Below are 68,399 nucleotides of genomic sequence, written 5' to 3' on the forward strand. Positions count from 1 at the left end.
CTAGTATACCTTTATGAATACAAAGACATTGGAGTAACCTTAATGCCAACTAGTGGCCTTGGAAGAACCCTTCTTGAACAAAGCCAAGGGGTAATTGTAATAAGAATAATGTAGGGGTAAACCTTTCCTTTAATTCAAATAAAGAATTATGATAAACAAACTTAATTATAGGAAATTAAAAAAAACAGATAATTTAAACTTTTAAAACTAAAACTCATGTTAATATTTTTGAGTTACTCAAAGCCACTGATTTGCAAAAGTGGATTATTCCTTCATAAATAAAAAAAATTGGATTATACATGCAAACTGATTTTTTATTATTATTATTTACTTTTCTAAAACAAACAAAACAATATTTGGTTGGTTTAGCATATCTACGAGTTAACAAAGCAAGAGAAAATACAAGCTTTAATTAATGTATATACAAACAAACCAATTGCATATACCAATTCATATAATTTATACTAAAATACACATAACTAATGTATGAATAATAATTACAGATCAAGCCATGTAAACATACCTTGATAATTCACGAAACAAGAAAATCAACTAGTAAGGGAATGTTCACGAACGAAATCCTCCTATTAATTATAAACTAGTTCTAATCAAAACGATGAACAATATATGAATCTAAAAGGAAATTATGCTAAACTAACTAATTATAGACATGATTCATGCTCAAACAATTAAAACATGTTTTTATAAAACTCAAAAAGATCAAAAACTAGGAATTAAAACAACTTTTAAAAAATAGAGTACTTACAAAACCTCCCGCTAAAACTCCTCGGTGCAAAACTAAAACTACTCAAAGAGACCACTCACTTTAGGGAAAACTTTATAAGGAACTCTCAATATTTTTTTGGTGAAGAGAAAGTGAAGGATTAGAGGGGTATTTATAGTGTAAACTAGGGTAGAAAAGAGGTAAAACTTTCCTAAATTATTAAAATTAGGGTAAAAGAATTTAAAAAAAAAATAAAAATTTGCAACATTACAAAGCTGCCGTGCAGCAGCTGTGTAATGCAGCAAAAAAAATTTTGTTTCATTTTTTTTAAAAAAAAAAAACTCTTCCCTTTATTTGAAAATTCTTTCCTAAAATCAATTTTGTTTGATTTTAAAGAGATTGTTAAATCTTCCCAAATCAATTAAAATCCCATACTTTCTAACTCAATATAAATCTCATAAAAATCTGATTTTATAAGATTTAACAAAATATTTTAAATATTTAAAGTTTTCGGTTTTATTTAAAAGAATCGATTTTTCAAAACAACACTTATAAAAAATACGAAAATTACATACTAAAATGTATAATCTAATTTTATTACCCAAAAATGAATTTTGGATTTTATAAAATTATTTATCAAATATTTGTTTAAATAACTAATTAAATAAATAAGATAATGACAAGAGCAGCTATTGTTAAAAAATTACTAAAATAACCTTTAAAATTCATACTATATTTTCCTCCAAATGATTCCCTCCAATGTGATTCAAAATAGTTTAAAATGAGTTTTGAAGATAAAATTTAATGTTGTTTTTAAATAATCTCAATAAATGCCTAAAAATACGGGGTATTACATGATCAGTGTTTCATTTCTTTGTCTTTTCTTCCTTTTTCTTCTTTTAAAGCTCTCCATTTAAGTTTGAGAAAATGTGGTGTTTAAGGAAAGACTTGTGCTAGTTAAAAAAAACTTGGTGTTCAAAGTTTTCTAGCTCGTTTATGTATAGATTAGTTCAAAAATGTAAACTTCTCAAGTTAAAACCAAAAGAATGGAACAAAACAAGATTTGGCAATGTTTTTTGCCAACTTGCTTCAGTTGATAAGAAGCTTGACGCTATTCAAGCTCAGCTTATTATTGATCAAGATAATATTAATTTACAAAAAGTGCGAGATAGATTGTTAGTGAAACGTCGTAATTTATTTGAATTCCAAGAAAATTCTGGTTCCAAAGGACTGAGCCTACTTCATTTGCCAAAGGTGACTCTAATTCTAAGAATTTTCATGCTTGTGCTTCCATTAAGAAGAATCGAATCAATCTTGATTCCTTCACTACGCAAAACAGTGATATCATAACAAATCCTCAACGGATTTCGTTTCATATTACGAAATAATTTGAAGAAAGATTTCTTAGTGATGTTAGTTGTACGTTTGATAGTCAACTTGATTTTTCGCTTAACACCCATTATACTGAAGTGGGTAATCAATTTTTAACTCAAGATATATCTAATGAGGAAATTAAAATAGCTTTATTCGATCTTGCCCCAGATAAATCTCCTGGTCCAGACGGGTTCCCCCCATTTGTCTTTCAAAAATATACTGGACATTGGTGAGGAATTCAGTTATTAAAGTTGTTAAAGCATTTTTTTTATTCAGGCCTTATTTTAGCTGATATAAATCATACGTTCATCACGTTGATTCCTAAAATTGACAACCCTTCTGCAACTAATCACTTTAGACCTATTAGCCTATGTTCCACTGTTTATAAAATAATGGCTAAGGTTTTAGCTAATCATCTTAAACATGTTATAGACAAAATTATTCATCCTCTTCAAGGTGCTTTTGTCCTTGAAAGATTTATTCAAGATAATATTTTATTAGCTCATGAAGTGTTCCATTCCTTTAAGAATAAGTCGGGTAGAGAAGGTTGGTTGGCAGTCAAATTAGATATGGACAAAGCTTATGGCAAATTAGAATGGAGTTTTATTTTTATTGTGTTGAAAAATTAGGATTCAATGATAAATTGATTCAATGGATTAGAATGTGTATTACTTCAGTTTCCTTTTCAATTCTAGTTAATGGTATTCCTGGGGATCGTCTTTTTTCCTTCTAGAGAGATTAGACAAGGGGATCCTTTGTCTCCATATATTTTTATTTTATGTGCAGAATTGCTTGCTAGGGAGATTTATGCTCACTCTATGGGAGGAGAAAAAGTATTGGATGTTAAAATAGGCCGCTCCGATATCAAGATTCCTTTTCTGACATTTGCTGATGATACTATGTTGTTTTCTAAGGCTTCTGATCGTAGTTGTCATATCATCAAACTGTTTTGGATAAGTATTGCTCGATGTCGTGACAATTAGTCAATTTTCATACGTCAGCATTTTAGTGTTCAAAGAATGTCTCACCTCATATTGGAGTAGGGTTCCAAACTATTCTCCAAATGCAAAATTCATTTTCGTTAGTTAATTATTTGGGATGCCCAATTATAGATTCCCGTGTAACTAAAAATATTTTTGGTAAGACTATCCAATCTGCTCAAACCCAGTTAGCTAAGTGGAAAGCTAATTCGTTGTCTCACGCAAGCCGTGCAATACTTATTCAGTCTAATTTATCGACAAAGGCTACTTTTCAGATGGAAAGCTTTTTTACTCCGGCGTCTATTCAGTTAAAGTTGGATAAAACATATAGGAATTTCTTTTGGAATAAGTATCCTGAATCGGGATTTACTAATTTAATAGGATGGGATAAAACTTTTATTTCCAAAAAGTTCGACGGTTTGGGTTTTAGGAAAGCACATGTTACTAAAGTTGCTTTATAAATGAACTTGCTTTGGAAGATTATTGAAAACCCAACTAATTTATGGGTTAAGATGATTTCTAAAATATATCTTAATGGTTTATCTATTCTTGAGTATTCCCCTTCTAGTAGTTATTCTTTGCAGTAGAAAAAACTTATCTCATCGAGAGATATGTTTAAGAAAGGATTAAGATGCATGGTTAATTAACTCAGGTGTTCAAGTTTCTTTTTGGGAAGAAAGTGGGTGTTTCAATATCCAATCTCCTCTATATGTGTCCCTTGTAGGGGGGTATGAGAATTTAAAGGTTAGTGAAGTTATTAATGAGTTTCGACAATGGAATAAAGAGTAATTAGCTTCTATTGTGCCTTCAAACATTTGTCAAACTATTGATAGTTTATTTCTTCCACAAAAAGTTGATTCTGATAAATTAATTTGGGTTTGACTTTGGATGGTTATTATTCTGTAAAGTCGGGGGCTTTGTTAGTCCACGGGCTGGTTATTGATCCTCCTCCCCCGGAGCCTTTCTCTTGGATTTGGGGACTAAAGCTTCCTCCTGAAATCAAGAATTTTCTTTGGAAGATTTGTCAAGATGGTCTTCCGACTAAAGTCAGACTTCAAAAAAGTCATGTCTTCCTCCCTGAGGAATGCATTTTTTGTAATCACCATTCTGAAGATGTTAATCAATTCTTTTTGTTTGTCCATTCTCAAGAAATGTGTTTTCTTGGATTCATGATCTTTATGGATGGGCTTGTCCCCCTCCCATTACTCTGTGAGATGATATTGTTTCTAATTTAAATCTTATTAAGGATAGTTCGTCCTACTTAGATTTGACTCCTTTTTGTTTTGCTTGGTGGTTTATTTGGTTTTCTAGAAATAAAGTTATTTTTCAGGATGAGGTGTCCTCTCATGTTGCTACAGCTCACAGTATGGTTAACTATTTTCTTGGTTGGTTTAAAGCTCAATGTTAAGATAGTTTGTTGGATGTCAACCTAAAAATTTATCCTTCTCTTTCTAAAAATAATGTAGAGGTGTCTTGGGCTACCCCTCCTGTAATTTTAATGGTTCCAAGCTTTCTACTGGGCAAGCTTCCTTTAGGTTCACTATTCGGGATCATACGAGAGGTCTTTGTCTTGCTGGTGCTATGGTTCTTTCTTCAGATTGTTCCATTCTTCAAGTTGGAGTTTGGGGTCTGCGGGGAGGTGTGAAGGCGGTCAGGTTTTTTAATATCTCCTCTTTTATTATTGAAGGATATTACCTTGTTGTCACAAATTCTGTTATGAGATGCTTGAAGGTCCCGTGGGAAATTTCTGGTCTAATCACTGATTCGGTTGAAGACCTAAAGAATGTTTCTGAGGTCTCGTTCAACCACTGTTTCAGGGAAGTGAATCAAGCGGTGGATTTCATGGCTTATAGGGGGACTTTGTATTTATTGTATTGGTTTTCTTCTTCTAATTTGGTTTTTTCTTCCATCATCCAAAAGGATGATGTAGGTTGGTCCTATGTTAGGAACCAGACATAGTTTTTCTTTCCTGTAACAAAAAAAAAAGAAATATACCATGATTATTCTACAAAAGTCACGTGTTCGACTACCCACTTTGTGTTTTCTTCTGAAAAAAAAGAGAGGAAGAGGAAAAAAGCATGAAAAAAAACCATTTTCAGCCGAACTTCTGTGTTGAGTGTTGGAGGAAAGGTTGCAAGAGAGGAGAGAGATTAATATAGTCATAATCAAGATTGTAATGGGTCTTATCAGAAGTTATTTTTTGCCGGACGATACCCGTCGTTAATGGCTTCTAGTTGATTGTTCTTCTTCTACAACTTGTTTACAAGAGTTGAAGAAATTAATCAGGAGTTCTACTTTTTTAATTATAACTATAGAATTAAAATTTCAGTTCCAATGAAATATAGGCGCCAAAATTCTCGCCTGTTCCTCCTCTTTGGCTCCAAGCTGTGCAAATTTTCCCTCTCTTTCTTTTTGTCAATTGATGATGTGGCAGTTTTCATTGGTGGTGTACGTAGAGACCACATAAACCTTGTGTATGTATATCATCTCTCCCCAGGCATTCCAAGTAATCTCGGGGAATTCAAGAAAGGAACAATGGGAGAAGAAATACAACTGGTCTTTCAACCAAAGTAACTATTGAAGTAATAGTAATTAACTATTATTTCAACCAAATTATACATTACAATACTAATACCCTAATATTTTATACAAGTTGTATAATTGTATCTACTTTCTAACACTACAATATATGAACAATGACTCCACAACATATGTGGACAAAAAAAGCAACAAAGTGACAAAGTTTATGGAACACTAGGGGAAAAAAACGGAAGGGCTGCGGTGCAAGGGATGCGTTTCAATAGTGAAGGGCTGCGCTTTTTTAAAAAACGCAGCCTTTAAGTAATAAAGGGCTGCGTTTTTTAAAAAAAATGTAGCCCTTAATAGTGAAGGGCTGCGCTTTTTAAAAAAACGCAGCCCTTTATTACTTAAAGGACTGCGTTTTTAAAAAAACGCAGCCCTTCCGTGTTTTTTAAAAAGACGCAGCCCTTTATGATTTATAGGGCTGCGTTTTTTTAAAAACGCACCCCTTTATGGGCTTTTTTTAAAAAAAATTGAAATGAATTCGCGGGCTTCAAATGTTAAGCGGGCTAGCTAGGGTTCCTCTCCCTCCTTTAACATTAGCGTGTGTTAAATTCATGTCTCTGACTCTCTAGTTTCTCTTTATCCCTTCTCCTCCACCTTTCTCTCTCTTTGAAATTCATTCAATAGAAAATGTTATTGGGGTTTTTTCTCAGATTTTCGCAAAGATCTCAATTGGATTTCCTCAACATCCTTGATATCGAATCGGGTTTCCTCAAACGTCTACATACCAAACACACCCACCACCGGCGGCGCTAAGTGCGGTTCATCAACAAACCCCTCTCCTTCTCTCTCATCCTCCTTCTCTCTCACGTCCACAACAAAATCCACCACAACACTCAAACTCTTTCGGAAATACTCAAATTCGTATTTAAAATCATTCAAATTCGTTCGAAATAATACTTGGGTAGAAAAAAATCCCCCAAAGAAGTGCAAATTTTCATTCGAAAAATTATTGTTTCCGTTCGAACTTATAAGTGTTTTGGGGGTTTTTGAGTTATGTTTTCGTAAATTTTGGGGGTTTGGGCTAACTTGGGTTATGGGTTTCACGGCCTCACATTTTAACGTCACCTCTACCGACAGTGGCCTGTAAACTCCGGCAACGCGACGTGGGCTAGGCGGCGACGGTTAGACTGTATTCAGGTATTATATTTTCCCATTTCTTTTTCCATTTCCCTCTTTTTTTGTGTTCCATTAACCCTAGATCTTTGTTCTTCTCATTCTTGATTTTTAATTTTGATTTTTTTTTCCAGTGATGATTTCGGTATTTTTTTTCGTCCCAAAATTTCTGGATTGTTGGTCAAACTTCGAATTGATTATTGGATTTCTTTGGGCCATAATTTCTGGATTTTTTGACCGGATTTTCGAATTTGGTTGTTGGATTTTTGACTAAATCTTCGAATTTGATTATTGATTTATAGAATTATGGATTTTGTTGGCCGCAAACAAACTTATTCTCGTCTTCAACGAATCGACCGTTCCGTCTTCAACGAATCCGCTCCTCGCAACTCCAACAACAAGACAAACAACAACAACAACAACAACAACAACAACAACCACAACAACAACAACAACAACAACAACAACAACAACAACAACAACAACAACAACAACAACAACAACTCCAACAACACAAACAACAACACAAACTCCAACAGCACAAACAACAACACAAACTCCAACAACACAAACAACAACACCAACTCCAACAACACAAACAACAACACCAACAACAGCGCACAGAAAACGCTCCCTGTTGTAAATTTCATTTCCGTTCCTTTTTTTTCATTTTTAGATCTATAAATTTGTTCTTGTTGATTTTCCCTGTATGTTGTAAATTTCTTGATATATTTAAGAGTAAAAAATGTCAAAAAAAAAACATATTTTTTTATTTTTTTATGGGTCGAAAGGGCTGCATTTTTGTGCCAAAAACACAGCCCTTTGCACAAAGCAGGGATGCGTTTTTAGGCACAAAACCGCAACCCTTCCAATAGGGAAGGGCTGCGTTTTTGGGCCCAAAAATGCAACCCTTCACTTTTAGTGAAGGGCTGCTATTAGGGGTGAGCACAACCGAGTACCCGGTAGAATTTCATAGACCCGGACCTAGACCCGGACCCAGTGGGTATTAAAAATCTGGAATTCGAATTGAAATTGGTCAAACCGGGTCCGAAATTTTTGGACCCAGACCCGGAACAGGTGGGTACCAGGTCCAGAACTGGGTACCCAGTTGTAAGTTTAACAACATACTAAGATGGGCCAACTGAGCTATAAAATTTAAAAAAAAAAAATTGAATTGGCCTAAAGGCCTACTAAGTACTAACTTTTTACTTAACAACTATTATCCTATTACCAATTCTATATGAGTATATGAAAAAAACCAATTCTAAGTACTGGATATTCGGACCTAGACCCGCTCCAACCGGGTACCCAGAGCTGGAATCGGTCAAACTGGGTACCCACCAGGTACTGGGTCCGACAAAATTCTACCCAGAATTGGAACCGGATGCAATTGGGTCAAATTTTTTGGAGCCAGACCCGGACCCAGTTGGACCGGAACCGGGTCCGGACCCGGCGGGTCCATAGCTGGACCGGGTCTGGGTCTGGGTACCCGGAATTTCTACTCACCCTTAGCTGCTATAGAAAGGGTTGCTGGCCAAAAACGCAACCCTTAGGGTTGTTTTAACTGCAGCCCTTCCGTTTTTTTCCACTAGTGGAATTAAAGAAAGAATAAGTACAGATAAACTTCTTTTGGTTTTATAAAGCGATGCAAGCATGAAAATTTACCACTTTCTGATGGTCGGAGTCCCATAAATATTTTTATACTCTGTCAACATGCGAATGGAGGAACTTGAGCAACGGGAGGAAACTTATTGGCATCAAAGAAGTCGCCAACATTGGCTTAAATATGGGGATAAAAATTCAAAATTTTTCCATATTAAAGCTAACCAAAGGCATGAGAGAAATCATATTGAATATATTAAAGATGAGACAGGGAAGAAAAATGAAGATGAGACTCAAAGTACTGAAGTTATTGCTGCTCACTTCGAGAAACTTTCTACAGAATATGTGGAATCTAATGCAGGCATGGTGTTTCAATTGATAAAATCGAGTGTTTCAACGGCAATGGCTAACTTATTAAGTGATATGTTTACGGGGGATGAGGTAGCTGAAGCCCTTGCTCAAATGCACCCGACAAAAGCTCCTGGAACAAATGGTATGAGTGCTTTATTCTATCAGATATCATGGAGTCTTATTGGATCAGATGTGATTGATAAATTTTTGGGCATTCTGAATCGCGGTGAAACTATTAGTTCTATTAATTATACATATCTTTCCCTTATTCTGAAGAAAAAGGTATGTAAGTCTCCTACTAATTTAGACCAATAAGCTTATGTAATGTCCTTTATAAGTCGGTTGCGAAAGTCTTGCTAATGGATTGAAGAAAGTTTTACCGGAGATCATTCATGAGTCTTAGAGTGGTTTTGTTCCGGGAAAGCTGACAACGGATAATATTCTCGGTTATGAATGTTTTCATTATCTTAGAAAAAAGAGAAAAGGAAAAAAGAAAAAAGGTTATCTGGGCTTAAAATTAGATATGAGTAAAGCATATGACATGATGGAATGGCATTTTTTGAAGAGTATGATGTTAAAAATGGGTTTGCCGAGTCATTTTGTTCACCTAATTCTAGCATGTGTTTCTACTGCATCCTTGATTATGGTTAATGGGCAATGTAACACCCCGATAATTCTCTCTTTTCAAAAAATACTTTTCAAATATAAAACTAGAGAATCATCAAAGCCCGTTTCCTAACGTATCGGCTTATTCAGAATTTTGCAGCGGAAAACATATAACTAACTTTAGAATTTAAATATAGTAAATAACCAAGTTAACTTTAAAACCAAACAACTATGTTAATGTTAACTTCAAACCAAACTTAAATATAAATGTATCTACTATAAAACAATAAATAAATCAACATGCTACACAAGCTCTCCATTTCCGAAACCCCATGATGCATCATCTGCAGACATGTAGATGTCAATGCACTAGAGAAACTGCTCACCAAAAATGGATCATCACAGGATCAATAAGGCAAAGCCATGATCAACACATACAAAGAAAACACGTAAACAGCAAAGCTGAGTACTACATAATAATAAATAAACATTTCTAACATGATACTAACAAATATTAAGCAGGGATAAATAACCACATAACAATCTGCAGATAACTTTTACTAGAACTAAACTTTAACAACCTTTTTATTACTTTAATAGAATAGTTATTTGACCGGGTTGTCTAACTAAAAACCAGCCTTCCCTGTGGAAGACGAAATACTGGCGCGATTGCGTATTTCAATGACCTACGATATCAATGAACTTTTTATATAAAATTAGGAACGGTGATCAATCTTATTCCTAGAAAAAGCCACGGCCCGTTCACCATGTACCCCAACTCCTGATTGTCCAACTTCAGACATGCACCAATTTAAAGTATATTACTATCCAAGTTTCACTTTACATGATCTACCAATTATTACTTATTATGACACACAAGCAACACAAATAAAATATAATCAAACATTCACAACTTTAATTTTATCTTAGGATTGTGAATGTTTGATTGAGAATGGACAATGGAAGCAAGAGATCCTTAATTAATGGTTTAGAGAGGAGTGTGTGGCTGCAATTCAGAAAATCTCTTTGCCAAACCATGTGGATGATATGTGGTCATGGCGGCTTATAAAGGATGGAAATTTCAGTGTGGAAAGTGCTTATTATCAAGAGTATTATAACGAATGTGAGAAAGAACACAAAATGAATGTAAAATAAAGAAAAACGCACAACAGATTTACGTCATTCACCAACAAAGTATTGGCTACATCCACGAGCAGAAAGAGAGAATAATTTTATTGATACGAGGAAATCAGAATTACAGATGTGTTTTTATCACTAATGACCGCATTAAACGAATTAGGTTAAAAGCCTATTTATTACTCAGCTTGAAAAACGTGTTTCCGCGTTAAAAAGCCAATGTGGCGGTAATTCTTCCAACCCCATATTTGTCTCGGCCCGATCGGGCGACCTTTGCCCGATGTTGTTTGGTACTTACGCCCGATCGGGAGAACCCGCCCGAAGCCATCGGGAGCCTTGCAAAACACCCATACTGAACATCTTCAAGTCGGGCCTGATCGGGCAGCCCTGCGAACGTTTTGTCGAACAGATTCAAGGCATATAATTCCTACAAAGAGCTCAGACGTACGAGGTTAGTCAATGTAGCAAGCTCCTTGAGTTCAAGTGGTCAAATATGGAAGAAGTTATGGAGTGCAAAAGTTCCGCCAAAAATCAAAGATTTTGGATGGAAAATTTCTTCATGGAAATCCCTGTGAGAGTAAAGCTAGCAAAGAGCGGACTGCAAGTGGATACTATATGTCCCCTTTGTGGCATAGAAGAAGAAACAATTGATCATCTTCTCACGACCTTTGAAGTGATAAAGCAAATCTGGTATATATTGCCACTTCGAATTAATTTTGATAGATCACAAAGCCTCTCCTTTGTGAACTGGGTTGTAGACATGGGGAAAGAGAAAGATAGCTGGTGGGGTCTTCTCTGGAGTTTGGTATGGGGAATCTGGAAGAAGTGGGTATTTGACCAAAAAAAAAATTGAAGTGGAGGAAGTGATCCAAAGAGCAGTCTCTATCATAGGAGAGTTTGAGCTTGCAAATGTCGGAGATGGGTTGAAGAAGGCTGTGAACATCCCCTGAAAACGGAAGCCTCCAGGAGCTGGGAGATATATACAAAGTAAACACAGATGCTGTAAGGAAATCGGGGAACATGGTTGGGTTTGGTAATGTGATGAGGGATAGTGTTGGGGATGTAATGGTTACAGCTTGTGAATGGATCGATGGTGACGTACCTACTGAAATAATGGAAGCTATGGGTGCGCGGTTTGCTATGCAAATAGCTCTGGAAGCTGGCCTGAAAGACGTAGTTCTTGAAACAGATAATGCAAAATTGTTCTCTCATCTACAGAAGGGGAAGGTGGAACATACGGATTTTGGCCTGATTGTAGGAGACATCCTCAAACTTGCTGCTAGTTGTGACTTTATCTCATACTCGCAAGTTAAACGAAATGGAAATCAAGGAGCTCACTACATGGCAAAAGATAGCTTCTCTTATACTCCCTCCATCCCAGAAAGATCTAAACACTTATTAGCACACATAGTTTAATGTGCTAAGTTGTAGTGTGGTTATCAAATGTTATTTTATTTAAAAAGTAGATATGATAGGAGTTAGTGGGGTATTTTTTATTAGAGGAGAGAGAAAGTTGGGTTTCTATTGATAAAAGGTTGAGTGTGGGCCAAATATGTGTAAAAGAAATAATATATTAATGGTGGGACCATGCTAAGAATGAAAGTGTTCAGACTATTCTGAGACAGAGGTAGAGATGGTCACTGGTGCAGGTTGGGCGGGCTAGTTCGTGGGCCATAGTGGGCCGAGTTGAAATTTCATGGGCCATGACCAGACCGTGAAATTCACAGTTTGGGCGGGTTGGTCCACGGGCTAAAAAATATTGGCTCACACCGGTCTGTTGTCGGTTTTTCACGGTTGCGGTTCGTGGACCTAGCGGAGTGGATTAGGCTGGCGGGCCGACATGAGAAATTTTTTTATTTTTCTTAAAAATTATTGAAATTATTCATAAATTGTTAACATAAACCTTTAAAATTAATATATATGCAATTTGATTAAAATATATACAATTTAATTAAAATATACACAATTTGGTTGAATAATTACTTGGCCTGGGCTGGTCTGGTTCATGGGTCGGGCTGGACCGGTTTCGTGGGCCGGGTTGGATTGGTTTTGTGGACCGAGTTGGGCGATTTTAACAGCGGATTTTCGTGGGTTGGGCTCGAAAAATACTGCCCACGATCCACCCACTAATTTCACGGTTCGAGGCGGGCTAGATCGGGCTTTTCGCGGGCTCGGCCCACACAGCTCACAAGGTAGACTGGACTGGATTGGCCTACGGAGGTAGTAATAGTCATCGTGTTTGGATAGAAGAGTATCCTGTTACTCTTGAATCTTATATTGTAATGACATTGAAAGTTTGGAGTCTTAGTAATACAAGTGATTTCCCTATCAAAAAAAAAATGTTTCTTTTACGACCCCACCGATTTTAAAAATTATTATTCTCTCATAGCAACATTCTTTTACTATCAATAAATATTTAAAATTGAACCATGACTCACTTCTAAATCCTCAAAAACAAATACATATTTATTTTAAGATGTACTTGAATGTCTGCATGTGAATTTTTATAAAGATTAAATTTAGGTTGAACTTCTTTTATATTCCCTCCGTCCTCTATTAGTTTACCCCTTTCTTTTGCACAGAGTTTTAAGAGGAATAGTATTGTGGGACATACAAAGAGAGAGAAAAGATTATTTATACTTAAAGTTAAATATATATGTGATGAAAAATTTGTGGTCCCATTTTAAAAATAGCAACAAAAAAATGGGGGGTAAACTAATAAGAGACACCCTTAAAAGGAATAGGGATAAACTAATAGAGGACGGGGGAGTAATACACAAGTACATCGATATATACTTTTAGAAACGGGTGGCGGGAGTGAAAACAATTAGCTGAAGCCTGAAGATATCCGGACTGGATTGTAATATATTCGACACATTGCTTCACTGTGGATAATCAGTATCAGCAAAATAAAACTAATTCAGCAAATCATACAATTTTTATTAATTTCCGAGAAAAAAATTAGAATACATTTGATATACAAAAGTGAAACAAAAAACTCGTCGTATGGGTGAATGAAAAATTTTCTACCAAAACGAATAGGAAAAAAAATGAACAAAAATATGTAAACCTTAGCGAATGCCTGTATAGAATATATATATATATAGAAATATAGAGAGAGAAAAAGGAACTTTTATCTCTTCCAAAATTGCAGCTTTCCTGGAAAGATTTCCATTGAACATCATTAAGAGTACGCTTGAAATGGCAAGAGGGCAAACACTTGCTGAAGAAATCAGGCCATAAAAGCACCTCTAAGTGCAGCCTCAATATAATGGTCGCAGTTAATATAAAACCCTCGGTCCTTGGCGCATCAGTACTCTCCGAACTAGAAGCCTCAAGGGAGGTCGACTTCGTCCAAGCAGAATGCCAAGTTCTTTTTCGAATGAACATGATGATATAAAAGAATGGATCACAGTTATAACAGTTTTGCTAGTCATCAGGATCCATTTCCTCATCTTGCTCCAATGACGATTTTGTCTGAGTTGAATCATCTTCATCAGGTTCCAACTGCTTATCCAATTCTGCATCATCCTCGGGTGATTCATTCCCACTAATTACTGTGTCTTGCAAACTGACTTTGAGACCTTTCTCCATCCATTTAGGGCATTCATCGACATCTCGGTAAAGTGAACCTATAACATCAGGGGAATTTGTTGTCCGACAAGAGCACTCTGGGATGGGGTAAGAAAGGAAAGCAGTGGGTTTTGATGATCTTAGTTCCCTTAGAAGGCCTTCCTCACCAACACTCTTGTTCAAATGCTCTCTCACAGATAGAATCCAACTGCGCTTGGGATGGTAAAGATTTTCGCTGCTACTATTGAATAGCTCCGTCAGATATTTCCTAATAATATAAAATAGGCTACCTGTCAGAAACTTGATATAATAAAGTAAAAGAAATGTTCAACAAAAGGGGTTCATTTATAAAGAAATGTTCTAAGATTTTCAATTGCCAATCATCTGATATGGGTGCGCCTCTCTGAACTAAGCACAGAAGTATCACATTTATCTCAGAACTCTTTTTTCTGAAATGAACAAGGCTATATTCACATGAAATCAGCTTCCTCATAGCTATAGACCTAGCAAAACTATCGGTCAGGCAATTTCAGGTCGGTTAAATCAAAATTTCCGGGTTTGAAAAGCTTTTTATTACCAACGTAGAGTGGGCATTCGTGATATTCACTTAACTTTTGTCGGTTCGTCACGTTAGGTCAGGTAGCTATTTCGGGATACATGTGCTTCCTGGTTACTGTTAACAGGACAGTCAGGTTCGGATCGGTTATTATTGCTTTCCGGGTTTGAAGTGCATTCAATTAAAAATTTATGGGCTATCAAGATTTCATGTCACTTTTAGCTGATTTTTTAGTGGGTTGAGTTCAGATTGGTATTCGGTTTGGACAGGTCATTTTTTGCCGGGTTTACAAGTCGGTACTATAAACAATGCATGCACAGTACAGGTTAACTCCAACAACCATTCAGAATGAGGCGCAGAAGCAATTCATAGAAAAGTAGTACGAACATAAATCCCAACCACGAGAAAGGAGCACGCAGAACAAGGCTCACAATACAACAGGCAGAGGTAGAGTATATGAGCAGAAAGTACCTATTTGGTCGATATGTTCTTAATGATGCCATTTCGTAAAGCCGATGTCCCATAACCAAACTTGAAAAATCTGGCCACCCACTGTCATCGTTGTGGAAACCAGGGAAAAATGCATCTGCTTCGACGGACACTATATAATCAAGAGCAGCCCACAAGAGCCTATGTGCCCGAGTCCTCAACTCTGATGGCGAGGGGTCTGGCTCTGCATCCTTCTCAGCAACCCAACCATACCATCCCTCCTTTTCATGACGATAGATAGGTCTGTCAGGAGGAGGGGGAAGGGGCCTAGGACGGGGACCAGCCTTGTCCCATTCTTCTTTTGACAGCTGGGGGCTTTTGGATGGAAGTGTTTCAAGAGCTTCTTCCTCAAGTGGCTTTTCAGGGCCAAACAAATTCAACAATTCCTGCTTATTGCACAATGAGGTACGGTCTACCAAGTTTGTGTACATGGCATGGAGAGGGATCAGTACCCTCTGTCCACCAAAGATTTCAGAACCAGCCACATATATTCTAGTGAGTGGAGGATAGCCCATGGCTCGAAGCAGCAAACCTACCTGGAGTACAACACAAAAAGAGCCTTAATACAAAGATCTCCAGGAATCATCACAAACCGAATCACTCAAAGTTCGAGGGACAAGTGGACTCCAGATAATAATAGTACATTGATATCTACATAAATAATCATAAAAAGAAAAATATTGTAATAAACTGACATCTCTGAAGCAGATGAAAGAACAAGATTTATAAACTCATTTTTGACTGATAATAAGGAAATCCACCAGAAAAAGTAAGATACATTCTCACGTTTTCGAGTCACTTGACAGACTCCCAAAATCTAACTCTAATACAATTATCCAATTTTTTCATCATACACCTTCCTATCACTAATACCTTCTATGAGCTAACTTGCTTTCCCTCAAAGTTAACCTAATTATATTGTACTCCCCATGATAACCCTAGATCCAATGCATACCAAATATGTGACATAACGCGATTCTGCGAAGAATAGGTGTTGACGTATGGTGGTGCGTTGTGGTAATGGTGTACCATGAAGGTCATTGCCGTTGTCGAAGAATATTTCTCCTTTACAGTTCAAGAAGGTATATTAAGCATACGGGTTCTATCTCGTGTGGTGGGGATGGGAGCGGATGGGATGTGCATGGACAGAGAACATGGAAGCGGTAAAGGAGGGTGTAAGAGAAAAAGAAAGGAACAACAATTTCAGAAAATTTCATACTTAAGGTGACAAATTGAGACTACAGGGAGGGTGAATCATCTTCTTTTTCTTTCGTCCTTTTATTTAGAGATTTCTCAAGATCAACTAGATCCAACGCCTCTACGTTTTGGAAACACAAGAAATGTGTTTGGATAATACCACTCTCACTTCAAAATAAACCAAAACACCACTTCTGCTGAAAACCCTGTTCTATAAGTAATTACAATCTCAAGGAAGCTCGTTGAGATTAATGTCCATCACTCGAAAAGTTTTAAGATTTGTGTCAAAATTTTGTATTAAGGACAACAAAACCAAGGAAATCTGAATATAAGCTTGAATGCAATATAAAAGCTCAATTTCTTTCTTTGCACTAAAAACAATCCGAAGAAGCACTTTGCCTTTATTTATACAGTATTTAATACAGTAATACTCTCTCCTTCCCATAATAATCTGCATCTGAACATTTGTTGGGACATGTAATTTAAGGTGATAAGCTAGAAGTGTAGTTATCAAATGTTATTTAATTTTTTTAAAAAAATAGATATGATAGAATTAGGTGCGGCATTTTTTTCATTGAAGAAGAGAGAAAGTTGGGTACTTTTTTATTGATAGAATGTGGACCTAAGGGGTGTTAAAAAAAAACTAATATAATGACAGCTGGACCATATAAAAAATGGAAGTGTTCAAACTAATTTGGAACAAACAAAAAAAGAAAGTGTTCAAATTATTCTTGGGACAGAGGAGTATATTCTAATACTTCCTCCGTTTTTTATTAGATGTTACACTTTTCAAATCACGGACTCCTAGGTAATTTTTGGAGAGGAGAGAGATAGAGAGAATGAAAAACAAAAGGGTCGCATGTGAACATGTGATAGGAGAGAGATAGGGAGAAGTTATTACCCAAAATAAAAGTGTAACATCTAATTTAAAACTTCCTAAAATAGAAAGTGTAACATCTAAAAAGAAACGGAGGAAGTAATTCATTTCCTTAGCTACAATACAGCAGGACAAAGTCACTGCAGACACATTTTACAAGCAGCAAAACCTAAAAAGTGGTAACAAATAAAAAAGTTAGCTCCAAGGCTTGTTAGAGGCAGTTTCACAATAGACAAACTTCTTATTGCGTAACTTAAAATAAGAAAATAGAAGAAAACATGCTCAAAAGATCAATAATCAACAAGCAACAAGTTACATTAGCAAATGCAACAAGTTTTCTTTTGTTAAACTTAATTAATGGAAGTACTGCTATGATGATTTTTAACTTATTAAAACAGGGATAATTACCTCTTCTGGCATAAGGGGACATGAACCATTCATCTTCCGAGCATGTGAATCAACACTTATCTCTTCTCTGATAATACGTTGCTTAATCATCTGTGCTCTCCTATACTGTATTAGTTCAGTGTGAACATCCTGACATGTGAAAGACAAATCAGCACAGCACAAACATTTACATTTTAATAATACAAAAAAAATGTTCTGGGAGGACCACTGCCAAACTAGGCATCCTAACTGCATTTCCTAATGAGTAACATGCTATGTTACTGTCCATTACTGTAAATATTGAAAACCCTCAAAAAATAAAGGATTTCAACAAGGTAAAAGTCACAGCATTTTCAATTTGCAGTGAGTTGATTGTTCATCAAAATCTTTGGTAGACAACCACACAACAAAGCCTTAGTCCCAAAATGATTTGGGGTCAGCTAACATGAATCATCATAGGAAATTGTCTGTGACCAATTGAAACAAGAAAAGAGCGTGACGTTAAAAGGAATAAACAAGGAAGAGGGAGAAAGTGAAATTAATAAAAGTAAAACAAGAAGAAAAAAAATTAAATAAAAACAACATAAGGGGTAAGAGAAATAAGAAAAGTTAAAAGCGAAAAGTGTACGGATATATAAATAAAATAAATACATTTGAAAATATCATATAGAAAGAGCCAAGAAAAGACCGAGAGAAAAAACAGCTTTGTAGGGAAAACTTTAAGAAAGGGAATATGTAAGAATGTTCAATGCAAAAGGGTTGCAAAATGCAAGAAGTAAATTAAGAGGGGTCAAAAGCGAAGATATATAAGTCAAGTCATCAACATATATTCTCTCCCTCCACTCTGCCCTATCCAACGCCATATTTTCCTCAATCCCGAGTAGACTCATATCATTCTCAATCACCTTCATCCAAGTTTTCTTAGGTTTTTCCCTGCCCCTTACAACCCTATCACTTTGCCACCCTTCAAACCTCCTAAGTGGGACATCACGTGGTCTATGTCTTACATGTCCAAACCATCTTAAACAATTCTCCATCATCTTAAGCTCAATCGATGTAACCTATACTTTCTTCATAATAATCTCATTCCTCAATCGATCCTTTCTTGTATACCCACGCATCCAACGTACGTAACATACACATCTCCGCCACATTCATCTTATGCACAATCTTCCCATCTAAGGTAATCGACCATGCCAAAAAATGCATTTACCAGTCCATCACCCATTTCTAATGAGAAATTAAATAGTCATTACCTTCTGCCAAGGCCTATCAATTATAACAAAAAGGTAAAGCTATATGCACATACTATACACTTAGTAATCCTATGAATAATGGCGCCGTTTGGTTCACCAACAAAGAAATGGAAAGAATCAAGAAAGAAAATTTTGAAAAATTGTATGGTTCACCTAAAAGCAAAAGGGAAACAACCCCTCTCCCAACCAACTCTTTCTCTTTATTCCATTAACAAAGTCCAGACTCATCCTTTTACTATTCACCTCCTCCTATCAGCTGCCATTATCTTCATCTCCTCCACGATACTCCACCATACTTGCTCACTATTTCTTCTCCTATCACCATGAGATACTATAAGTCTATAACTGCTTCCCAACGTAGTTACTGCAGTGATCCTTTTGGTCTAATTTCACCATAAAAGCTATATATTTGATGCTTGAATTTGACTATTTAAGTCCATAATTTTGGGGGTCTCTTGGATCAATTCCCGTATCCATGGGGTGGTAGAGAATCAATGTATATAACTGGGGAATTTTAAGAGGGGAAAGGAAATGGCAAAAGTGCCAACCAAACAGCATAAAAGGGATACAAATATTACTTATTCCGTACCCCTTAATTGTAACCCCCCAACCAAACAGCAAAAAACAGAATGGCAAAACGCTTGTGATTTTTTCTTTACAACAATCCAAAACATCAGAGATACATAAAGATTAGGTAGACAGTAGATGGATACAAATATACAAGCACTGATATACATTCATGTATGCGCATGACATTACAGTAGCCAGTAAAGCTATCCACACCCCGTCCAGAACTTGGGAGTTAAAGTCATCATGCACAATACGAGATCCTTTCATCACAGATCATGTTTTTAGATTTTAGACATAAAAATTGGAGAAAAGGGTGGAAGTAAACCTGAAACAGCTCAGCACAACCGTGATAAGCTAGTGGATCTCTCACAAGGCCAGGGTGATAAGCAAGGTACGGTTGGTCAGAAGCGCGTAACCTAAATAGAAATAGCTCTTCAGATTGTATATCACGGGATTACTAAAATCAAACAAAGAACAATTTGCAGTCATATAATCATTCCCTGGTCTCTCAAACCAAACAATATGAGAATAAGTCAAATTAAAAATTGAATAATGCTCAAATCTCCACTTAGATCAAAAAGAATCCAAGAAGAGTATCTTTGTTAATTAAACACCTAAAGAAGTCAGAAACTCAGAAGTAAAGTGAGGGTTGCAAGCATATCCTGCACTGCTGAATGGATGACTATAGACTCTCCATAGTATAACAAGAAAAACTTCTCAAGATCATATTGAGCTACTCTTCCTTCCATCATTATAAGATCCAAATACATGCCAAACAGGCAAGCTGTAGGCCTCGACATATATTCTTTCAAACAATTGCTAGAATAAATTAAATACCCATCAATATGTGCATGAAATACATATTAATTTTCATTTGGCTTCTATAGGTGCCAAGAAGAGGTGGCTGCCTGTATATGAAATTATGTATTTACCTCTTCACAATTTCATGCCCAAGTGCCAGAATTTCTGCTCTAAAGCGCAGTGCATGATAAGCAACCCTACACCTAAGCCTCTGGAACTCTGCCAAGCTTGGAGGAAGGGCATCCTGGAGGAAGAAGCACAAGCAAAAGTGTTCATATAACAAGTGTGCAAACCAATTTTAGTATACAACATTCAGCTACTGTGTTTAAGAACTTAGTTTTGTCGACTAGCACATGATTGTTTTACGCAGTTAATAAATGAATAGTTTACAAACAAGACCATCTTTCTCCTCTATGCAATTAATACATTGTCTTTACTGCTTAATCACTGGATTTAATCACCCTTGAAACAGGAACAAGTAAATAATAGGATAACTACAAAGAAAGAGGTTAAGTAACAAGGGTAAGACAAATACTAGAAAGTGCAAACCGCCACCCAACTACGACCCATGACGTCAAGGCTCAAAATTTCAGGCACAGGTACACTGTAAAACATCCTGATACAAAAACATTTAAATTTCCTTGCTCACTAGTTCAGAAAATAATTATGAACTTGTGGTCTCAAGCCCATTTGTGAGCATGTATCACATAATTTTCTAAAGTAATTTCCCTCTTGCTTTATACTTTCTTCTATGAATAATTGGCTCATAACAGCGGAATTTGGATGAAGTTGAAGTGTCGGATAATGATTTCATTCTCTTTTCTCATGTAAGTATGCATTCTCATATGAACTCAAAAAAAACATTTGTGCTAAAAATTTTTTAAGGGGGTATAACTCTAATGAACAAGTGTCGTAACTCTAATCCAATCGTGTGGTTTAGATTCATTCTCATTTCTCATGTAAGAAGCATTCTTATGTGATCTTGCCCAATTAGATTTCAAACTTCATCTCGTTTGTTAGCTCCTTGATAAAAAAAAAAAAAAGTCTATGAATAAAGGAAAAAGGTTACTGCAATGAAGAAGAGGGCCAAAAGTAGAAAAGGAAGGTGCAGAATAGGGAAGATATAGCGGCATTCCTTCTTTTAAATAGGTCACTAGAATAATTTACCCACCCTAGGAAAAAGTTATTTCCACCTAACGAAATAATTTCACTCCTTGCACAAGCTACACTAGGAAAATAGGGAAGCTACTTTTGCTAGAAAAGGATCTTCCTATCAAACAAACAGCCTAGAAGAATTTGATTTTCAGACAAAATCGACTTTCAAGAATTATAATACATTCAAAACATTCATTGCATGTCACATTTGAAAAATGATACTTGTCATAGAGCAATATCAATTAGAGTACCATCAACAACTATCTACCGCAAAGGTCATGTTTGAGGAAGAAGCTTCTAGAAAGTAGCAAGATACAAGAACAAGGGTGCAGCAATACCTGTAAACAACCGCCATCAGAGATGACTAAACCAATAACCTTTGCCTTTTTCAATGCTGGTAAAACTTCTGTAATATAGTAACTTGGAGAGGCAGAGCGTGTAGGCTTAAAAGTTGGAAACTGTTTCTGTTTTCTAGCTTCCTTCAACTTAGGAGGCAAGCTCTTCACAATGATAACATCATTCTTCAAAGCTGCTACGAACTGTTCGTCATTGTATACATACGAGAAGCTTGTATACTTCGAGCTGGAACACCATGCAACAAAGAGAACAAGAGAAATTCATCACTTGGATGGAAGACTCAAACTATAGTCCTCATTAATATTTGACCACCTAATTTAGCAAGGAAACCTGAAATGAAAGCTAGTGAAAAAAAAAAAGTGAACCTGATGCCTTTTGACTGGAGACTTTCTTGAATCTCTGGGATAACCAAGGTGGCATTTAAGAGTCTGGATACAGCGACAAGATCAGCAATCTAGTAAACAAAAAATTTGAAAAAAAAGGGTTAAGAACCAAGAACCAGAATATGGAACAAGAAGCCAAAGGAACAGACAAAGACTTCAACAAAATATACCGAATTCCTGATCTTCTCAAATCCGCCAAATATTTTCGCATATATGAAACCATTGCTTCGAGCAGCTGGCTCTGCAAAAGAAAGCTAAAATATATAAAGATCAAATTGAGAAATCAAGAAATGGAAAAGAAATGGAATACTTAGAAAGTAGGGAAAGAAGCAATCATCACATGAAATGTTACTTGGACTCAAGTTTTCTGTCCAAGTATTCAACTCCACTATTATATGAAAGATTTTTCATGATCTTAGCCTAAACCAAAGTGCCAAAGCGTCCGTACTTTGTACCCATGTTAGTATGTCAAGGATTGGGCATGGGTACTTGAGGTAAAATAAAGAGTCAAGAGTAAACTAGATCACATGAACATATGGAACCAATTTTCATTAACTATGCAAAATATCAGTGTGAAATCCCAGAAACCCTTATATAAAACAATGTGGGCAAAACAATCAAGAATCCATCAAAGGTCCCTATGAAAAGAATAATTAAGGCAATCCTCCATTCAAATGCTGCCAAAAATAATGCAAAACTCAATAGCCAGAAAATCATCATTCATTCTACAAAAATATCAAATGCCCAGAATAATACAGTACCAGGAAAAGAAATTCTAGGATTAGAATAAGGCTGTAAAGATTGGAGCAACTTCACATTTCCCCATAATTTCTTGTAACCCAATACCTGCATTAATCAACAAAAACAACAAACCAAAAAACAAACATATCAAAAAAAAAAAACAACCCAATAAATGATAATTTCATTCTCAACCCAAAAAAAAATACTATAAAAACAAAACCAACTCCAATAACATAAAAAAAAAAAAAAAAACACATAAAAGCGATTGATCTTACCCGGGTAGTTCCAAGAGTGAAACCAAGATCATCAGCGAAAGCAGTGACAGTAGAATACTGAACAAGGTCGACACTTGAATATTTGGCAAGAATTAAGTGAACAATTAATGAAACAATGGATAAGATGAGTCCTCCAAAAGCTGCCCATTTTATTTTGGATCTGAAAATCATGGGTTATATTTTAATTTCTTCAAGGGATTAATTTTTCAAGTTTTGAGATCCAAAAACATTTGAGGAGAAGAGTGAATGTTGTTGTGTCACTGTCTGTGTAATGTATTTGTTGATGTTTCGTGCGGGCTCTGGAAAACAATATTCTTGGGTTTCCTTCTCTTAATCTTTTATTAATTTTCTCGGCTTAGTTAATTTATTGTTGATAGAGTTGATTAATTAATGCTTAGAAGTTGCAAGAATTCTTAAAAGAGAAGGGGTAGAGGTAGACTCGTGAGTTGCAATGCGTAATGCGAGCTGTGGCGTTCGAAATTGGGAATTAATTGAAGGACCAACTTTCGCGTATAGGAAATAGAATAGGTTGGTAATTGGTATTGGCTTGTTTATTTACTTCTCCACTGCCGACAAGTTACGTAGATACGCAAATCTGATCATAAGATTGGAATTTTACGCACAGTAAGAGAGGGAAAAAAAAAGCGAAGGGTTAATCGTTGATGGTTTAATTTAGTGATGGCCACTAGTGTGGGTTGGGCGGGTTGGACCGTGGGTTGGGCGGGTTGAACCGTGGGTCGTATCGGGCTGGGCTGAGATTTCATGGCCCATGACCGGACCATGAAATTCATGGTTTGGGAAGCGGTTATGGCGGTCCGTGGGTCTAGTGGGTTGGACCGGGCTGGTGTGCCGGCACGAGAATTTTTTTTCAAAATTATTTAATCATTGAAATTATTCATTATTGTTACCTAAAATCTTTAAAATGAATTAAAATATATACAATTATAATACTAATGAATAATTTCATTATTTTAAAATTTGATTGAATTATAATATAAGCAATTTGATTAAAATATACACAATTTGGTTCAATATTTACTTGGACTGGGCTGGTATGGTTCATGAGCCGGGCTGGATCGATTTGGTCCGGGCTGGGCGGTTTTAGTAGCGGGCTTTAGTGGGCTGGGCTCAAGAAATCTGGCCCACGACCCACCCACCAATTTCATGGTTCGAGCTGGGTTGGATCGGGCTTTTTGTGGGCCGGGCCCACAAGATGGGTTGCGCTGGATGGGCTAGATTGACCCGCACTGTTGGCCATCTCTAGTGTAATTTTTGGGTGGAATTGTCAGTAAGTTGGAATTTTTTACTATTAAATGTTTTTAATTCAATGTGGTTTCTCTCATATAAACTAGCTTTACATGCACGCAATGCGTGCAATAGCGTGTGATAGTATATGGAGTAGAAAATGAAATTAATTGGGTAGATTAATTGTCTTTATATTTTATTTTCTTCAAAAACTGATGTTTAGTTTAAATGTTCTACTTTCCCCCTTTTTTTCATTCAAGTGAAATAGTTAGTTATCTCTCTATTTTTTTTTCTTTTATTCCTTTTTCTATGTTTTGGTTTCCCCCATGTGTTGCCTTATATAATAGAGATTATGTATAAAGTTTTTTTTCACAAAATTATAACAAATGAGGTACTTACTCAAGAAATCTCCTAATAATTGTCTTTAAGTTTGTTTATTTAGTTTTCATATTTACTTAATATTGTATTGATAATCATGTTATCTAGAAATTTTTACTCTGGATAAAACTAATAAATATATGTGAAATACAAAAAAATACGTGTAAGTGTTTCCTCGAGGCTCTAAACATCTGTTCATCACCAAGTTTGACTATTTTGTAGTAAAAAATACACTACAATGCAAGAATATATTTTAGGACACATACCCACCTAAATTTATGCATTTTAATATTTTTGTTTATCAAATAAATAGAATATAAGAATATATTTTTGTGTGTCATTACTCATTAGTAAGTTTTTATCTACCAAAATTAATTTCCTTTCCCTTCATTTTATATAAGTGCTCGTTTGGTTGAATGTAGGAAGTGCAAATTTTTTGGAATATTATCTTCCCATGTAATTGTATTTCCTAGAAATCGCTAGATGTTGTTTGGTGATTCAAGGAAAATGAAAATTTTCATGGGAATTTCCACTTACCTAGGTCTCCCTACTGTCCCTAGGTAAGTAATTTCCCTCATTTTGTGGGAAGTGGAACTTCCTAAAAATTTCTACTTCTCACGAATTTGTCAACCAAACAATTCCAATTCCTAGGATTTCTAACTTCCTATGCTAAATAATGTTAACCAAACAACCCCTAAAAGTAAAATCAATTCCTCCTCTTACCTGATCGATCCAATTACTTGAGTTCATTTTATTTAGTACACACCCACAATAGTTGGTACTTATATTGCTTAGAGCAAATTTTGTTATCTTATGTTGAAAAAAATGTTTTTTGTACTAAAACATTTTTTAAAAAAAGTAAACTATCAAGATCATCAAAGCTGACTGAAAATCATTTTAAAGTTGATCTAATCTTCATGCTGGAAGAAATTGAAGAGAAAACCGTCTGCAGAGGGAAAAATCATAGACGTTCTAAATCTTCAATCAAGATTTAGTCGGTGCCAACTAGAACACAGCCACAGACTGCAGCGCTCATGCAAATAATAACTGCTGCATTAATAGCTATATCATATATGACTGTAGAAGCCAATTCCATGATAGTAGTTCTTTTACAAAGCGTCTCAAAAGTAGAAGTCACGTATACAAGAGCATGTGCTGAACAATATCAAAAATCTTAAACAGATACCTGGAATTCAAAATCATTACATCCAAAATCAGTAGATTGTGTTCTAAAAATTTATCATAACTAAAAACCTAACGTCAATTCAACATGAGGAGGGATTGAAGGAGTTTAGGATATAGCTATCCCGTACAAAAGGAGCATGTGTATTTCCTACACCTCACTCCAAAAAAAAAGGCAAATGCATGATAAAAACACTCATACGACTCACGAAAGAAATCATGGACAGACTCCATCCAGCATCGTCCACAATTAGCTACCTATTTTCTCGAGCGTCTACTGCTATGCTTCTTCTTACTCCTCCGGTTCTTACCCGAATCAGACTCTGAGCTTGAGTCAGAATCTGATGATTCAGATGAAGAACTGTACCTCTTACGTCGACCCTTCTGCTTCTTATTATTCCTCCTCTTCCTCTTCTCGTCTTCAGAATCTGATGAAGAGCTGTAGCTCGACGCACTTTCTGATGAGTAATCCGACCCAGTTGCGGATGAAGACCTGCTATCAGAGTCAGATTCTGAAGCTTCACTATCGCTACTAGACTCTGTATCTGACTTATGTTTCCTCTTACTCTTCTTCCTTCGCTTGTCATTCTTCTCCTCTTTCACCTCCTCTACTTCTTCTTCCTTAATGTCAGGATTATCCTCATTATAAGAAGCCATAAACTTCTGCCTCAGTTTAGGGTTCTTGAGGAGTTGGCTCCTAGAGGGACGTGAAATATACACCCTTTCATTTTTGCACTCATAAGTCCAGTGCCCTGGTTGGAAACACTTTTGGCATTGGGAGGCTACCCCTCCAATGGAGGACATATTGGACTTGACATCCTTCCTCTCACCCAATCTCACAGCCTTCTCAGTACTCATCAAGTACATCTGCCTTTTAGCTTCTTTCCTCTCTTGCCACCTGCTAGGCCCCTCTTCCTTCTGCCCATAAGCATTTACATTTCTGGCTGCAGCAGTTGCCGCTCTCTCAGCTTGGGCTCGGCTGAGACCCTTTGCAGCAGTTAAGGCTGCAGCTTTAATTTTTTCAGCTGCAGCTTGTGCTTTCTCTTCCTTTTTACTCGACATTATTCACTTTCGTTTATCCTATTAATCACAAATAGCAATAAGTTTCTTATACCCAACAGCAACAAAATAAATGTCAAAACATATTAAAGCAGCAATTACAATTTTTATATACCAATAATTCAAGAACAGACAGACGTATCTTTACATCAAATGAGATGCCTGGGGAGAAAACATGGAGGACCTCAAATTATAAAGCCGTCACAAATTTAGACGTGTCAAATGCCAATAACCCATGTAAGCAAATACTCGCTCCATCCATAATGTAAGTTCCCATCTACTTTTTGCGCAGTCTCCAAGACACAACTTTGAGTGTTATTAGTAAATATTATAAATGTCGATTTTTCTTTTGAATGTACACATTGACATTAATCTAATAAAATTATACATGCGAATATTTTATCTTCTACTTCATTTATGGTCATAATTTATAGAGTTTGACTCTGAAAAAAGCATATGGGAACTTAATCGTGGGGGTGGAAAGTGTACATGAAACGCACTAGCAAGGTTCTGATATAAACAGATGTAAGCAGCAGAATAGAGCCAAATGCAGGTAATTACTGGACATCCCATTAGAACTTTGATGATAGGAAAAACTTAATCAAGAAAGACATTTCACATGATCCTCAAGTTGCATGCAATACAATTATGCTACCATTTTTCTTGACGAGATTAGATCATACACAAGGGAGCATAATATGCAGAAGCATATACAATACAGGTAAAAGAATCTGCAGTTCAAAATTTACAACATACGTAGCATAATAAAAGAACATGGAGGTATAATGACAAAAACCATTAACAAGGAGTACATTGCACATCATGCTCCCAATTGCATACTTCCAGAGTTGCTTTCTTGACCAGGAGAGAGGGATAAGAAAAATAAGCTTTCTATTTCAACTAGAGGAGAATTATACTAAAAATTCCTAACACTCTATTATCATTATACATTTGTATCTAATGTTAACATTTAATAAACCAATTGAACTGCAGCTCCTTAAAATGAAAACTTGAGTGGTAAATCCAGCCATTTCAAAGGTCAGACTTCAAAGCACATCAGCCAAAGGATATTTACTATTTAGAATACACAGCACTTGAGGTTCCATTTCCAATAACTCAAAAGAGCGTTTTTCAACATGCTGCCCTCGTATTTATCTGAAGGCTTTTGTACACTGTACCCTAAACTTAACAAGACATCCAACTGCTATCATTATCATTAATCTGCCGTAAAGAGCTTTCATAATTGATAATTAGGAAAAATCGGACTAATCTGCTGATTTATTATAATTTGCAACCATGTACTAGATTAACATCTTTCATTAAGACTCCCAATCGAATCGCTTATGCATTATCAGACCTAAAATAGAACTGTATCAAGCTCTAACACAATCTAATTTTTAGAACTTTTGACAACATTCACCTAAGGAAGGGGAAACGGCCTAGAATATACTTCCTCCGATCTTTGCAATAAGTGAGAGAGAAGTGTTCTACTTTTTTCAGAACAAAGGAAGTATATATTTACTGTTAACTAATTCATAATTGTTTTTTTTCCTATTTTCAGGAAAAGATAATGGACACAATTGTAAGGTAATTAATTAGTTGATTTAGTTCATAGTCACAAGTACTACAAACTTCACAATTGTAAGGTAACGGAAATTAATCGGGAAGAATAAAAAAAGGGCTCACAGTTTTAAGAAAAATTTCCCCTCAAACAGTCCAATAGAGTTACAGTCAAGAGAGTATGATGCCAGATGCCCCTAACGCATTGCCTACTTCTGATTTAAAGAAAGTTCTTGACGACTAGCAAAACAATTACATATTGCCATTAGTTTACAGGACTAGGGGTGCGCAAAACAGAAATTTCAGAGTTTAGAGATAGTGTCAAGAGAGGATAGAAAACACAAAACCTGCAAAATTACCACGCAGAAACCCTCCCCTCCCACCTCCCCCCCCCCCCCCAACGGAAAAAAAAGACCAAGACTTGACCAACAACTCAGAACACAAGGTTTTTCGAAACTTCAGTTAATATAAAAAAAAATACAAGAGATAGAAATAAGATGGCTATAGTATGTGTAAAAGAAATTCTTATAGATATATTAAGGTACAAAATAAGATCAAATAGATCAATCACATAGCACAAAATCCAATATCATCTTCATTATTCATTTAATTTTGCTAAGCAAATAAGCGAATGGTTTTATCACCATCTTTTGTTTTTCTCTCAACTTCATAAAGCATCTGGTTTGCAAAAAAAAAAAAGTATGACAAAACAACTAATGTCCCTCTTGTGGATATTGTATACTGTGTTTGTTGGTTATTCCATCAGTTTTTGTTTTCATTCTGGTTGTTAATGTTCCAAACTTTTCATACTTCACAACTTTACTTAAAATTAAACAAGTTTCTTAGCATCACTATTATGGTACAAATTACACATAATGATGAATAATTAAATTAAACTTCAATAACCATTACTCCAAAATCCAAATTAAACTACAAGTCCCAATTAATCTCAGGGTAATTCAATAATTTCAATTCATCCAAGCATTCCAATATTTCAATTTGTAATTAATCCAAGCATTACTAAATAAATTAGGAAAAGGAAACAAAATCATTACCTACACTATTCAAGAGTTCCAATCCGGTAGTAGATGAAGGGCGCTGCGGGAGCGTGAGTGGGTCGTGGGCGGCGGTTAGCTGGTGTAGAGAATCGCTGGTCAGTATGAAGAAACAATGGCAGGGGACCTTGGGAGTAATTTGAATTTTGAAACCCTAAATTTAAGGTTTGGTAGTAAAGGATGTGAAAATACTAGAATTCAAGAAGTCAAATTAAGTATGATACACCAATCTCACAATTCACAAATCAACAAAAGCTCAAAGTAAAGAAAAACAAACCCTAGAATAAAAAATTCGATTTCTTTCTAAGTAGAGAATCCGAGAAACTACAGAAAATTGATGCAAATCAAAAGCAAAGTGAGAAAATTAATACCTAGAAAGAAGTATTGGATTGGCAGATTTGATGGGATACTTCGGTTGGAAGCAGTTGAAATAGAGGGTGTAGAATTATGTGAGAAATTTGAAGACCACTGCTCTGCTCAAGGAAATTCCAAGTTTTTCATCTTGTAAACAACTTTATTTTATTTTATTTTATTTTTAGAAAGGTAACCACTAAACTTTGCGACTACATATAAGCATTTAATTGCTTATATCTAAATTATTATTGTTATTTTTTTTTTTGACAGAATTGCTTATACCTAAATTACTGGATGCTAATATAAGATTAATCCACATTGCATTAGACAACAATATGATTGGTGGTTTCTTCTTGCTCAAATATCTTGTATTCTTATCGTCAATAATATGAAAACAACAAGTCTTGTGTCGAACTATCAAACATGTATGTATATAAATAGGAAGATATTCGGTAAAGTATCAAAATTTCACAATGTTCATGGGATTGAGATTTTTGGAGCACTTAAAACTAATTTTGTGTAAAAAAAAATATAGAGCTCATATCAATGATGTTCATTTATAACTCAGCAAACTTATTAATGAATTCATCACAAGTTTTTACATCACAAAATGAAAGAAAGTAATCAAGAGTTATGCAGCGTTGTTATATGCCCCATTTATCTCAATTTCTTACACAGATCATAATTGCGGCTACTTCATCGGCTACAGCTTTATATATCGGTGACCGAGAAGACGGTCGCAGCGGTATTACTGGTAAACCGACAGGGACAACAGAGCCCCATCTACTTCATCAGCCACGTTCTAGCAGGCGTAGAGCAAAGGTATGAACTGTTGGAGAAGATGGATTATGTCGTCCTAATTGCGGCAAGAAAGTTGAGACCATACTTCGATTCCCATACCGTTCAGGTTCTCACCAACCAACCTTTAGAAAAGGCCCTCCACAAGCTAGACACAACATGCAGGCTACTGAAATGGGCAATAGAGCTCTCGGAGTTTGACATAGAATACCGGCCACACACCGCTATCAAGGCCCAAGCTCTGGCTGATTTCATTGTAGAAACCACCTACGCGGAGACAGCAGAATCTTCCGGCGCGTGGAAGATAGAGGTGGATGGTTCAGCGGCCCAGAGTGGAGCAGGAGTCGGAGTGGTCATGACATCCCCAGAGGGGTGATGTAGAGAGAGAAAGACTGCTATGAATATAATCGCAAGTGAGAGAATGTAGGAAATGAGGAGCGAAGGGCGCACAAAGGGTATTTATTGAAGAAATTGCGGTCGAGATTAAGCGACTCTTCGTCTTCCCGTCCCGATCATGCCACGTATTGTTCAGTAGCACCCAGCTGTGAAGCAATCACTCATAAATGAGCTCAGAGGACAGGTGCGCAGGCCGAGGCAACGATTGAAATTCTCTGGCCAACGTTCCACATTCCTTCGCCGAAATCAAGTCAGCATCACCCATGTCGGTTTAAAACCTACTAAGCAGGATACGTCCATACTAGACATACCGGCTTGGGGGCTAGTTGTATGGGGGCTGATTAAGTTCCACACCGGTCTAAATTAAACCTGACGGTTGTACCGCTCCAATCACGGCTAACATTCTGTGGGCTTAAGTCTAAGGGCTTGGGCGTGATCCAATCCACTTCACCAGTGCCTACGGGTCGAAAAGATATACTTTTGGTAGAAGATAAGAATATATCCTCAGGGAATATTCTTAGGGATATCTCCCACAAATACAGGGCCCAACCTGTATTCGGGCCCATCCGGGTTTCATATAAATACCCCCTTTGATCCAAGTCATGAGGTACGTTCACGAATCCCAATACATTCTACTTGAGAGTTACCGGCTTTAACCAAATACTGACTTAGGCATCGGAGGGGCGTTCCTCGGATCAACCCACGAGGCTAGTTTACATATTCTCTTTTGTAGGAATCCAAATCGGCTTCAATACAAGGACTTACCGGTTCAAGACCCTGTAATTTGTCCCATACCGGAACAGTGTCATTCACTCTGTCATATGACATTTATTTGAAAATTCTTCTACTACTCAAAAAATCAAAGAAAATGTTTGTAAGAGGTCTCAACTCTTGAATCCTCAATGTGCAAGTTATTATATGCCCCCTTTATCATCTTGTACTTGTGACAACACGCTGATTGTCAATTCAAAAATTATATCATTTTTGTCTTATCAAATAACCTAGAGCATCGCTAGGGAACCACAACTAGTTTATTTTGTAAATGAGTGAAGCTTATACTATACCAAATTTGACTTCGAAATTGATAATTGGTCATTTCTTATCGCTAACTTACAAGCAATTTTTCTGAACATCATTTCCCATTGTGCATATTTTGCTGTCAAATTAATTTTTGGGTGTACCCAGGCAAGTTTTGCCTAATTCATATTGAATAAGAACAATTTGTTGTCAAGTGTATAAAAAAAAGAGTGGTTTATCAATTTAAAAATGAATGAATTGAATTGTAAAGGTTGTATATTAAATCTAAAAATGTCATTAGTTTAATATAACTAGTACATGGTAATGTATATATACTGTTTTTTATTCAAATTTCAACATATAGAATTTAATATTGTTTGAATTGAAAATTACCCCTACCATCCCAAAATAGTCTTAACACTTATTAAGGCACATAGTTTTGGATGATAGGTTGTTGTTTGGTTATCAATTGTTATTTGATTGAAAAGGTATATGTGATAGAAGTTGTACAATTTGTATTAGTTTATCTGGTGAAGAGAGAGTGTAAGTGCAGACACACAATCATGTCTCCTCATTTTAGTACCCAATGATGAAACATAATGTCGTCCTAATTGGTCGGGTCCAAAGGAAGAGCAATACAAAGAGGTAAGCCCAAAATCATTTTAAGAACATAATATCTATTTATTTATTTCAAGCCCAATTTTAAAAGCCCCCAATTAATTATTCACGATTTATAGCCCATTTTCGAGAAACCCGATTAATTATTCTTGATCATGCAATGTATTTTGATAAATATCTTGTGTTTTAAAAGATATTATGGAAATTAGTTTTTTTTCTTTTCTTAAGATAACTAATTTTCGAATCCAAAATATATTATTTAATGCAATAGAAAGAAGCTTTTATTTGCTTCTCTTAAGTTGTTAGGCAGCAGTTGGTTTAATTTTCTAATCCAAATGTTGGTGCTTCCAGTTAGTAATTGTTGATTTAGGTACCCAATTGTGTGTATTTTATTTTTGTTGAATGTAAGATTGTTCTAGATTTGTAGTGAAGATGCACATGTAAAGTAACTATGGCTGCAAGCATCAAGAACACACTTCCCAGAAATTTAAAAATGCTTGAATATATTGATATATAGAGGAATTAACAAGGTGTGTTGTTCATACTAGTATTCAATTTCTGAAGGGAGGGTTTCTTTTATCAGGAGTGGGAATTTTGGGGTGTGGCAGGGGAGGCGGGCTAGGAGGGGGAAGGTAAAGGGCTGGCCAGGGAGGAATGAGAGGAGAGAGAAAGAGGATGAAGAAGAAAACAATAAAAAGAAAGTTAATTAGGTTTAGTTACATTTAATTAGGTTTGATTATGTTTAATTAAGTTGATTTAGGCTTGATAACTAATGAAAATTTAATGTCGTCAGTCATTAAAGGTATTTGGTGTATTTTATCTAAACCACAAGGACACCTGATACATTTCTGAAACAAAAAGAATACCTGATGTACTTCGTGAAACCTCAAGGGTAACTAGTGAAAAAACCGAAAAAGAAGTAAATGAAAAGGTATTCATATCTGATATACACGGTCATTCTCATACCTACACTTCATGTATGAAGTGTACTACACGGATTGCAAAATAACATAGAGGAGACTAATACACCTATCCACTAAATACTACCCACTACAAATAGACAATTAAATAGTTATACACTATTAAATTGGACTCCAATCTCCATTTGTTTCTCTCTAATGATCAGATCAACCACAGGGTACACAAGGTATGATGGAGTCACAAAAAATTAGGACAAGACACTACAAGGCTACAAGCCCAACTTGTCTCCCCATTTTTTGTTCGTCGGATAAAGAAAACCGAAGGTCTGAGCAAGGCAGTAAGCTCTCTAGTCACTAGGTTGCAGAACTTTGTTTCCCAGGAAAAGATTGCTCACATTGACCACATTGACTACCATCAAAACTTTTACACGAAAACAATGGGCAGTGAATGGAGCAGATGACAACCCCAGGCGGCCAAAGTCAATATTCAATATGAAGCTACACATATGACACAACTCCCTCTCTTTGGGTTTGATAATGCATTGGATGACCCTTCAGCAAACTCATTTTCACTTCAGTGCTGTTGCTACTATTGAAAAAGAATATCAAAAGGCAGATATAAACTTCTGAATTTTTGACTGCACCCGTTCTTTCTCCTCTGGTCCATCAAGGTCTCCAATGTTGTCATGATACTCCTGACATTAAGGAAGACAAATATAAAAGTTTCAGAGGTTGCATCAGATGTAAAATTGCAGCTAAAACCTGATGTTAAAAGGGTGGGGTAAGTCAATGAAACATTTCATAATCAGGGTTAGCCTAGATTGAGGGTAAGGGGTTGAATGAGGGAGTGAAATTTTCTGGTCATTTTTGGAAGGTTGAGTTGAGTGAGACAATTTAAAAAATATGTTGGAGTGACAGGATAACAGTTCCGGAGATAAAACAACTATTTGAACACACCATGATAAGAAAAATAGGAAAGGAGTTGGACTCTTAGCATTGCATTATAAATCTTACTAGACTGTTCGAGCATAAAAAAGAAACTGAGATTGCTCGAGCCAGATCTAGACAACAAAAAGAATCAAGTTTCTACCTGAAGAATATCCTTCACGTTATTCTTTGTGAGCTTATGCTGCTTAAGCAAAAGTTCAATTCTAGCCCTCATCTGTGAGTTCCTGCATTAATTAAAAATCAATCAAAACGGAGGTCACAAAATGGTTATATGAGCTCCTTCAAAGCAACAAAAACTACTATGAGGACTTACTCAAAGGTCCAAAGATGACCCAGAATAACAGCAATCAACTGCAAGCAACAGGCAGAGTTTAGAGTATCAGTAACCACAAACAAAAATCATAACATGTAACAAGAAATTCACCTCAACAAAAAAGAGACTTCAATATTCAAGAAAGAAATTTATAATATAGACCAACAATTTCTTGCCAAGCCCACACCATGATGACACCAATTAGATCGTTACTAATGCTACACGACATTTTAAAAATTGATTGTCACTTATTTGACAATATCTAAATTCTAAAATAGCCCTTGACTTGATAACACTAAAAATTATCAAAAAAGAATCTTAAAGAAACTTCCAATCTTCCATACTGTTAAGTGGGATCATTGGAATAACACTAAAAATTATCAAAAAAAAAATCTTAAAGAAACTTCCAATCTTCCATACTGTTAAGTGGGATCATCGGAAATTAACGTAATAGTATGAAAAATTGTGTGTAGGGGAACTGGGGAAGGGGTGAAAAAATAGTGCGGCTGCTCTAAATAGACTCCTCCAGAAATTAAATTATTCTTTGTAAAATTATGAGTGTGGCAGAGAAGGAAAGCCCAAGTCAGATGTTATATCTCATTATTTTGAACAAGTTTGTGCTGCTGAAAACTTCGAACATATTTCCTACCTGGAGTGTATAGAGACCAGAATCCAGCTTCCTATTGTACCTCTCCTCCTCATTCAACTGCAAGATATATGCGATTGCAACATTAATTTTGAACTAGACAGTAAATGCTACTGAAATAAGCTCAGTAAGTTACCTCAAAATCGTCAAGTTCCAGTTGGTCCAAACGTTCAGTCTCCGCTTTTACTCTATCAGAGTACCTGTAGAAGACAAATTTCAACCGTGAATACAATATACAGAAAAATACCACTTCTACTGAGGTTGACAGCAGAATATAATCAAAGGCCAAGCAAGAAAATTACCTCACATAAAGTTCGACAAGCCTGTCTATTTTCTCACATTCATTTTCCACAAATTTGCTTAACAATCTTTCTCTTCTAGATCCTCGTAAGATTCCAGCTGGAAAAGCCATAAGCTAGATCATTGCGCAATTCATGCAAGAGGAGAGGAAGCCAAAAGGTACTTGAATATTATTACATGTCATATTTGCCTTGTTCTTTTCAACTTTAATTACATAACTCAGGAAAATCACGTGCATATACGTTTACTAAAAGTTCGGATTGTGCACAATAAAGCGAAAAAAAGGCTTCATCATGGTGGAAAACTTGTTACTAATATAGTGTGTACTCAAAAGTATTAGTCCTACATATATTTTACAGGTTTTGTCTTGCCAGCAATCTCACCATGATCACCCCTCTTACCAGGAAATGACCTCATCCTCTACTATATTTAATAAATTATGTGGCACCACTCGCTCTCCTTCTAACCCATTATGACAATGAAGGGGAATGCTAACACTTGAATGTACAACCTTCGGATAGAAAGGTTCTACAAAGGGAGCACAACACACTTCCCCAACCTTCATTGACACCAATCCAAAATGGAAACCAATGCATCATAAAGACCAAAATACAAGCAGAAGAGATAATGGTGACTGGCTGAGCGGCTGAGGGTGGAGAGGGAAGGGCTGTCAGATGGGGTGAAGAGAGGTGCTGCAGCATCCGAGTTTCTATTTTTGGGGGGGGGGGGGGGGGAAGAGGGGGTATTCTAAAAACAAATTAGCTAAACACATATTAGAGATTTAGTCAAGTACAGATTAAGATTAGTTGCAAGCTTTTAGATTAAATTATGGCAATTCGATCTTACACTGAACAGTTTTGGTTAAAAACCATCAAGGGATGGTTTTAACTTCTATGTAGACACATGGTTTGGGAATAAAAGCCGCTTAGGGGTCAACTTTTTTATTTAAATCCGTTTTTGAAAGAAATCCAAAGTAAGCAAAAAGCAGAACATTTCAACATATATATATATATATATATATATATATAATATATATATATATATATATATATATATATATATATATATATATATATATATATATATACATATATACATATATAAGCAATCTACTAGACTTCTTACCAAATAATGATGAAATCAGCGATATTGTCCGCTCCTCCAACTCCTCCCTGTATCGTTCTTTCTTTTGCTTCTTGCTAATTGGAATCTGTAGAATTATACACTTCAATTTCACCACTCAAGCAACCAATAAACTTCATTTCTTGGGTTAATTATTAGTAACTCGTGTTTGCTGATTTGGGGGGAAAAAACTTAACTTGTTCGCTTACTTTGTATGCTTTTGCTGTTGATAAAAATTGAAGTTCTAAGGATTGAATTGCATGCACCAAAAAAATGGCTCGTAATAGTGAGGGGATATATGAAGGGCCTCCCAGAGAAATTGTACACTCTTGCAACACATTTCAAGTGATCATTGAAGAGCTAACATGTAACATCTCCATACATTTAGGAGTTCAAACACAATTTCAACATAATAAAGGCTAATTCTATAGGAGACTTCATGATGTAAAAATAATTACTCGCGCACGCTATGAAGGTCACAACAATACCAGGCTACATTGAAAATCATATACATATATAAGATTATCAGATATCAATGGAATGATATTTTTGCATACTCTCCCTTTTTCAGTATTTCTAGTTTAATGGACACCCACATGACTCCAAATATATTACTTACATACATTCTTATAGTCCATAATGTCCAGCAAGTTTCTATCAGGCTCGTGAGTGTGAACAAGCCAAATATCTTTACATCAGGCTTGTGAGTGTGAACAAGCTAAATATCTTTACACAAGTTTTAACTTTAGTCTTGAATCTTAATTCTTACCAGTCATAACTTCCAAACCATCAAGATAATCGATTTTTAAATAAGAAAGGCAATTGTGGGGTGTACAGAGAGCTACAAAGATATCGATGTAGATACATTTTGAACCTAAATCATGGTACCACCTCCCAAGATTTTTCATCATCTTTCCGTAAACCTTGAGTCAGAGAAGCTAAAAAATTCAGTACTATCAACTATGAACAAAGGAAGTCCATAATTCTTGACATCCACAAAGTTAATTTTATGAAGTGTGCATCAGGTATGGGGCAAGAAGGCGGCAGCCTCAGTGCCACATAGATAGCGCCAGGTGCAATGCAGACTGCAGTTCATTGGGTATCAGATTGCGAACACGAGACGCTACTTAGGCAAGGCAAGCCAACAGTACATCAACTTTGCTTTTGGATGATATTAGGTTTTAGTAAAAGAAAAGAAAAACAGAAAAGATAATATAATATAAAAAAGGCCAAATAAACTAAAGTATGACTTGGAAGTTGGAAGCATAAACCTAGCCATAGAAAACTAAGAAAGATCTGCTGTTAGAAGGAAAAATTGACTTGCTGGTCCACCAATTCTCTTGGAAACAGCCATGTTTATCTTCTCCACCCCTTTACTATGTCTTCCTCTCGACCCTCTCTCCCATTCCGGGGCACTTCCCCTTTGTCACTTCTTTTTTTCAATTATTTTTTTCCCTTCTTTTCTCAAATTTACAGACTTACCCTCCATCCCTCTCCTTCCTTCTCCTACTTTTGACGCCCGGCTCCTTCTTTGTTAGATTATTTTTCTCATCCTCATTTGTCTTAATGCTCCTACATTGTCTCTCTCCCTCTCTCTATCTGCCCCTCTTTGACGAAAGCAACCTCTATCAACTCAACTTAAAAGTGACCAGTATGTCTCTTTTTTACACAACACGCACCTCTGGTCGAGGACCCTTTGCACCTTGGACAGCCTCGCACAAGTAAAGAAGATACTATATAAAAAGAATATTTCGTGTTCTAACTTCAAGAGATATATTATGGTATGATGAGTAAAAAATCTCAGAGCATGACCCTACAATTTAAGTAATTCATAGGCACATCAGACATCATCTCTTATTTCTACAGCATATTGTCAAGAGAGACACATAACAAACCCAAATGCCCATGATCCCTAACAATTAGCACACAAGTTCAACGATGTCAAACACCTAAGACACTGACCCAAACCCCTAATCCACAGTCAACAGTAACATCAACATTACCCGTGTCACCTCTTAAGGGGCTTCTTCCCTGGGTAGGGTTAGGAGGTCGGATGTCCTCACTCTTCCCATATGATATACAGAAGCTATTTAAAAAGAAACCTGATCTAATACATAACAACCATCCACTATAAATAAAAAGTGCACACGCCTGAGCCACTTTTTTCTACAAGCAAACATTGAGGAACTTTAAGCTATCAGGCCTACAACAAAGATAGTGCTTCGTAGAAAGGCATTGATATTGACTAGATGCATCATTCCAAGGGATGACGAGCATCACGCCATCACCATCCATAAAAGGAACAAAAATCAACCATAAAAGAGAGGAAGAATAATTTGACACAGAAAAGTTGTCAGTCTCCCCCTAGAAATCGAGGACTTGACAGCCTACACCTGAAAGTCGCACCTCAACTCCATGCTGAAGAGTTGAAGTCATTCAGTCTACTGAAAAAACTAGAGATCTGCAATGCTTTGGAAGTGCTTTGCAGATCACAGGAAAATAAAAATTATCTAACCATGAGCTCCAGAGATAAAGAAACTTAAAACTTGAACCAGACAAAAAAAACACCATAATATCGTAGTATCCTGTATCTTCTAGTAGATGAACTTCGGAACCACACTTTGAAATGAGACTGTAGCATCGGCTGCAATTGCATTTCAACAACGCGGCAGCTAAAACTGTCGAACTACCTTGCATTTCTCTCAGATGGGTGTCCACTGAAGTGATATGCAACTGATGTTTCACCAATCACCAGCCAAATATTTGGACACAGAGTAATGACATATAAGTACAATGACATAATCAAGCAAACACAGAATCTTATCAGGAGACTAGCCCCCTTAATGCAAATATGCGAGGTGAACAAAGAATTCCTCGACCATTATGTTACTCAGACTTATCATGTCACCTCATACCCATGTCAGGTCCTCCAACACCTCAAGACTCCAACATTGGGAATGGACACTTGATATTTCATTTTAAACCAACAATATAGTCCCTTGATTCCAAGACTTGGAAATATGCTCTAGGAGTACCCTAATCAGAGTAACATAGCACCAACCAAGTAGCACATCTACAGTCTACAACATTTCTCAAATAGCACCACACCCATAATATGGAATACACATACTATCTGATGAACAAGCATGATATAATGTGAATGGAAGCGAGTTAGATAAAACAAGAAAGGGAGAATAGAACTTGCCTTACCCATGAAAGCAGCAAAAGCAGTTTTCAAGCCCAAAACATCAACAAAGCGCTCACAAGCCGGAGGATATTTGGTCATTGCGAAATCGAGCGCCCTAATAGCAGAGGCATAGGCCAATTTCTTCTGCTTCATAATAATAATCATCAATTCAACCCCTTCAGCCTTAACAAACCTCTCCTTATTCTCCAAGGGCATTAACAAACAACATAAACAATCAAACAAATTCTCAAGCATCTCCTCCTCCTCAGAAGTCTTAGGATCTTTGGACTTATACATGGCAACTGCCTGCAACATAACATCCACCCCATTCATCTGACCCAACCTCTTCTGATTAGCCGTGCTATTCTGAAGCAAAATGGCCAAAATCTCGGACGCGTACTCCTTACTCCCATCAAATTCCTTGACCTTAATCTTCCCCAACAACCACCTCAACAACTTAGTTTTCTCACACACAATCTCTGCCACAGCCGGCTTAACCTCGATCAAATTCTCGAGCGTAGCGAGTGTAGTTTGAGCAGCAGCTGCATCATCAGGATCACTCTCATTCAATCTCAACAAATTCTGCACTAACAATTCCAAGACATTATTCTCAACCAAATTATCAACCAATATTCTAGCTGGTTCATCATTATCCTCTAATACATCCTCCTCAGTTAAATCCTGGAGGAGCGAAACGACATCGATTGCAATGTCGGAGTTTTCATGGTTCAATAGACTCAGAATTGAAGGGATTGTATTCAGGTTAACTAACTCAGGGTATAGTTCTGGTCCGGCAGCGAGAACTTTCAGTTTTTCGAGCTCTTCGTGGAGTTCAACCTCGGAATCGGCGAACTTTTCGGGTTGGTCGGAGTATTTTAGACGTGCTTCGATGTTGTCGCGAAGACGACGTTCGAAGGAGAGGACGAGTTTTTTTAGGGTTTTGAGGTCGAGAGTTTCCACAGTTGAATGCGATTTTTCTATTGCTTCCAGTAGAGACAGATCGATGGTTCTGTTGTTTATGTCTTCGTCGTCGGAGGAGTTTGGTCGCCGCCGTTTCAGGGAAGATGGGGCATTGTTGCGAGGATTTGTTAACTCCATTTTGTTTGCAGTAGTGTTCCAAACACTCCTAAGTCTTATGTTATAGTGTTACAATTACAACTGAAGGTGTTTATCGGCTCATCAAACTTCGAGTTCACCTGAGTCATCTCGAAACCCTCCGTTTTTTAGGAGGAAAACCCGGGGTGCAATATAGGTTATGTTTAGAGGTAGGGATGGGCAACGGTCGGGTCCAGCTAGACCCTAGACCCGGACTTTAAAATTTTTTGCAGACCTGGACCTTAAAATTTTTTGCAGACCCAGACCTTTAGGGTATGGAGGGTCCAGGCCTAGATTCTTTATTTTGTCAAATTTTCAGCATTATTAATATCAATAATCATTTGAAATTCGCATGAAACAAACACAAGAATTCGCATAAAACAAACACAAACTTATAAACTTAAAAAAAAAAACGAAACAAACACTATTCACAAACATATAAACTGAAAAAAAAAACGAAACAAACACAAAGATACAAACTGAAAAAAACGAAACAAACACAACTTACATAAGAGTTCAGAATGGGTGTTTTAGTTTAGGTTTTAGTCTTTTAGAAAATCAATTTGTGTTTTTTTTAAAAAAGTTAAAATGTATATATTAAATAAGTTTAGGATCTATGGGTCGGGTCTGGGTCCAAAATTTTAAGACCCGGACCCTAAAAAATTCACTTGGACCCAGACCCGGATCTGGACCTTTAGGGTCTGAAAAAGTTGAACCCAGACCCTTAAATTAGGGTTGGGTCCAACAGGGTCTAGGTAGGGTCCTACACCCATGCCCATCCCTATTTAGGGTTGTTTGGTTGGGGTATTTTTAATGGAATGAAATGGAATGACATCTATTTCATTATTTGGCTGGCCATATATAGGGTAGAGTCTCATACTCAAAGGTATCTATATCCACCCCATCCCCATATAATCCCAATCTCCCCTCCCCCCCCCCCCCCCTCTAAGGGGACGTTTGGTTCAGTTAGAGGAATGGAAAGGGAATGGAATCAAGTAGAAGGGAGGAATGGAAACGATAATTGTTACTTTTATAGGGTGTTTGGTTCAACAATGGAAAGGAATCACTTGTAAGGAATGGAAAGGATTTTGTTACTCCTCTAATTTGGAGGGTATTATTTTGGGGGTTTGGGTTATCCTCAAGTAAGGATAATGGTTAACCCACTGTCCAAACCAAACAAGGAGTAATGGATTCGAATTATTGAATCCGTTTCTAAACTCCAAAAATGTTCAACCAAACAAGGCCTAAGTTTCTAACTCCATTCCCCTCAAGTTTCAAACCCTAATTTGTGTGGAAGGGAGAGAGAGAGGTAAACCGTAGACAAGAGAGGTTAAACCCTGATATGGACATCAATACATTCCATTCCAGTTCAGTGAACCAAACATGCGCTTAATTCATTTTATTCTTAAAGATTTAGTAAATACGGACAGTTAATAGCGATTGGACAATCAATTATTTTTTTATTATTATAATAAACCTATAAATATATAATCATATTATCTTGAACAAAATTGTTAATATTCTTCTTATATTGTTGTCTTATTCCAATCAACTTTGTTTTTAAAGATAAGTTGAAATTCCAGGGAAATTTGAAGGTGATGCCAACACCGTTAGGTTATCATATGCTACTCATGTTTTATATAAACTAGTAACATATGTTTTATATTATTCTGCCAAAATTGTTAAAAACATCATATACTATTATCATGTCTTTACATGTACAACATCAAAAAGAACATCGCGTAACAAAATTGTTAATTAGATTAAATATAAAAAAGAACACGTACAAATGCCAAAAGAACATTCTTCTTATTGAACACAAATAACTTGAAATAGTGATATCAATGACATTTATAATAATAACGACATTAATGATAATTATCAATATTAATAATTATTAAATGCGACAAGGATAATAATAATAATAGTCCTTTTAAACAAATAAACTAGTAAATAGTAGTATTAATAGTAAATTACTTATAATAATAATAATAATAATAATAATAATAATAATAAATTAATAATAATAATAATAATAATAATAATAATAATAAGAAGAAGAAGAAGAAGAAGAAGAAGAAGAAGAAGAAGAAGAAGAAGAAGAAGAAGAAGAAGAAGAAGAAGAAGAAAAGAAGAAGAAGAAGAACAATAATAATAATAAATAATAGATAATAAATAATAAATAATAAATAATAAATAATAAATAATAAATAATCATACTCATACTCATAATAATAATAATAATAATAATAATAATAATAATCTAAATGAAATTACCAGAAATGAACTACTAGCTGTAGAAACTCGTTGATGTCCATTAGGATATTATATACTCCAAACCCTCTGTTGTCCATTGGTGTGGTTGAGTGTTGAGTGCATGTTGTTGTACTTGTTGATGCACTTGGTATTGTGCAAATTGTGGCTTTTTTTAGTTTATGATGAGGTGCATCTACGTTTTCACTTGGAAGATTTTTGCAAACTTTCTTATTGTTCCCTTCCTTCTACATATTTTGCACGTCATCACTCTCTACCAATCCTACTGAGTTTGGCACCCCCTACAGTTTCCAGCTTGTCTTCTCCTCTTAGTTATAAGTCTGCAAGCAACAATTTTCTTTAATGGAGGAGGGGAGATGAAGTTGTTGCTTTGTGGCCATACCTGAGGTCCATTAAGAGGTTCAAGACTGTATTGATATGCTTTCTCATAAGACATTTTCCTGTAGCAATCATGTATGTAGTGTTCTGGGCGTTCTACATTTTTCCATATGGCAGCCACAACATGCTTGCAAGGTGTACCATCAAGTTGTCATGCATTACAATTACAAGATTTGTTCAATATGTGAACAACATATCTCACTTGGGTTACTCCTTCTCTCACACCAAAATCGAATCTTCCGTCCCAATAAGTTGACCGTCCTCTTGCAAACAACTTGTATTGTTCCAACTTTTCTAGAGCCTTAGGACATATGAACCACTCTTTCTTTTAATACATGTCCCTCTTTCGGTGCAACCTTTCCATTAACCCTCTCTTATGTCCTTCGACAAGGTAATTATAGATTTGTGTCTAGACTCAATTGTTTAGGCATTAAACACATCACTCATATTATTATCCACGTTCTCACACTTACTTAAGGGACTATAAAAAGCCCGACACCATTTTTTATAATTTCTATTAAGAAGGTCTAATGCAGCTGTTAGTGCAATCTTGCTAAAGTCCTCTAATCTCTCCTTAAACTTATTTTATGTGATTGCCTTAGATATTTTCCAAAAGTGTAATCTATACTCCTTTCCTCCACCAAAAACGCCTCTAAAGTTACAATAACACATGCCTATCGCAACACTAAACTTCTACTTCTACAAGTACTTTAGAAATTGCTTTAACTAAACCCTTTTGTTGGTCAGACATGATCGTGTACATTGCCCCTCTACTAGTACCAAGATCTTCAATCAAAGGATTGAGAAACCAAGACTAATTTTCATGATTTTCGACATCTACCACAGCCCATGCGATAGGGAACATTTGGTTGTTCCCATCCCTACCAACTGCTACTAGGAGCTGCCCTCCCAAAGGTCATTTTAGGAAACAACCATCAACGTATATGAAAGGTCTACATCCATCCAGAAATCAACCCTCAAAGCAAAAAAAAAAACACAAGAATATGCACTTAATTAAACTCATTGTTATTTAACATAAAGTCATAAACTTAACCGTATTATTTTGGTTTTATCTCAAAATCTCTTATGCATACCTAGGCAGCAAGGAAAATTGCTTTGTATACTCTCCAACTATCAAATTTCGAGCCTTTTTCCTGGCATTGTATGTCATCGTCATGGAAATATCAATGCCCCATTCATTCCACACGGTATACACTATGTCTTGCATTTTCTAGTAAGGGTTTACCTTAAATTTGTTATGGTACTGGTTTGCAACCCAATGTGAAGAAATACTTTTTGATTTATTGCCCCTTCCACAATTATGCTTCTCAGAATAAGTTTTAACCTAAAAACTTCATGTTGTTCCATCCCATGAATCCCATATTTTCCATTCACATCCCTCTCTTGTACATTTTGCTCCAACTCTATCCTTATGATTTTTGGTAAATCTAACATCATGTTGTTGATGCAGTATTCTCTTAGGGTTATTCTGAATTGCGCTGCATTTATATTTTTCATGCCTACAAAAAATTGTGTCTTGTGGTAAAGTTCCAGCCTTATACGATTTGGCAATCTTGACACTCTTCTTACAAGACTTGTGAGATGGCGATGAAACTAAATATCCATGATCATCTTCATTAGATGATTCACATGGACTATGAAACTCATATGAATCCTCATTGTCCTCATCACATTCAATATTAATACCCTCTAGTTGTCTTCTTGCTGCAACTCTCTTTAAGGAATTAAGTTCATCTTCCAAGTCCTTCTCTAATTTCTTGTACTAGTGCTTAGTTTTGTCTCTTGCATCTCTCACCTCCAACTCTTCATTATCACTACCTATTTCATCATAGTCAATCTCGCCTCCCGTATTTTGGTTATTATTATCAATCTTGCATCCATTCAATAAGGACAAGAAAGGGACATTGCTATCACCATGCACCAAAGATGGCTCCCCATTCATATCTAAATCAATATAAGAATAAATGAACAAAAACAAAGATTTTTTTTTTCATCTTACAAATACCACTTGTATAATGTTTCACAAAGTTTAAACTTTACAGTAACACAATAATTATCTTGAAAGAACTAATTACAACAATAATTTGTCACTTTTCAGATTAATCATGCCTAATTAATAAATATAATTCTACAGATTTGGAAGACACCAATTTTATTCTATTACAAACCCTAATACTCAGTATAGCTGTATGTTATGACCTTATGGTTTTTGATGATGATAAACACAAATAAAAATGACATCTTGTATTCTCTATGTATATATGATAATGATGCAGATTGGTCCAAGTGATATGTCTAATTTATATAGAGTTTTTACCCCCGTCCCTCATTGATTATTGGTCTTAATTACGTTCTTCGGAGCCATTTTTAATACTAATGAGCTCCTTGTAGTGTGTTTCTAGTTTCAGGTTCATTATTGTAGGAATTAGCATGTTTTGGTGCATTTCCTACTCATTTATACCACTACAAGAGATGATGTACTTTTAGGATCACGATCATTTTGCTTGAGTTGGATTATACAATTCAAGAGCTTTGTAACGAGTGGCCATTTGCTTAATTCTGACAAGTAACGCAAAAGTTATGACACTTTGAATATTAGAGTTTGGGCGTCATAGACCGGGCGACATCCGACGGGGTTGGTCGGGCGACTTGACTTAGCAACATTTTGAGTTTGAAAAGAGAGCAAGCAAAGTTTACTTTCGGGCCCGACCGAGCGACATCCGCCCGGGTTGGTAGGGCGAGACGAGTTCATTTGGAAAAGGAGAGCTGAAGACCGTTCGGTCGGGCGTGACGAGTGATTAGGATACCTGACAACCGCCCGGGTTGGTCGGGCGGGGCAGTTTTTAAGGAATCTGAAGCGTGTGTTGCCCCAATACTTGTCCTTTTAGGGTTGAAACTATTTTTTTTTCATTATAGTTTGAGCTTTTAGTTTTCTAAGCACTTTTTAATTACTCAAGAACCCTAATATTACTTTTCCCCAATTCACATTGAAATTTCAATAGAAGCTTTGAATTTATAAGATTGGTTCTACAATTGGGATTCCTTCTACTCTCTTATTATTCCTATTTAATTCTTGGTTATTAATTCACTATGTTTACTTATTTCATCATGAGTATGTTTGCCTCAATTATGATAGAGTAGTCTATTTGTAGGGTTGAGGGCATCCATGATCAATTATGAAGGGATGTCTATAAATTATTGATTTTTGATGATGTATGTTAATTCCTATTGAATGTATTGTCTCTATTCAATCCTATTTGACCAGATTTGATTGTTATAGTGTTGCAATATTAGGTTATGCGCTGAGAGGTATAAACTTGATATTAAGGCTAGTTTCAATAGGTAGAGTTGATATTAATTAATAGATTGCGAGAGCCTGTTAATATCATTATATGGTTAATTTCGACTCAAGAGAGCAAATCAACCTGTTTGACTGCGTTATTCATTATTGATTTTTATGTTTTATCCTGGAATATTGTTCATTGGTGAACCTACGCCCGAGGCTTTTTAGTATTGATATTCTTGATATAGTTATTGTCTAGTTTAGTATAATTACAAACAAACACTCATTCCCTGTAATCTAGATTTGATCGAACAATTAGGAAAATAACATTGTATGTTTTCCCTGTGAATTCGACCATACTTCCCTGACTACTAATTGTTAGAAGACTTTGGGATTACTTTTGATTAGGTGATACGAATTAGCCTGTCACAAGCAATTCTTGAAGACTCGAGATTGAAGAATTCATGTTAAAGAGTTATTATTCTCAAGTTCAAGAGTAGCTAAGTTTTACTAGTAGAAGAGTTGTTAAAGTAATCATTCTTATTACCTGTGATGGATTAAATGATGCGAGGTTGATCTTGAAGAGCTTCTTGTCAACTTGATCCATCTTAGATTGAATTTGATCCATGGGATCCAATTCAAACTTACCACTCTTCTTAGGTTGAACACCTCTTCTTCTTCCACCCCATGAATAGTTCTTAATCACTTCTTCGATTGTGCGTGGACAAGTTGGTCTTGCGGGATCTTTGAAAGTTGACCTCCCACTCTGGCATCAAGGTTGACGCGTGACATAGGATCAAGGCCATCATAGAAGAACCACATAAGTAGACTTTTGTTGAAGTCATGGTGAGGGGATGAACATATCATCTCCTTGAGCCATTCCCAAGCTTCCGTAAGTGTCTTATCGTTCTCTTGCTCAAATGAGGAGATTTTCCTCCTTATGTTTGTTGTCTTCCATTCTGGAAAGTATTTCTTCAGAAAAATCAATGTGACTTCCTCCTAAGTAATGAGGGAATTAGTAGGTAAGCTCTTGAGCCATGATTTTGCTTTTCCGGTAAGAGAAGACTGGAACAGATACATCTTAATGTAGTATGGAAATACGTCATTTGTGGCTATCATGGAACAGATCTCAAGAAACCTGTCAAGATGGTCAAGAGGATCTTCATATGACCCCCAACAAAATTGTTCTGCTTTCACCATCGGAATGTATTGAAGATGAATGTTGAAATTAGTAGTAGTGGTGGAGAATCGAATACCACCTTGTAGGACATAGGAACCCAGATTTCCGAAATCCCTAAAGAGTTGTGCATTTGCTTCGCCCAAATCTAATTCAACTTCACTTGTTGTACTTGAGACTGGTGAAGATGGTTCGAACCCAAAGACAATTGTTCCGAAAAATTTCGAAGCTTTCACAAGGTACATTCAATTTCCTGACCTAGAGGCAAAGTGGGTGAATCGTGAGCTCTTATTCTCATTTAACACAACGAAGCTAAGTAGAGAATTAGCATATAACAACAAAAAAAAAGAAAAACCAACTAAGCAACACTAAAAGTAGAAAAACTTCAATCAATAGCATAATTTCCCTGGCACCGTCGCCATTTTGATAAGAGGTTTTTAGCGTGTCATTAAGGCACCAAAAATCGCTTTTCAAAAATTATTTGTAAATCCTAACAAGCAATTACTAAGAACGTACTAAAGGCAAGTAAAGAGTCGATTTACAAGGAAATTGGGATTAATCAAAGTCTAACAAGTCTAAGTTACCTAATTGACGGATTTTTGGTGTTTTCGAATAATTTTTAGGAAAAATTGATAATAGAGGTTTGAACTTTGGGTGATAATTTTTACAAGGTTTGAACCATTGATTAACCTGTGTAGGTCCCAACTTTAGGGGGGTCTTAACTTTTAGCGGGCCTCGATGACTTAAAACTGATGATTTTTTTTTAAAATCTCACCTAGTTCCTACTTCCCTCCCTCAATTAACCCTTCTGGTGTGACCCAAGTTTTACAAATTATGACCTATTAAGCCAGTTTCAAGTCACTAAGGCCCGCTAAAAGTTAATATCCCTAAAGTTGGGACCTACACAGGTTAATCAATAGTTCAGACCTTTTAAAAATTACCACCCAAAGTTGAGACCTTTATCGTCAATTTTTCCTAATTTTTAACAACTAAAACTAACTATTACCAAAGACCTAGAAAATAATACGAGATGAAAATTTTAATAAGGAAGACATTAGAGTTAAGGTTACTAGTATGAATCAAACTCGACAACGATCATTAATGTAATTGTGATTCAAAGGCGATAATTATGCAAGGTTCAATTTTCCTCTAAAATACTCGAGTCCTTTCTCGAATGGTCCTCAAGAATAATCACTTAATAAATCAACTAAATCCTCTCTTTAATGGTCTTTAGTAAATTGATTAAGAGATCCAATGAATTCGAGAAACCCCTAAAAAAGGACCCCCTAAATTTCTACCTAAGCTAATAGCTTGGCCTAGAAATTAAGTTTATTCATGTGGATGATAAAAGAGTTAAAGTTCGATCAAGAACATTTGGAATCAAAATACCAAAGCTTAAATGTAATCAATATCTACCGTAAGGCCTCAAAACACCAAGATCAATGCATAACCATATTTAGATCATCACAATCACATTAACAATATATGAAAAACTTAATCCATACTTTCACCCTAACCCTAGATAGGAGCTACTCACTAATCATGGATTCTAAGCATAAAAACATGAAACTTATAAATAATCTAGGACTAAACATCATTAAGGGATAATTAATATAATGAAAATAAATAAACAATAAACTAGAATAAAAGAGAACTAGTACTATCAAAGAGCAGAGATTGATAAACACAAAGATGAATAAAACTGAAAACTTCGAAATTAGATTAATAAAAGATACCTTGAATGTGTAGAAAATTAACAACTTTAATCTTTGAATTTGAAATCTAAGAATAAGCAAGTGTTTTTTCCTCTCTAATATGAATCCTAATAATCCTCTCTACTCCATATAATAAATCATAAGTCTTAAAATAAATTCACTTGATTGTTATTAAACACGCATAACACAGAGTTTTTCTTCTCGAACTTAAACGGTGTCCGCGCACCAAAATCAGGTGCAGGCGCACCATTTCTTCTACTCTCAAAATAGCATCAGATGGGAGCGCATCGTTATGAGAGGTGCGGACGCAGCAGAGTGTTGCGGGTGCACTGCAATGCCTGGTGCGGGCACACCAAAGTTCCTGATCTTGGACTTCACGAATTCCAGGATGATGTGGACGCACTACATTGGCAGGTGCGGGTGCACCAATATGTGCGGGCACCTATAGAATGGTGCGAGCGCACAAAGGTCTCTACTCGGCTTCTCAAACTCCTTCGTTATGTCATTTATCCCAACTCTCGACCTTGGAAAATATCATACCTGCAATCAAACCACGGGAAAACACGATGAAAGCAAATGTGCTAGAAGTTCAGTCAAAATTGACCGAAAATCTAGCAAAATTTCACTATGATCAATAATGATCAAGTGAATGAAATAAAGAAGGAAACAAAGAAGAAAGAGGGAAGAAAGGAGAGAAAGAGGATTAAACCAACTAAAAGGATCTCATAAAGTGCGTTACAAACACTTATCACCATGGTTTGAGGATTTTAAATTCTAAACCATCAAATTCACTCCAAATTCAATTTTGACAATAAGATCACCTTATCACATACTTACACCACCTTTGAAAAAAATTCCCTTTTCTTCTTCAATATCTTACTATGTTTTGCACAGTTTTAAAAGCTAATAATAATAGTAAAGAAAGTAATAATATACTAGTACATTCTAAAAGTCTGGCAAATTTGCACATTTTGGATACTAATTGAATCTTCTTCATCCAAATAACATCATATTTCCAAGTCATTTCCAAGAAACCTCCATCAAAACATAAGTAATTTCATTCTAGTCATAGATAATTCCAGGTTTTGCGCTCCATTTATTAGTCATCTTGATCTAACCTTCTTTTCCTACGAAATCAAGATAAGCCTCAAACTTCAAAGTTTTGATACTAGAAGAAATCTCAAAATGCCAAAAATCAACCTACATTTCTGATTATATACAGTTGCATAGAATTCAAAAGTAATGCTTCAAGATGTAATTTAGTAACAAGGAATTATCATCAAAAATAGTAAAAAGTTGAAATCGAAGGAAGAATAATAGGAGATGGGGAGCGTAGAAGAAGTAAAGCGGAGGAGAAAGATCCAGTGTCGGAAAGGCAACGATAAGGCGGAGGTGTCAAGTTTAGTGATTGAGGTTGCTGCTGAAGTTGCTACCCCCGCTGTCATTGAAAATATGTTGCAGAGGATAGAGACAATGAGCGTGTTTGTTCAGGTGTGTTAGTCCAAGTACGCAACAACTGCAAAAGCTTGCAGTGGTGACTCGAGGTTTGCGGTTGGTACAGGGGAACAACAGTGGTGCTTAGTGCCCAAAAATTAAGGAGAGAGTGAGAGATGAGGGGACGAAAGAGATAGAGAGAGAGAGCTGAGAGAGTGTGAGAGAGAGAGAGAGAGAGAAAAGGGGGGGTATGTGAAAAGGGAGAGAGTTCATTTAGATCTCTATTATATAAGTCAAGGGGGAGCTGTGGTGTCCCCCTTTAAAAAGTCCTTTTTGTCCTTAGCTAAATATATAATTGGATATTCAAATCTTCTATAATATATCCTTTCCTAATTTAAATATGGGGTGAAAATGATAAATTAAACTAAATTAGCATTAAAAAAGTAATTTGACACAATTAGAAAAATTGTTATTTAATTAAAAAAAATACAAATTTAAATTGACTATAAGACCTTATACCTTAATGTTCATTACAATTTCTAATCAGTTTACATTAGTTTATATAACAAATAATTATAAATCACACTTCTAAAATTATATTTAGATGAAATCTATTAAGAACAGACCAAAACAATCGATGCACGCATCGCGTGCATAGTAGGCTAGTTATAATATATTGAAGGTCCAAGGGCTGCGATTTTCGGGCTAACCACAACCCTTAATTCCCATTTTCTTTCCCTCGTTTTTTTCAGATGGATTAAGGGTTGCGTTTCTCGGATAACCGCAGCCATTGCCCTTTTTTCCTCTAGTGTTGGGGGGAAGTTGGAGGGAAACTTTCGCGCGACACAATCTTTTGCGCGACGCGCATCATTCTTTCTTTTCTTTTTATTTAAGTTAAACTATAAATAAACTATTGTATTCTGGATTTCAAACACTTTTTTCCCGAATACTTACAATCTCTCAAGGCATAAAACACTCTCAGACTCTCATACGTCTCATGTTAAAACACATAAACACATACTCATACTTTAATAGATCTCCATAAGTTTTCATTGAATGCTTCACGATTGCTCTGCCCGAAGGTTATTATTATCTCATATCCTAGCCATATCGGTATATTTTTAAGGGTATTTAATCTTTTTTTTCTTATTTACTTTATTGAAGTTACTAACAATCTTTTCATGATGTAGATCTTTAATAAATATTCGTTCTTTCTACATTCTAAATCTATACTCATTTTTACTTTCTATATATTTTTATGATTTCGATTCTTATGCTTTCTTATATTATTATTAATCAAAACCTAAGAAATAGTTCTAACAACTAGTTAGATAGTTGGAAAATTGAATTAAGGACCCAATAATATTGATTGCTTAATAGTTTGCCATCTAAAAAAGTAGTACTTTTATGTGTTTAATGAGCCAACCTAGCCTTTTAGGATGCTTGAAATCTATTATTTAATTTGGTTGTTCTTTTGCATAAAATTTGCTATGAATCGTGTTAAGTTAAGGCCATCAATGGAAGAACGTAATTCCTGATCATGTTCGTATCCTCATCCCCAAACTCAATTTGTGGTTTAGTGACCAACTATGAAATTATGACAGGGAAATCTACATTGGATAAGTCCCAAAGATGTCTTTAAGTTTCATGAATTAGGTTTACGAGTCTTATTCTAACGACTTGTTGATGACTTAGAAATTGTTTTTGAATAAAACCCTTCAATGAGGTAGTCAAATATGTGCTCACACCTACATAAGGGAAAAAATACAATAAGGAGGAAACCAAAATAACATATCCGAAGAGAAGTGACCCTTCTGTGCTATATCCGCTACTCGTTTGGCATCCCAATAACAATGTAGAAAAGACATTTGGTCAAAATGCTCGGAAAGTGAACCTGCATCAATAATAATATTATTAATAGGCCATGAAAGATTAGCATTAGGCTTTATATATAGAGTAAATAACAGTGATATTATCTTGTTCAATGACAATCTTCTTAATATGGAGAGAAATTACCCCTTTAATGCCTTCAAGCAACCCCATACATTCCGCTATTAGAATCGAAGGATAATATCCCAAAAAATTGGCACTTGCCATCAAAACCTCAGGGAATTTCTAAGAACAAAGCCATAAGAAGATTGCCCATTATTCAGTTTAGAACTATCAAAATTTGACTTAACAACTTTCTCATCATGGGGCCAAATAAGATTCTTATTAGAGCGAGGAGGCAACTTATTGATTTTGTTAGACGAAAAGCTAGTACATGAATAACTAAATCGGAACAATTAGCTTTATCACACTTCTTAACATAGGAGTTAATGATAAAACTAGCTTGGGAGAAAGAAACACTCTCTTCAGTAAAAATGATGCGTATAATTCTAAAATACCAAACATCCCACCAAACAATAATAGAGAGTTGAGTATGCTGAGCAACAAACAAGCAACTATAACAAGCTTCTAAAGGCGGATGAAAAGTTTGAGCTCCAACGAAGGGATCCATGAATGAAGGATAGGCCATTGAAATTATCCGTCAAATGAGCAAACACATCTAATGTAAAATGATGTTCAAAACACACATGACGAGTTGTCTCGGTAAGATTATTACAAAAACGACAATTTTGCAGCACAAAAATATTACTTCTGTCCAAACTATAGTAGAGACTAGTCCATCACTAAAAGCTTCCGCAAGAAAATTTTTAATCCTAGAAGGAGCACAAATACCCCAAATTTGATTATACACCACCTTGAGATCATTAAAGCCATTAAGCTTTTGGATAAGAGAAGCACCCGATTTGAATGAATAATGGCTACCCGAAGACCAAAGTTAGCCCCCACACCAATTTGTCTTCTTGATTAGACGAAGGAATAAAAAGAAAAACAATAATCTTCACCATACTAGGAACAACTAGCCTAAGAGCAGGAGCAATGGTGTTGGTTTTGGTTGTTCTAGCAAAAAGTAAAGCTATCTTTACTTAGTTTTACTATTGGAGCAATTGGCCCTTGGAGTTGGTTGGTCTAGAATGCTAGACCAACCATACCTTGGATGGTGTGCATAGCAACGAATAGGGTGTTGCCATATGTATCAATATTACTTTATTGTTGTTGTTTTTTTACAAGATTGTTTTTTTTAAAAAGTAAATAAAATCATCTTATAATTTTTTTAAAAAAATTACATTACAACTATAAAAAAAATTATCTATAATTGAGTCTAAATTTGATATATTTTACCATATTTTTCACAACCTACTTTTCTTTCTAATAACTTTACCTAAAATTATTCACAATGTATATAAAGAAATTAATATATCACTAATTAAAACATGAATAAAAATTATCTACTCTATATAAGAGTAAGAACATTTTGGATAGAAAAAATAGTATATGATGGAGTATACCAAAAGTAAGAGAGAGAATTAGAAAAGCCAAGTAGGACTAGTCTATCCATTGTGAGAAAAAGAAAGATAAGTTGGTGGGAAGTTAGTGGGATGTGAGGTGTAAGAAGGAGGAAAGGAGAGAGAATGAAAAATATATAAACACCAACAAAACCCACCACCCATTGTACATGCTCTAAGGAGTTTGGGGCAATTCCAGACACCCGAGTATAAGATACAATATGCAACCTTAAGATTTTCAGTATTGAGAATTGGATGAAACATAGAGAGAAGAGGGGAACTGAACAATCCATTTATCTAACCAAAATATAATGTTCATTCGATATCCCAATGCCATTTAACACCTTGTTTAAACATTTGCCGATGACGCAAAAGATTTTTCCATTGTCAAAAAGCAGTATAAGAGATTTTACACGAAAAAAAAAATACTATTATCCTTCATATACTTTTGTTGAACTAATTTAACCCAAATACTGTCCTTATTTTTGAGACTATTTTCCATAATAACTTCATTTGGAGGGCTACATTACTTGAGCCCAGCTTGTAGCAAGCCAAAAGTTTGACTTTTTTCTACTTTCTTTGTTCAGAGAAGACAAATTCCTTCTTTTCGTTTCTTCTTGTTCTTTGCCATAACCCCCATTCTGGATAGGATTAGATCGACAACACAACACTGTAACTTGCTTTCCTCTCGCTTTGCTCATTACCACCTGCCATTAGAAACTTCAACTTTTCAAAAGCCTACACTCCAAAGGATTTTGGTTGACAAACCTTATTCCAACCTATTAGATTAGCCATTTTCGAAAAAGGATATTTATTTTAGAAGAAATTTCTATAAGTTGCATCCCATTTATAGAGCATTTTTTTATGAAGAGTAAAGCTTTGTATTTTGAAGCTCGCTTTAGAATCTGAATTTGACAGAATAAGAATTGTTTTGCCAACTTATTGGCCTTCCACTGAGGAAATTGTTGAACAATTTTTGAAACAACCCCAACAAAGGTGTCGTATGACCCTAGAATTGATAATAGGACACCCCAATAGTAATCACCTAAATATGAAGTTTCTTGTATCCCAAAAATAGCAGTAAAGTTTACTTTATCAGAATCAATAACGTTTGGAGAACATTGAAAGACCGATTTATAATAATAATTAACAAGTTATTCTGACATCGAGCAATATTTATCTAAAACTTGTCTAATTTTCATACAACCAAGATTAGTCGCCTTAGCAAAAATCATAGTGTCATCGGTAAAGGTAAGAAAGGGAATTCTAACTCTCGATCTGCCAGTAGGAACATCTGTAAGTTTTCCAGGAGTCATGAGAAAATTCTCTAGCTAGTAGTTCAACATATAGAATGAAAAGATAAGGGGAAAGAGGGTGTCCTTTTCGAATTCCACGAGATGGAAAAATCTTTCTCCTAGAATATCATTAACTAGAATTGAAAAAGAAGTAGTAGAAATATAACTACTAATCCTACCAATCCAAGTTGGGCTGAACCCCAACTTATCTAAAGTGGTATAAATGTAATCCTATTCCAGTCTACCATAAGCTTTTTTGCATATCTAATTTAATCGCACTCCAACATTCCTTACCTATTTTGTTTCTTAAAAGAATAAAATGCTTCATGAGCAATAAGAATATTATCTTGGATTAATCTTTCAGGGATAAAAGCACCTTGTAGGAGTTGAATAATTTTACCCATAGTAACTTTTAATCTGTTTGTGATAATTTTAGAGATAACTTTGCAGATAGTGGAGAACAAAGTAATAAGACGTAGGTGATTTGTAGTGGAGGGATTATCAATGTTGGGGACTAAGGCAAGAATGAATGATGAATTTCCTTAAGTATATGACTAGAGTGAAAGAAAGCTTGAACAACATGACACACTGAATTCCCAACTAAAGTCCAATATCTCTGAAAAAAATAAGGAGAAAACCCACCTGTGTCCTCCGGAGATTTATCAAGGCAAGCCCAAAAACCGCTTTCTAAATTTCTTCTTGGGAGATTGATGAAATAAAAAATTGATTATCATCATCTGATACTACAGGTGAAAGAAGATGAAAATCCACATTATGATCAAACAAACATCTATGGTTAGAGACAAATCTTCTTCTAAAAGTTTTTGTTATTTCTTATTCCTATTAACATATATAGGTTGAGAGAGAACATGTACATTTTTCGTGATAAACTCTTTGATTTGGTTTCAATTTTTTCTAATTGAAATGTGGATATATATGATATTACTTTGAATATTTGTGTTCCCAAACATCAAATAGTTAGCTAGTTTTGCTTCTATTTCCAATAAGTAGTATTGTAGTTTCTCCAAATTTTAGCATATTCAAATCTTTTATTACTGTTGTAATATTTTATGTAAACAGTGAACGGATAAAACGGCGTCGTCCATGATTAGACACTTCACTGCAGTTATGTAATGATATGATGTATCACCGGGTGAATTATTCACCCGACACTATATATACCGCACTTCGCGCGAGAAAATAAAGTACACAACAACAAGAGCATACTCTCCAATCTTGCTTAAAATCTCTCTACTATAGAACACGTTATCAGCACGAATTCGCTCTATTATCAAATGGTAGTTCTTCTCAATTGCTACTATTTTTTTTTTTTTTAAAAAGGATCATCAGTGTAATGAGATCAATACTATTCTAAATAATGTATCTCTTTGTAGTATATATTTTATCATAGAACGTAATAGTGTACCTTGCACCACAAACCCGGCACGAGGAGTTGGTAGTACACCCCAACGCCATAATACTCACGTTAATAGCCATGTCGGTGAACGCCGACAAACCACCGTCCCTAACCTCAATGATAACCCTCCTCCGGAACCACCAACTGAAATCCGGCAAACTCCTAATAATAATAATAATAAAAGGAGTAGGGACGATGAGGGTCCTTCCGTCAGCAATAAGCGACGGCAAAGTAATTAACTGGCGGTATCAGCTCCGCCGCCGCCAAGCGCACCACCTTCATGGAGGGCAAAGACCTTGCATTTAAAGCCGCCTATATGGACGGGCTATATGGACGGGCTATTATGTTGCACTTGCCGCCTAAATGGACAGACTCCGCCGCCTGGATGGACGGCTTACACTACAAAGAGGATGAATCTTTGGTCGGAAAATAGCTATAATGGTGGAGCTACCTTCTACTTTTTTCTTGTGTTAGTCTTGGATGAACACTTGAGCAACTACAAGAGGGGGGGGGGTGAATTGTAGTTGGAGAGATTTTCAAACTTTTTGCAGAAATAAAAGAATGAATAAGTAAGAAAGAAATAATTGCATGAATTAAAAAAGAATTAGGAACACAGGATTTATACAAGGAAAACTTCCTAGGCCCAATAGGAAGAATAACCTTGACCACTAGGGATTTTGACTCAATTCTCTTTAATAACTTTTAGGCCAAAAGAATCTCTTTTGTACAACCTAAACTCGGACCAACTCTGTTCCTCTAGGAACTGGTTCCCTGTCAGCCTGTTCCCCCTGAACAGTTGACTTCTCCCTTGACTTCGCTCAAAGTCTTTTCTCTTTCTCTCTTCTCTTTCTCTTTTTCTCTCAAATGGATTACAGCCTCAGATTCTCTCATCCCAATCTATAATACATCAATTTCTAAGAAAAAGAAAATCGAATGTACTTTCTCTAAGAATATTACATAAAATTCTGAAAGTATGACTAAAAGATCTATTACAAATGCCTATTTGTAGAGACCTAATTTCTCAAGCACTTCTCCACGATTTTCTTCAAAACTTCTCCATGGTCACACGTAGCTTCAGCTACTTCTCCATGATCTTCCCATTACAGTTTTACCGTTGATAGTTTGTTCCGTTTGCTTCCACGATCTCAGCCACTTCTCCATGTTCACACGCCTCACAAATAGCTAGGTTGTTGCGGTTCCTAAATTATAGGAACTACTTCAACGTTCACTTTGTTAGCGTCTCCTTAGGTTATTGTTTTGCGGCTCCTAGATTTTAGGTAACCATAGATGCTGCACAAGCACTAAACTAAAAAACAATATTATAGAATCTTAATATATTTCATTTATTACAACCATAATATTAATCAAATGTCACAAATAAATTATAAATAACTTTAAACTTGATTAAACACCTAATCAAATCTTCATAAAGTATTTATCATTTTATTTGTGAAACCTAAAGATAATTACTCTAATTAAAACTAGATAAATAAAATAAACATAACAAAAATAAACTAGAGAAATAGAACTAAGACATAAACAAATTACTTCTAACAAGGAAACTAAAAACCGAATTAATAAACTAAAATTATGCAAACTTTAATTATATGTCATTATCAAAATAGTGAAATAACAATATTCCCCCTTTTTGTTTTTGACAATTAATTAAATTTTTTTAAGGTTTTTATTTTTTAAAAACAACTCTAAACTACATATAAAAGAAACTACACAAACTATCCACAATCTAACCTAGTTTAAACAACTCTACAGACTGGGAACAAGATCAGACATAGGTAGGAACAGAGATGAGCAGAATATATACAAGGAACTATGATAAAAATTTTGTTTTGTGTACACACACTATCTCTTCCCCCTTTGTCATTATCAAAACCAAATGTTGTACCTGCAGCACTAGAGAGTCAACAGTCTAGGCACCAAGCAAGTTGCTCAAACAGATATCTCATAATATTAGCCATCCAAACACACAGACATAATATGCAGGCAGAGAGTAACATTAGGAACAACAAGAATCAGTCAATATGCAGAGTAATGAGAAAGAAAATGAAGAAAGCAAAGAAAATATTAAAGGTACTTCATATGTCTCAGAAGGACATAAGAAGAAGAATCCAAAAGATTGTTTAATAATTACAGCCCTAAAAAAAATTGTTTAAAATACCCAAAGGTAAGAGAAGTTAGGATTTGGTTCGCTTGAAGAGAGAGGAGACCACAAAATCTATCTTGGAAAGCACACCATCCACCTTGTTCCTGATCCCAGTATCAGCATTCTTGATTACAAGCATTTGATCCTGCTGCTGAGAGTCCAGAACATGGATAGTAGCTTCAATGGCATTAATCTTGGTGTGCAGGAGGGTCAAGGAATCCTGAATTTTCCGGAGCATCTTGTTAAGCCCAGTTGTAGAAAGTAAGGGGAAATCCACTGCAGTAGAAGGGACAGGATCAGAATCTAGGTGAATAAAGACTGTGTCACCTTGATCCTGCTTCTTCTGGAACTTGGACCCAGCCAACCTTTGGCTTTTTCTGACAGACTCACTGGCAACCCCTTCTTCATCCAACTTTCTCTTACTCCCTACTTCAACCTTAACCGGAGTTTCTTCTCTCTCAAAATCTATCTTGCCATTCACCAACCTCAAACTCAGCCTAGTCAAAGTTTCTTTTGTAAGATAGTTTTCTGGCTCAAGGGAAAAGGAGGGACTAGAAGGTAGTTTAACCTTGCATTGTTTGAAGACATAGGACAGAAGATTACCATAACCCACTTTGGTGTTGTGGGTAATGCAGTGAGAGAGATGTGGAATTATCAGAGAGGGAAGGTTGATGTTTATGTTTTCAGCAAGGCAATACATAATGGAAAGATCCATGAAGCTTGCCTGGGTTCTTTTGGAGCAACGAGGTAAAATAAAACGCCAAACCAACTGGAACAATAACTTATGAAAGGGAGACAATTCTTTTCGATCTAAAGAAAGCATTAGAATTGCCTTAAAGTAGGCAAGAATTTTAGCATTGGTCACACCATTTATGTTCAACTTAGCCCTACCCTTTATGTAATCCTTATAACCCTCATTCGGAACATCAAACCAGTCCCCAAGTTTCTTCTCAGAAATGGTAACTACTGACCCATTAACAAGCGACACCACACACCCTCTGTTATTGAAACCCAGAACAAAAAGCTTTCATCTCTTCTCAAAAAACCCTCATCTATGCTAACGTTTTAACCATTTTGAAATTTTAAAATTTTCAACAACTCATTCCATTTAGACTTTTTGCACCATGCAATGTCTACACAAAACCCACAAGAAATTGTGAAGATTTTGTTTTCTTACCTCGTTTTAGTAGGTACAACGTTTCTTGTTCTTGATCGCTGTTCAATTCATGATCACCGTCTTCCTTTTTCGGGGAGAGAGAAATTGGTGAAGAGGATGCCGATTTTTGACCCAAAGGAATCTGCGTCATTCTTGGATGATTTTTGAGCACTTAATTCCTCAGGAGATGGTGTTTTTTCTTTCGGTAATTTTGCATGAGCATCAGAGGTTTGAGTCTTGGAAGACATGTTGACAGAGGTTTGGTGAGGTTGAAAATGAGAATATGGAGAGAGAGAGAGAGAGAGAGAGAGAGAGAGAGAGAGACTTGTGAATTGATGTGTGAGAAGTCATGAAGGGTCAGTGATTTGATGTGTTAGGTTTATAAAGTAATCATGATTCTGTGTGAAAAGAAGTGGAAGATGGTTTAATGAAGCGGTTTATGGGTTTTCGGAAGGCAATTAATGAAGTTACTTCACTTAACTTTAGATTAATTGAACGCTTAATTTTGGGTATAATTCAGATTAATGTGTTTATTTTTGGACGGAAGGTGTGAAAAGAAAAAGAAACAAGGAAATTTTGAGAAAAAAAATTTACTCTTGCATATGATAAAAGTGTGTCCATAATATACAAACTACATGCATACCAAATATGTGCAAGGACACTAAGGGTAATATTTAAAGACATTTGTGAGTCCTTATACTTGACCCTAGGTGTATGAAAATTAATTCATGAAGATTGAGGACATACTTAGTAAGAAACAATTTGGGGGAAATAATATTGTGTACATTTAAACAATCTTTTATCATTCCTAGTTCCAAGCATATTTTTTCAAACCTGTCCCTAGATAGAGGTTTAGTCAATATGTCAGCTATTTGATTTTCAGTAGGACAAAAATCAACTTTGACTAATCCCTTCTCTACATTGTCTTTTAGGAAATGATGTCTTATTGTAATATGCTTGACTCTAGAGTGATGAACTGGATCCTTGGAGATATCAAATAGCACTAGTATTATCACAAATATAGGAAACACTTGAATTTTATGCCAAAGTCACGTACCTGTTGCTTGATCCACATCTGAGAAAACATGCAGCAGCTGCCACGTATTCAGCTTCTGCTGTGGAAAGAGCAACGGTGTTTTGTTTCTTTGAGCTCCAAGAAACCAAGCTTGATCCTAGGAACTGGATAATCCGATGTACTTTTGCGATTCACCAAGTCTCCAGCATAGTCAGCATCGGAATAGCTTACTAGATCAAAGATGTCACTTCGAGGATAGAACAAACAAAGATCATCACTTCCTTTCAAATATCTAAGAATCCTTTTAACAGTTGTCAAATGGGATTCCTTAGGATTTGATTGGAATCTTGCACATAAACCAACACTAAAGGATATATCAGGCCTACTTGCAGTTAGATAGAGTAAGGAGCCAATCATACCTCTATAGAGTTTCTGATCTACGGACTTACCACTTTGATCCTCATCTAACCTTGTACCTGTTCCTATAGGAGTATGGTTTGTTTTTGCTTGATCCATTCCATATTTTTTCAATAACTTTTTACGTATTTTTGTTGATGGATCATTGTTCCTCTTTCAGTTTGCTTGATTTGCAAACCAAGAAAGAAGTTTAATTCTCCCATCATACTCATTTCAAATTCACTACGCATTAACTCAGCAAATTCTTTACAAAGAGATTCGTTAGTTGCACCAAAAATTATATCATCCACATATATCTGAACCACTAGGATGTCTGTTCCTTTGGATCGAAGGAACAGGGTCCTATCAACTTTGCCTCGTATAAAATCATTAGAAAGTAAGAATTTTGAAAGTCTTTCATACCATGATCTAGGAGCTTGCTTAAGCCCATAAAGAGCTTTATCTAGCTTATAGACATGATTTGGAAGATCCGGGTTTTCAAAACCGGAGGTTGTTCCACATAGACGTCTTCAATCAAATGTCCATTTAAAATGCACATTTGACGTCCATCTGGTACAACCTAAAACCCATGAATGATGCAAAGGCAATCAAAATTCTTATTGCTTCTATTCTAGCTACGAGAGCAAAGGTTTCATCAAAGTCAATACCTTCTTGTTGATTGTACCCTTTGGCTACTAGTCTGGCTTTGTTCCTTATGACTGTTCCATGCTCGTCTAGCTTGTTCCTGAAGACCCATTTTAGTCCAATTACCTTTTGGTTTTTTAGGCTTGGTCTAAGGTGCCAGACCTTGTTCCTCTGGAACTCATTCAGTTCCTCTTGCATGGCGTTTATCCAGTCAGACTCCAGTAGGGCATCATTGTGATCTCGTGGTTCTGTCATAGACAAAAAGGCATGGAAAGCACAGAAATTTTTCAGTTGGGATCTCGTTTGAGTTCCCTTTTCAATATCACTTACTATTAAATCCAATGGATGGGATTTCAAGTGTTTCCAAGGTCTTGGTTCAAATTTTCATGTCTCTGCTCCTCCAGATTGAGGAGCTTCATTTGTCTCGTCTACAGGATGAATTTCTGGTGCCTGTTCCTCCTGTATAACAGGATCAGGAACAGTATCTCTTCTTCAGAATATGCTTTTTGTCGGTTCCTGCAGGTGTTATGTTCCTCATCAATGTTTACTGACTCCTCAATACGAGTCAGTCCTATTTCAAAGTCATTTTCATGACTTGGTTCCTGCAGAGAGTTAGTTTCATCGAAAATAACATGGATACTTTCCTCAACACACATTGTTCGTTTGTTGTAAACTCTATATGCCTTACTACTTAAAGCATATCCAATAAAAACAGCCTCATCGCTTCTAGCATCATTTCCTAAATTATCTTTACCATTGTTATGTACAAAGCATTTACAGCAAAGATTCTAAAGTATGAGATATTTGGTTTTCTTCCTTTAAGTAGCTCATAAGGGGTCTTCAAGATGATAGGTCTTAGCATGACTCTATTGATTATATAGCATGCCGTATTCACAGCTTCAGCCCAGAAATTTTTCGGAAGATTGCTTGCAATTATCATCGTTCTTGCCATGTCCTCCAATGTGCGATTCTTCCGTTCTACTACGCCATTTTGTTGTGGGGTTCTAGGAGCTGAGAAGTTGTGATCAAGACCTTCATTCCTGCAAAACCCATCAAATTTTGAGTTTTCAAACTCCTTCCCATGATCACAACGCAAGTGCTTAATTTTAAAACCACTTATTCTTTGAGTTCTTTTAGCAAAGTTAACAAATTCATCAAATGTTCATCTTTGCTATGAAGAAAAATAACCCAAGTGTATCTTGAAAAATCATCAACTATTACAAGCACATATCTCTTACCAAATCGACTTTGGATTCGAATAGGGCCACATAAGTCCATATGAATCAATTCAGGGGGACTTTGTGTGCTTACCGTTTTCTTAGATTTGAACGAGGATCTAACTTGTTTACATTTTGTACAGGGTCCACAAACTTCATGGTTTGAGACTTTGATAGTTGGTAATCCAACTACCAAGTCCTTACCACTTAGCTTCTGGAGTAATGTCATACTTGCATGAACAGATCTTCTATGCCAAAGAAGTGGTTCATTATCGACGACACTTAAACACGTTAGATTGTTCTTAGGAACAAGGTTGAGATCCACAACATAGGTGTTCCCTTTCCTTGTTTTTTCTAGAATTTTGGTACATGTTCCTGCATTACTTACTATACAATGTTCATCAGTAAAATTTACACTGTTCCCTTTGTCGTAAAATTGAGAAATGCTAAGCAGATTATGTTTTAAACCCTCAACCAAAAATACATTGTCTATGGAATTTGACTTAGATTTTCCTACCTTCCCAATTGCAACTATGTTACCGGTAAGATTGTCTCCGAAGGTCACAGTTCCTCCATCATAGGTTGAAAGCGAGAGAAATTTTTCTTTATCTCCTGTCATGTGTTTAGAACAACCGCTATCGAGGTACTAGAGGTTGTTCCCCCTCACTTTAGCCTGCATCAAAGCAATCAGTCAGTGGTAGGAACCCAGTTTGACTTGGGTTCCTCTGTCGGGCTTGTATTTCTCTTGACTTTCCAAACTTGTTTAACTAAGTGGATGTTCATTTCAATATGTTCTTCTCTGGAGGAACAGTCAGACACTAAGTGTCCACTCTTGTAATACCCCGTATTTTTAGTATTTATTTCAATAAATAAATATGTATTTTATATTTATGTTCTAAAATAAATATTTTAAGCAAAGGATATTTTAGTATAGTTATTGGTTTTAAATTATTTTGGCGGGAATATGGCGCCAAAATTGGATTTGTTAAATTATTCAAAAAACCAAAAAAAAAAAAAAAAAAAAAATTTTTTTTAGGCCATTATTTTTGACGGGATTGTGAAGTAAATGGGGGAGTTTTTTTTCCAAATTTATGATGAAGGTTACAAATCTTGGTTTAATCTCCTAATTTATGGTGAAGGTTACAAACTCTTTAATTTTGAAAATTAAGTACTATCTATTCTACTCCTATAAATACCCCATACCTTTAGCCATTTTTTCCACACAAAAACTTTGAAGAATCTATAATTTCTTACTTCAAAGTTCTTCTTTCTCTTCCTATGTATTCTAGTTTTATATTTCTTATTCAAGTTTCAATTTTCTTTTGTTAAGAAAAATATTTCATATTTCTTACTCAAAAATATTATGCTCATGATAGATCATTCATGTATAAATTCATGATTAAGTTCATGTGGTAGATTGCTTGTTGGTTGGCTATGAGAAAGCTCAAGTATAAGAATAAGTGAAGATACTAGTATTAGTTTGTGCAAGATCAAGGTACATTATGTAGCTAGATCTTTTAAAATGTGGTTTATATGATAAAGTTGTTTATTGATTTTATTGGTTGGATTGGTTTAGAAATTTGATTTAAAATAGTTACAATGTTTTATTATTCACTCTTGAAAGTGAAAAGAATGAATGATTTTATCAATCATTTTTATATAGAAGTTTTGTTATCCTTTTTGGAAAATTAAATTATTTTTACAAGGAAAGGTTGATTGGTTTTTATGAACTTTGAATGTTCAAAAAGTTGTTTATGAGGAAGGAGGTTTATCATGACTTACAAGTCATATTATTATTATCCGCTTGATTAATATCAAGAGATTCAAAGTCCACTTGTTGGCAATTATAGTTACCCCTTGATATAGCTCCGTGATGGGATGACTAGCTTGGGGGTGTGCACACTTAGCAAAATAGAAGGGGAGATAAGAAGAGGAATTGTTTTCGGGATTATTTTTAATCCAAGTTGTTTGGAAAGAGTTTGTTTCTTAAAAGGTTATTCTTGAATTATTATTCAAGTGTTTGGAAAGAGTTTGTTCTTCAAAGGTTATTCTTGAATCATTATTCAAGTTTGGAAAGAGTTTGTTCTTAAAATGTTATTCTTGAATTATTATTAAGTGTTTGAAAATAGTTAATTCTTAAAGAGTTATTCTTGAATTATTGGTGATGGAGTTTTCGAAACGAAAAATTGTTATGAACTAACAAATGTGTTACTTATCTAGTACATTTCGTACTCAGTTTTATACTGACGCGTATTTCCTTTTTCCTATTTGGCTTTGCCCTGTTTACCTTTTTGGTAAGCAGATTTGCAGGTGAATTTTGGATGTGCATGGGAGCATACTAGGAAGGGATCTTCACCTAGATTAGAGTGTTTCATTTATTTGAGTATTGAGACAATATTTACTTTTATTAATAAAGAAGTATTATTATTTTTGGTTAAAGTCTTCCGCTGCAAGTTATTTTGGTTAGTTAGTAGTTGGTTGCCGAAAGCGTGTTAGTCACGTGGCGGTAATACTCCAAATTACTCAAATTTATTTATTAAATTTTTATTTAAAAGTGAGTAATTTGGGGGTGTTACAAAGTGGTATCAGTTTTTCAGGTCTTGAAAAGATAAAAGTGAACATTAAAATTGATGGGTAGACATAAGATGGGAATATAGAGTTTCGCATTTGCATTCTAAAATATTTTTGTTAAATTTAATAGTTTTCTTTTTGACGATTTATATAGATGCATCTTGCTAGTATCACTAAAAAGTATATATATATATTTATTTATTTTATTTGGAAAGATGAAGGGTGTAGATATGTTGGGGTGACAAGCTCTGTCTAGGATTAGGAAGGCTCTCCCCGACGCTGTGGGTAACTTCCTTACCTGGGAGCTATAATCACTTGGCTATTCTATATCTTGAAATCAAGTACACTTTAAAATTTTTGAAATAAATATTTTAAGCCATAGTGGTGCATTTAGTACAAATTTTGGATCATATTTTTTTTAACTAACATATATTAGTATTACTTTTATGATGATGTACTTGTAATATTTCAATTCTTTTTGCTTTTATATGATTGTTGTTGGAAGTTGTGGAAAAAGTTTATGTTATTCCCTATGTATGGGATAAGCAAGGAGTCATGCTGCATTGGCGAGCCAATAGTAGTACTATGTGTATTTTTTTTACCTTTTGAAAATACTCAGGCCAGTCTGATTATATGGCCATTGATGAGTTGGAGAATATTATTAAGACAGACTACATACTAGAGTTTGAAGTCTTTAGTAAACTAGACATATATATAGTTTTGTTTTGGCCATGAAGCGGTCTAATTGTCTTATGAATATTTTGATACACTCAAATATTTAGTAGTTGTTATGTATAAGGCTATATTTGCCATGATATATGAAGTATGTGATTCTATGTTTTGAACTAGTTATACTTACATGTTATTGAATTGTTTGGTAGTTACACATTGTTCTATGAATGTTAGTTGAGATTTATCCTCAAACACCCTTATATCTAGCTGAATGGCGGAAACAAGGAGAAGAAGTATAAGTTCTATGGTTAGTAGGCTAGCAAATATAGCTGAAAAAGTCATTCAGGTGATAGATAATCAAGAAATCAAGTAAAGTGAAAAGTTTTCGTGAGGTCTTTTAGAGGGTAACAGTTATCAAACCTCTGACTTACCATGGGAAAGAGGACCTAGCTAGCTTAGAAAACTAGATCACATAATTCGATAAGCTTTTGATGCCATAGTGTGCCCTAAATACCTTAGAGTTAATAATGTTGTTTATTATTTGAGAGATGAGGCAGACCTATGGTGGAAACAAAGGAAATTTGATCTTTTAGAGGATCCAGACTTTAGGTGGAACGAGTTTAAAGAGGCCTTGAGGACTAAGTTTTATCCTTCGTACTTGAAAAGCAAAAGGCTATGGAGTTCAATAATATGAGGATGGGCAATATGTCTGTTAATGAGTATATAGCAAATTTTTGGAGTTAATGAGGTTCTCACCTAAGATAGTACCATCTGAGACTTTGAAGGCCCAAAGGTTTGATCAAGGGTTAACCTTAACTCTCCAAAGTAAGTTGGGAGGAGTAACTTTTGAGACTCTTGATGAAATTTATGGTAGAGCTGCTCACTTATATGGGATCA

General features: G+C 35.6%; 3 protein-coding genes across 10 annotated transcripts; all 3 read right to left on the reverse strand.

Annotated features, from left to right (window-relative positions):
* Nucleotides 1-13,392: 13,392 nt before the first annotated feature.
* LOC104891251 (protein EMBRYO SAC DEVELOPMENT ARREST 30) lies at nucleotides 13,393-23,458 on the reverse strand. Of its 3 annotated transcripts, none has more exons than XM_010676913.4 (10): nucleotides 23,091-23,458; nucleotides 22,836-22,920; nucleotides 22,245-22,315; nucleotides 22,057-22,145; nucleotides 21,673-21,916; nucleotides 20,311-20,423; nucleotides 19,704-19,794; nucleotides 17,574-17,702; nucleotides 15,074-15,627; nucleotides 13,393-14,314 (listed from the first exon to the last, which is right to left on the reverse strand). In XM_010676913.4, exons 1-10 carry the CDS (start codon nucleotides 23,259-23,261, stop codon nucleotides 13,903-13,905), a joined length of 1,959 nt encoding a protein of 652 aa, XP_010675215.2. In that variant the 5' UTR covers nucleotides 23,262-23,458; the 3' UTR covers nucleotides 13,393-13,902. The 3 variants fall into 3 exon arrangements, with proteins under 3 accessions (XP_010675215.2, XP_019104611.2, XP_010675217.2); XM_019249066.3 differs by having other exon boundaries at nucleotides 22,057-22,119; nucleotides 23,091-23,148; XM_010676915.4 differs by having other exon boundaries at nucleotides 22,057-22,119; nucleotides 22,245-22,328; nucleotides 23,091-23,105.
* Nucleotides 23,459-25,866: 2,408 nt separating this feature from the next.
* LOC104891253 (uncharacterized) lies at nucleotides 25,867-30,208 on the reverse strand. Of its 6 annotated transcripts, none has more exons than XM_019249068.3 (3): nucleotides 29,941-30,207; nucleotides 29,574-29,648; nucleotides 25,867-26,975 (listed from the first exon to the last, which is right to left on the reverse strand). In XM_019249068.3, the coding sequence occupies exon 3, from the start codon at nucleotides 26,955-26,957 to the stop codon at nucleotides 26,154-26,156; it is 804 nt and encodes a 267-aa protein (XP_019104613.2). In that variant the 5' UTR covers nucleotides 26,958-26,975; nucleotides 29,574-29,648; nucleotides 29,941-30,207; the 3' UTR covers nucleotides 25,867-26,153. The 6 variants fall into 6 exon arrangements, with proteins under 6 accessions (XP_019104613.2, XP_010675220.2, XP_010675219.2 ...); XM_010676918.4 differs by having other exon boundaries at nucleotides 29,574-29,723; XM_010676917.4 differs by having other exon boundaries at nucleotides 29,570-29,648; nucleotides 29,941-30,203.
* A 3,416-nt stretch (nucleotides 30,209-33,624) lies between these two features.
* LOC104891254 (uncharacterized) lies at nucleotides 33,625-41,418 on the reverse strand. The gene is made up of 8 exons (XM_010676919.4): nucleotides 40,207-41,418; nucleotides 37,005-37,089; nucleotides 35,882-35,978; nucleotides 35,716-35,779; nucleotides 35,583-35,639; nucleotides 34,934-34,971; nucleotides 34,763-34,844; nucleotides 33,625-34,367 (listed from the first exon to the last, which is right to left on the reverse strand). Exons 1-8 carry the CDS (start codon nucleotides 41,284-41,286, stop codon nucleotides 34,278-34,280), a joined length of 1,593 nt encoding a protein of 530 aa, XP_010675221.2. The 5' UTR covers nucleotides 41,287-41,418; the 3' UTR covers nucleotides 33,625-34,277.
* Between the last annotated feature and the right edge of the window lie 26,981 nt (nucleotides 41,419-68,399).

This window comes from Beta vulgaris, chromosome 4 (assembly GCF_026745355.1).
Source record: "Beta vulgaris subsp. vulgaris cultivar EL10 chromosome 4, EL10.2, whole genome shotgun sequence".
Lineage (NCBI taxonomy): Eukaryota > Viridiplantae > Streptophyta > Magnoliopsida > Caryophyllales > Amaranthaceae > Beta > Beta vulgaris.

Excerpts from the sequence above, each read along its gene's own strand:
- LOC104891251 (XM_010676913.4), bottom strand. The coding sequence starts at position 23,261 with ATGATTTTCAGATCCAAAATAAAATGGGCAGCTTTTGGAGGACTCATC. Across the intron at positions 21,917-22,056 it reads CTCCAGTCAAAAGGCATCAG|CTCGAAGTATACAAGCTTCT; the intron begins GTTCACTTTTTT and ends ATGGTGTTCCAG. Across the intron at positions 14,315-15,073 it reads AGAACATATCGACCAAATAG|GAAATATCTGACGGAGCTAT; the intron begins GTACTTTCTGCT and ends TTATATTATTAG.
- LOC104891253 (XM_048643094.2), bottom strand. The coding sequence starts at position 26,957 with ATGTCGAGTAAAAAGGAAGAGAAAGCACAAGCTGCAGCTGAAAAAATT.
- LOC104891254 (XM_010676919.4), bottom strand. The coding sequence starts at position 41,286 with ATGGAGTTAACAAATCCTCGCAACAATGCCCCATCTTCCCTGAAACGG. Across the intron at positions 35,640-35,715 it reads TGGAACTTGACGATTTTGAG|TTGAATGAGGAGGAGAGGTA; the intron begins GTAACTTACTGA and ends TATATCTTGCAG. Across the intron at positions 34,368-34,762 it reads ACGTGAAGGATATTCTTCAG|GAGTATCATGACAACATTGG; the intron begins GTAGAAACTTGA and ends CCTTAATGTCAG.